Source organism: Pseudophryne corroboree, chromosome 6 (genome assembly GCF_028390025.1).
Source record: "Pseudophryne corroboree isolate aPseCor3 chromosome 6, aPseCor3.hap2, whole genome shotgun sequence".
Lineage (NCBI taxonomy): Eukaryota > Metazoa > Chordata > Amphibia > Anura > Myobatrachidae > Pseudophryne > Pseudophryne corroboree.
This window is the reverse complement of record NC_086449.1, coordinates 78,797,750-78,869,838: the sequence shown is the minus strand read 5'-3', so window position 1 is coordinate 78,869,838 and position 72,089 is coordinate 78,797,750. Positions and strand designations below refer to the sequence as shown.

The 72,089-nt window shown below is 48.4% G+C and overlaps 1 protein-coding gene across 1 annotated transcript; it reads left to right on the top strand.

Moving 5' to 3' along the window:
• The first annotated feature begins 54,636 nt into the window (after positions 1–54,636).
• On the top strand, positions 54,637–62,566 carry CALR (calreticulin). Its single transcript, XM_063931264.1, has 9 exons — positions 54,637–54,798; positions 56,439–56,540; positions 57,205–57,408; positions 57,578–57,672; positions 58,137–58,346; positions 59,887–60,000; positions 60,155–60,298; positions 60,389–60,481; positions 61,287–62,566. The coding sequence occupies exons 1-9, from the start codon at positions 54,705–54,707 to the stop codon at positions 61,491–61,493; spliced, it is 1,263 nt and encodes a 420-aa protein (XP_063787334.1). The 5' UTR covers positions 54,637–54,704; the 3' UTR covers positions 61,494–62,566.
• The last annotated feature ends 9,523 nt before the right edge of the window (positions 62,567–72,089 follow it).

Sequence of the window (72,089 nt, the reverse complement as noted above, 5' to 3'; positions counted from 1 at the left end):
AAAGAGTCTCTAATTTGGGGTTCGAGGTTGTGGCCAAGGGGTTGAAGGGGCAAAGCAATCTAGGATTGTAGAGAATGTGAACCTGCTCAATCATAAAAGGCTCTCTATCACACCATTGTAACGTGACAATTGCAGAATGTTCTCCACCAATCTGGCAATGAGATAAAGAATTAGGATGTTGCCATAGCTAACATGGGAAATGGTGGGAAAAATGAAATATATTATTATACTAGTATTACTAGTGAATCTGATGTCAGCGCTGGGACACATGCAGCCAACGGGCTGCAGCTTAGTGTGTGAATGTGTGAGGCACTGTAATGCATATTTACTCATGCTGTTTCTATATACTGTTTATTTCTTATTAGATAATCTCTTCCACCATGTGAATAATCAGCATTTCCTAACTCTACTGTACTTGAAATTTGCAGTTAAAAGTTTTGACTTCGCAACGGTGTCTGTGACTGATCCCAAAAATCCAGCAATTGGAAACCCCACTCTGGAAGTCCTGTGTTTGGCCCTGCAAATTTCTCCTCTTATGTCCCGACTGCTAATGCCTCCTCTGACTAATGAGTCTCTTTCCATGTTTCTCCTTGTCCCAGTCTCTTTCCTAACCTGTGTTTCGGGTTCTGACACTTCCTCTCACCTGGCTGCATACGCCCTAATGTAATTTCCCAGAACCTCTAAGATGTGACTCTGTGACATGATGACTGGGAAAACTTCTCTCACCTGTGGATGGTGATAGGCGCCTATATAAATCTGCCCTATGGACAGGGGCATTTTAAGGGAGGAAGGGTCCCCTGTGCAGACTCCAGGTGGGCCCCCTCCTCTCCACAGCGCCATAGGCTCCGGCATGCGCAGGTCCCCGGAAACATGGCACCTGCCATGGTCTGAAGACAAATTTATTACTGCGCATGCACAGCAGCCATTTTGGAAGTGATTTTTGCAACTGCTGCATCGCCCATTGCGGAACTCCAGCAAGGTAAGTATAAAACAACATGTGTAATCCACACACATTGCACCCAGGATAGAAACGCCCATGTGCACACACAAAATGTGGAAAGGGGGCATCATAGCATGGACTTTCTCTGGATCAATTTTGTCATGTCCCTTCCCCGCGAGGTAAGTCTAGTTATGGCTCTGATGATGGGCCTATTTTTATATGTAGGCCTGGAGCCGTAGTCCCACCGCCCCATTGCTAATTTGGCCTAGATCCCAATCCTCCTCAGTAGTTTCCATTCTAGTGCTGTTAATTCTTTATTTAGCCTTTGTGCTTTTGAGACTCAAGTGCATGATTTGGTATTAAACTGTAGTTGCCACATTCTTGACCAGTCTACCTAGATCCTCCTACAACGTCAAACCCCTCCTGGGGTGTCTACCCTGTTGCATACCTATGACCATACCTCCCAACTTTTCATTTCTTCAAAGAGGGACACACGTGCTGAAAAAGGGGCGTGACCTAAGGAAAAGGGGGCGCGGTTTTGCGGAGGACCCGCGATCACGAGCCATGCACCGTTTTCGTCACTGAGGGGGCATGCCCAGCGCTCTGTGAGCCGCTGGCATGCCCCCTCTCCTTCTGACTCCAGTGAATAGACGCTTTGCGCATGCGCACCGCGTCTATTCACCGCTGTTCTGCTAAGCAGGGCAGCGAGAGACAGAACCTCCCAACTGCCCCCCTCCCACCGCAGGACACTGCGGCCCACGGGTGGGACAGCGGGACAGTCCTCAAAAAACGGGACTGTCCCGCGAAAATCGGGACAGTTGGGAGGTATGCTATGACTCATATGCAAAAAGGCATACTTTCTCTTCAGAAATTAAATGTAAAAGGTGAGTGATTCCTTAGATGGCGCTACGATCGAATATAGGTGGTCATTCCGAGTTGTTCGCTCGGTAATTTTCTTCGCATCGCAGCGATTTTCCGCTAACTGCGCATGCGCAATGTTCGCACTGCGACTGCGCCAAGTAAATTTGCTATGCAGTTAGGTATTTTACTCACGGCATTACAAGGTTTTTTCTTCGTTCTGGTGATCGTAATGTGATTGACAGGAAGTGGGTGTTTCTGGGCGGAAACAGGCCGTTTTATGGGAGTGTTTGAAAAAACGCTACCGTTTCTGGGAAAAACGCGGGAGTGGCTGGAGAAACGGAGGAGTGTCTGGGCGAACGCTGGGTGTGTTTGTGACGTCAAACCAGGAACGAAACTGACTGAACTGATCGCAGTTGCCGAGTAAGTCTGGAGCTACTCAGAAACTGCTAAGAAGTGTCTATTCGCAATTGTGCTAATCTTTCGTTCGCAATTTTGATAAGCTAAGATTCACTCCCAGTAGGCGGCGGCTTAGCGTGTGCAAAGCTGCTAAAAGCAGCTTGCGAGCGAACAACTCGGAATGAGGGCCATAGTCACTTTATGTCGTGTACTGTCCCTTTAAAACACTGAATCCAAAATCCTTGTTTTTTTCCCAGTAGAAATGTCATCAGTATTGTTCCAAATGCCTCTTTCAATGATGTCTAATATTTTTTTCAGTACATGCAAGAAAGAGTGAAAAATGCATAGCACACATCATACAATAAAATAAGTCCAAAGGTACATGTATACAACACTCAAGAATGCGATCAGACAGGCAGTGATTGCAAATGGGTAATTACCAGAAATCTTGGAACTGGGTTTTAATCAGTTCCAAAAGGGCATTGGGGGTCATTCCGAGTTGATCGCTCGCTAGCTACTTTTAGCAGCCGTGCAAACGCATAGTCGCCGCCCACGGGGGAGTGCATTTTCGCTTTGCAGGAGTGCGAACGCCTGTGCAGCCGTGCGGCTGCAAACAAATTTTGTGCGAAACAAGACCAGCCCTGTAGTTACTTATTCTGTGCGATTATTGCTGCGACGAGTGACACGGTAATGACGTCAGATACCCGCCCTGCAAACGCCTAACCACGCCTGCATTTTTTCAAACGCTCCCAGAAAACGATCAGTTGACACCCAGAAACTCCCACTTCATGTCAATCTCCTTGCGTCTGCCAGTGCGACTGAAAGCGTCGCTAGAACCTGTGCAAAACCACGATGCTCTTTGTAGCCGTACGCTGGACGTGCTCATTACGGTGCATACACATGCGCAGTTTTGACTTTTTTTAAATGATCGCTACGCAGCGAACAACGGCAGCTAGCGATCAACTCGGAATGACCCCCATAGGGAGGATGATATATCACCATGCGGTATCCTGGGTAGACTCGCAGGCACTCCACTCTTTAAGGTAATGTCCTCCTTGCACTCTCCAGTTGCCTGATCCCCTCTATCACATTTCAACCCCCTCTGGGGTCTTGTTCAAGGTAATGAGTGTTGCTAGTCCATCCAAACAATCCTTATATACCCATAATACATACCTCCCAACATGACTCTCTCCAGGAGGGACACAATGCTCAGCTTCTGGACTTTCCTCTTAATTAAGATTGCCGGCATCTGTTTTGAACAGGTTACAGGATAAGAAAGGCGTATCAGCACAGGTGCTGGCAATCATAAATTAAGAGGGAAGTCCAGGAGTAGAGCATTCTGTCCCTCCTGGAGAGGGTCAACATGACATGAGGTATGATAATATCTAATCCCTTCACTTCCCCATACTGAAATATACATAACTGCTCAGCCTGGTCTCTCTCCAGTCATAGTTCTCCTCTAAATCATGTGACCATAAACAGTTCCCATCTTCAGGTCAACAGTGTGTTTTTCTATTAACACTGATGTTACGTGGTATTGGTCACGTGTGCCGGCCCGGCGTCTATCTGCTGCCATCTTTTATGCTTCCAGAATCTCCATCACTGCGTCTCCATTCCCAAGGAGATGGCACTGTGACTGATTCATTTCCTTCCCGCCTGCTGTCTTGGTGACGGGTCCTGCACTCTGTATTTCCGGATTTGGGATAGATGCGGGCATGTTCTTACGGCAACTGAAGCGGCCTATCATCTCTTCCTTTAAACTTGGGATTTTATATGTATTTTATCTGGAATATATTATATATGCAGAATTACTAACATTGTTCATTTATTCATTTTCTCTAACGTCCTAGTGGATGCTGGGGACTCCGTAAGGACCATGGGGAATAGACGGGCTCCGCAGGAGACAGGGCACTTTAAGAAAGAATTTGGATTCTGGTGTGTTCTGGCTCCTCCCTCTATGTCCCTCCTCCAGACCTCAGTTTGAATCTGTGCCCGGACGAGCTGGGTGCTACTTAGTGAGCTCTCCTGAGCTTGCTATAAGAAAGTATTTTGTTAGGTTTTTTTATTTTCAGGTAGATCTGCTGGCAACAGACTCCCTGCATCGTGGGACTGAGGGGAGAGAAGCAGCCCTACTCTCTGAAGATAGGTCCTGCTTCTTAGGCTACTGGACACCATTAGCTCCGGAGGGATCGTACACAGGATCTCACCCTTTGTCGTCCGATCCCGGAGCCGCGCCGCCGTCCCCCTCGCAGAGCCGGAAGACAGAAGCCGGGTGAATGAAGCAAGAAGACTTCGAAATCGGTGGCAGAAGACTCCAGTCTTCAAACTGAGGTAGCGCACAGCACTGCAGCTGTGCGCCATTGCTCCCACACTACACCCACATACTCCGGTCACTGTAGGGTGCAGGGCGCAGGGGGGGGCGCCCTGGGCAGCAATTAGGACCTCTTGGCAAAAGTGGGCATATATACAGTTGGGCACTGTATATATGCATGAGCCCCCGCCATTATATTATACAGAAACGCGGGACAGAAGCCCGCCGCTGAGAGGGCGGGGCTTCTTCCTCAGCACTCACCAGCGCCATTTTCTCTCCACAGCTCCGCTGAGAGGAAGCTCCCCAGGCTCTCCCCTGCAGATTCACGGTAGAAGAGGGTAAAAAGAGAGGGGGGGCACATAATTAGGCGCAAAAACATAATATACAGCAGCTACTGGGTTAACACTAAGTTACTGTGTGATTCCTGGGACATATAGCGCTGGGGTGTGTGCTGGCATTCTCTCTCTGTCTCTCCAAAGGGCCTTGTGGGGGAACTGTCTTCAAAAAAGAGCATCCCGTGTGTGTGTGTGTGTGTGTGTGTGTCGGTACGCCTGTGTCGACATGTTTGACGAGGAAGGCTATGTGGAAGCAGAGCGGGAGCAAATGGATGGGGTGTCTCCGCCGACAGCGCCGACACCTGATTGGATGGATATGTGGAAGGTTTTAAATGATAATGTTAATTCCTTGCATAAAAGGTTGGATAAAGCTGAAACCTTAGGACAGTCAGGGTCTCAGCCCATGCCTGATCCGATGTCGCAGAGGCGTCAGGGTCTCAGAAGCGCCCACTATCCCAAATTGTTGACACAGATACCGACATGGATTCTGACTCCAGTGTCGATTATGATGATGCAAAGTTACAGCCTAAAGTGGCAAAAGCCATCCGTTATATGATTATAGCAATGAAGGCTGTGTTGCACATCACAGAGGAAACCCCAGTCCCTGACAAGAGGGTTCATATGTATGGGGAAAAAAGGCAGGAGGTGACCTTTCCCCCTTCACATGAGCTAAATGAGTTATGTGAAAAGGCTTGGGAATCTCCAGATAAAAAACTGCAGATTTCCAAGAGGATGCTTATGGCGTATCCCTTCCCGCCAACGGACAGGTTACGCTGGGAATCCTCCCCTAGGGTGGACAAAGCTCTAACACGCTTATCCAAGAGGGTAGCCCTGCCGTCACAGGATACGGCCACCCTCAAAGATGCTGCAGATAGAAAGCAAGAAGGTACCCTGAAGTCCATTTATACACATTCAGGTACCTTACTAAGGCCGGCAATTGCGTCAGCCTGGGTATATAGTGCGGTAGCAGCATGGACAGATACCTTATCTGAGGAACTTGATATCTTGGACAAGGATACTATATTGATGACCCTGGGGCATATAAAAGACGCTGTCCTATATATGAGAGATGCTCAAAGAGACATTAGCCTACTGGGCTCTAGAATAATTGCAATGTCGATTTCTGCCAGAAGGGTCCTGTGGACTCGGCAATGGACAGACGATGCCGACTCAAAAAGGCACATGAAGGTTTTACCTTACAAGGGTGAGGAATTGTTTGGGGAGGGTCTCTCGGACCTGGTCTCCACAGCTACTGCTGGAAAGTCAAATTGTTTGCCATATGTTCCCTCACAACCTAAGAAAGCACCGTATTACCAAATGCAGTCCTTTCGTTCACAGAAAGGCAAGAAAGTCCGAGATGCGTCCTTTCTTGCCAGAGGCAGGGGCAGAGGAAAGAAGCTGCACAACATAGCTAGTTCCCAGGAGCAGAAGTCCTCCCCGGCTTCCACTAAATCCACCGCATGACGCTGGGGCTCCACAGGCGGAGCTAGGCTCGGTGGGGGCGCGTCTCCGAAATTTCAGCCACAAGTGTGTTCACTCCCAGGTGGATCCCTGGGCAATAGAGATTGTGTCTCAGGGATACAAGCTGGAATTCGAGGAGATGCCCCCTCACCGATACCTCAAAACGGCCCTGCCAGCTTCCCCCTTAGAGAGGGAAATAGTGTTAGCTGCAATTCACAAATTGTATCTTCAGCAGGTGGTGGTGAAGGTTCCCTTCCTTCAACAAGGAAGGGTTATTATTCGACCATGTTTGTGGTACCGAAACCGGATGGTTCGGTCAGACCCATTTTGAATTTAAAATCCCTGAACATATACCTGAAAAGGTTCAAGTTCAAGATGGAATTGCTCAGAGCTGTCATCGCAAGCCTGGAAGGGGGGGATTTTTTTGGTGTCTCTGGACATAAAGGATGCATACCTTCATGTCCCCATTTATCCACCTCATCAGGCGTACCTCAGATTTGTGGTACAGGATTGTCATTACCAATTCCAGACGTTGCCGTTTGGTCTCTCCACGGCACCGAGAATATTTACCAAGGTAATGGCGGAAAGGATGGTGCTCCTGCGAAAGCAAGGGGTCACAATTATCCCATACCTGGACGATCTCCTCATAAAGGCGAGGTCCAGAGAGCAGTTGCTGATCAGCGTAGCACGCTCTCGGGAAGTGTTACAACAGCACGACTGGATTCTAAATATTCCAAAGTCGCAGTTGATTCCTACGACTCGTCTGCCCTTCCTGGGCATGATTCTGGATACAGACCAGAAGAGGGTTTATCTCCCGATGGAGAAGGCTCATGAGCTCATGACACTGGTCAGAGACCTATTAAAACCAAAGCAGGTGTCGGTGCATCACTGCACGCGAGTCCTGGGAAAGATGGTGGCATCATACGAGGCCATTCCCTTCGGCAGGTTCCATGCGAGGACCTTTCAATGGGATCTGTTGGACAAGTGGTCCGGATCACATCTTCAGGTGCATCGGCTGATCACCCTATCCCCCAGGGCCAGGGTGTCTCTCCTGTGGTGGCTGCAGAGTGCTCACCTTCTCGAGGGCCACAGATTCGGCATTCAGGACTGGGTCCTGGTGACCACGGATGCAAGCCTCCGAGGGTGGGGGGCAGTCACACAGGGAAGAAATTTCCAAGGTCTGTGGTCAAGTCAGGAGACTTGCCTTCACATCAATATCCTGGAACTAAGGGCCATATACAACGCCCTACGTCAAGCGGAGACCCTGTTTCGCGACCAATCGGTTCTGATTCAGTCAGACAACGTCACCGCACTGGCTCATGTAAACCGCCAAGGCGGCACAAGGAGCAGGGTGGCGATGGCAGAAGCCACCAGAATTCTTCGCTGGGCGGAGAATCACGTAAGCGCACTGTCAGCAGTGTTCATTCCGGGAGTGGACAACTGGGAAGCAGACTTCCTCAGCAGGCACGACCTCCACCCGGGAGAGTGGGGACTTCATCAAGAAGTCTTCACGCAGATTGCAAGTCGGTGGGAACTGCCACAGGTAGACATGATGGCATCCCGCCTCAACAAAAAGCTACAGAGGTATTGCGCCAGGTCAAGAGACCCTCAGGCGATAGCTGTAGACGCACTAGTGACACCGTGGGTGTTCCAGTCGGTGTATGTATTTCCTCCTCTTCCTCTCATACCCAAGGTGCTGAGAATCATAATAAGAAGAGGAGTGAGAACAATACTCATTGTTCCGGATTGGCCAAGAAGGACTTGGTATCCAGATCTGCAAGAAATGCTCACAGAGGAACCGTGGCCTCTGCCTCTAAGACAGGACTTGTTGCAACAGGGGCCCTGTCTGTTCCAAGACTTACCGCGGCTGCGTTTGACGGCATGGCGGTTGAACGCCGGATCCTAGCAGAAAAAGGCATTCCGGATGAGGTCATTCCTACGCTGATAAAGGCTAGGAAGGACGTGACAGCAAAACATTATCACCGTATATGGCGAAAATATGTTGCTTGGTGTGAGGCCAGGAATGCCCCCCACGGAGGAATTCCAGCTGGGCCATTTCCTTCACTTCCTACAGGCGGGAGTGACTTTGGGCCTAAAATTGGGTTCCATTAAGGTCCAGATTTCGTCCCTGTCTATTTTCTTTCAAAAAGAACTGGCTTCTCTGGCTGAAGTTCAGACGTTTGTGAAGGGAGTGCTGCATATTCAGCCCCCTTTTGTGCCTCCAGTGGCACCTTGGGATCTTAACGTGGTGTTGAGTTTCCTGAAGTCACACTGGTTTGAGCCACTTAAAACCGTGGAGTTAAAATTTCTCACGTGGAAGGTGGTCATGCTATTAGCCTTGGCTTCAGCTAGGCGTGTGTCAGAATTAGCGGCTTTGTCACATAAAAGCCCCTATCTGGTTTTCCATATGGACAGGGCAGAATTGCGGACCCGTCCACAATTTCTGCCAAAAGTGGTGTCATCTTTTCATATGAACCAACCTATTGTGGTGCCTGTGGCTACTCGTGACTTGGAGGATCCCGAGTTACTAGATGTGGTCAGGGCTTTGAAGGTTTATGTAGCCAGAACAGCTAGAGTCAGGAAAACTGAGTCGCTGTTTATCCTGTATGCATCCAACAAGCTGGGTGCTCCTGCTTCAAAGCAAACTATTGCTCGCTGGATCTGTAACACGATTCAGCAGGCTCATTCTGCGGCTGGATTGCCGCTGCCAAAATCAGTAAGAGCCCACTCCACAAGGAAGGTGGGCTCTTCTTGGGCGGCTGCCCGAGGGGTCTCGGCATTACAGCTTTGCCGAGCAGCTACTTGGTCAGGTTCGAACACTTTTGCAAAGTTCTACAAGTTTGATACCCTGGCTGAGGAGGACCTTGTGTTTGCTCATTCGGTGCTGCAGAGTCATCCGCACTCTCCCGCCCGTTTGGGAGCTGTGGTATAATCCCCATGGTCCTTACGGAGTCCCCAGCATCCACTAGGACGTTAGAGAAAATAAGATTTTACTTACCGATAAATCTATTTCTCGTAGTCCGTAGTGGATGCTGGGCGCCCGTCCCAAGTGCGGACTTCTTCTGCAATACTTGTATATAGTTATTGCTTAAATAAGGGTTATGTTATGGTTGCATCAGGGTTGATCTGATGCTCCGTTGTTGTTCATACTGTTAACTGGGTATGTTTATCACAAGTTATACGGTGTGATTGGTGTGGCTGGTATGAGTCTTGCCCTGGATTCCAAAATCCTTTCCTTATACTGTCAGCTCTTCCGGGCACCGTTTCTCTAACTGAGGTCTGGAGGAGGGACATAGAGGGAGGAGCCAGAACACACCAGAATCCAAATTCTTTCTTAAAGTGCCCTGTCTCCTGCGGAGCCCGTCTATTCCCCATGGTCCTTACGGAGTCCCCAGCATCCACTACGGACTACGAGAAATAGATTTACCGGTAAGTAAAATCTTATTTTTTCTGTTTTTTCTTTTATTGCATGTTGCAGTTACCTCTCTATCTGTCCCTATGTCCCTGCTGCCTCTCTCTCTCTCTCTCTGTTTCTACGCCCCTGCTGCCTCTCTATCTATACCTACATCCCCGCTGCCTCTTTATCTGTCCCCAGAGGCGTAACTAGGGTTTTTCGGAGCCCAGGGCAAGATGGAAAATGGCGCGCGCCCCCCCCCCCCCCCCGCCCCCACACACACACAAAAAAAAGAAACACACAAAAAGAAGCATGTGCGCGTGCCGACAGCGCGCGTGTCTAAAAAAATGGGCGTGGCCACACACCAGAAGGGGTGTGGCCACACTCCAGAAGGGGTGTGGTCACACTCCAGAAGGGGTGTGGCCACACTCCAGAAGGGGTGTGGCCACTGAAAATGGCCCACAGTGCCAGTTACATTGCCCTACAGTGCCGGATACATGCCCCACAGTGCCAGTTACATTGCCCCACAGTGCCGGATACATGCCCCACAGTGCCGGATACATTGCCCCACAGTGCCAGATACATTGCCCCACAGTGCCAAATACATGCCCCACTCAGTGCCAGTTACATTGCCCCACAGTGCCAGTTACATTGCCCCACAGTGCCGGATACATGCCCCACAGTGCCAGATACATTGCCCCACAGTGCCAGATACATGCCCCACAGTGCCAGATACATGCCCCACAGTGCCAGTCCCCACTCAGTGCCAGTTACATGCCCCATTTGGTGCCAGATACATGCCCCACAGTGCCAGTTACAGTGCCCCACAGTGCCGGATACAATGCCCCACAGTGCCGGATACATGTCCCACAGTGCCAGATACATTGCCCCACAGTGCCAGATACATGCCCCACTCAGTGCCAGATACATGCCCCACTCAGTGCCAGTTACATTGCCCCACAGTGCCGGATACAATGCCCCACAGTGCCGGATACATTGCCCCACAGTGCCGGATACATTGCCCCACAGTGCCAGTTACATTGCCCCACAGTGCCAGATACATTGCCCCACAGTGCCAGATACATGCCCCACAGTGCCAGTTACATGCCCCACAGTGCCAGTTACATGCCCCACAGTGCCAGATACATGCCCCACAGTGGCAGGCCCCACTCAGTGCCAGTTACATGCCCCATTTGGTGCCAGTTACATGCCCCACAGTGCCAGATACATTGCCCCATAGTGCCAGTTACATTGCTCCTCAGTGCCAGATACATTGCCCCACAGTGCCAGTTACATTGCCCCACTTGGTGCCAGTTACATGCCCCACAGTGCCAGTTACATGCCCCACAGTGCCAGATACATGCCCCACAGTTCCAGGCCCCACTCAGTGCCAGTTACATGCCCCATTTGGTGCCAGTTACATGCCCCACAGTGCCAGATACATTGCCCCATAGTGCCAGTTACATTGCCCCTCAGTGCCAGATACATTGCCCCACAGTGCCAGTTACATTGCCCCACTTGGTGCCAGATACATGCCCCACTGTGCCGCCGGACCCCCCCGTGCCGCCAGACCCCCCCCCCCCCCCCCGTCACTTACCGGCCGCTTGTTGCTATGTGAGGGGAGGAGAGCGCAGCGCCTCTCCTTCCCCTCACCGCTCCAGGTCTCCGGCGGCTGTCTGGCGCCGGTTCGCTAGCCAATCAGAGCTCGCGGTCCGGCAGCCAATCAGGAGCCGGTCCGCAAGCTCTGATTGGCTAACGCCGGAGACCGGACACAGCAGCGCTGCTAGCAGCGCTGCTAGTGCTGGCAGCGGCGGTGAGGGGAGGGAGAGATGCTGCGCTCTCCTCCCCTCACATTTAGGGTTGACGGGGGCGAGTGGGGCATGATGCCCTGGACGCCGGCGGCGCCCCCCTCTCCTGGGCCTGCCAAGGCGCCCAGGGCACGTCCCTTACTCGCTCTACCCTAGATACGCCTCTGTCTGTCCCTACATCTCTGCTGTCTATCTCTGTTCCTACATTCCTGCTGCCTCTTTATCTGTCTCTGCTGCCTGTCTCTCTGTCCCTACGTCCCTGCTCCCTCTGTATGTCCCTACGTCCCTGCTCTCTCTCTGTCCCTATGTCCTTTCTGCCTCTCTCTCTATTCTATGCCCCTGCTTCATCTTTCTGTCCCTAAGTCCCTGCTGCCTATCTCTGTCCCTATGTATTCGCTGGCACTCTCTCTCTCTCTGTGTCCCTGCCTCCACTCTCTCTGTCTCTATGTCCCTGCTGCCATTCTCTCTATGGAGACCTGAGTTGTGGGGCCCCGTAAGAATGTTGCTATGGGGCTCTCAAAGTTCTAGTTACGCCCTGTCTCTATATAAATATGGGGCTGATTCAGAGGTGGACGCTAATGGTACCTCTGCAGTTGTGCAGAATTATGCAAAAGCTACATAAGGTATATTAAGTAAAAAAGTAGCCCAGGATTCTGTGATGTGCTGCTGCATCTGAAGGGGCAGCACGGAATCATCTGCGTACACATAGGACATCTACTAACTCTGAGGTTACTCAGGATGTTGCGGGACCAGATCTGCACATGTGCAGTGTGGTACCTGCTCATGTGCAGATCATTAAACATCAGAAATTTATGTAAATCTCAGAATCAGGCCCTATATGTGTAACCAAATATCTCCCCCTGTTAGCTAATAAAACTGTTCTGTAACATTACTCTTTTCTTTTATCTTTGGCCTAATCTGAGCCGGATAGGGCCATGCCAGTTCAGAAGCTCCAACGGTACCTTGTGTCCTACCGGCATTACAACATGGAGGTGAGGGAGAAAACTTGAGATTTGGGCACTACCATAAGTGCTCGATATGTGCTCAGCTGGGCAAGGGAGAGACGTAGCAAACCTTCTAAAGAGTTTGTTGCCATAACAACCAATAAGCTTCTACCTATCATTTATTAAAAATATTCTATAAAATGATAGCTAGAACCTGGTTGGTTGCTATGGGCATTTTACAGTGGTCACTGGGATGCTCTGTGTATTGAATATCTCTCACTGGAATGGTATTGTGATTTATTTTTTCTTTTACACCGCAAGGAAAAATGGTGGTCATTCCGAGTTGTTCGCTTGGTAATTTTCTTCGCATCGCAGCGATTTTCCGCTAACTGCGCATGCGCAATGTTCGCACTGCGACTGCGCCAAGTAAATTTGCTATGAAGTTTGGAGTTTTACTCACGGCATTACGAGTTTTTTCTTCGTTCTGATGATCGTAATGTGATTGACAGGAAGTGGGTGTTTCTGGGCGGAAACTGGCCGTTTTATGGGAGTGTGTGAAAAAACGCTACCGTTTCTGGGAAAAACGCGGGAGTGGCTGGAGAAACGGAGGAGTGTCTGGGCGAACGCTGGGTGTGTTTGTGACGTCAAACCAGGAACGACAAGCACAGAACTGATCGCACTGGCTAAGTAAGTCTCGAGCTACTCAGAAACTGCACAGAGAAGTCTTTTCGCAATATTGCGAATCTTTCGTTCGCAATTTTGAGAAGCTAAGATTCACTCCCAGTAGGCGGCGGCTTAGCGTGTGCAATGCTGCTAAGAGCAGCTTGCGAGCGAACAACTCGGAATGAGGGCCAATGTGAGACCAGTGGGCGTTTAAGAATGGATGGGAACCCAGTAAGAATGATCTATTTTGTAATGACCTTTTACCAAGTAATTGCTAATCTTTGGAATTCCTGCTGTTTGGAATAAATAGTAATACTCATTTAATGTGTATAGACAGGATCTGTGACAGGATCCTCCTGCTGGTGCTGTGACTGCCTACCATGCTGCATTGGCCTTGCTTACTACCATTGTGGCTAATGCTAACAATTTGGTAACCCCCAATTTGTGTTGGGCTCCGCTTAAAGCTGACTTACTCCAACCTACATGAGGCTACTTTTCATATTTTTCCAGGGCCACTTTAAGTTCCCAATCCACCCCTGTCTGACATGGAAGAAACGTGAATGATAAATCAAAGTAAATGTACCAGGAGGGTTTTGACAAGCCATTGGAAAGTTATCAGATGATGGAAACCCTTTATAACATTATCTTATACTGTGAAATTCTTACCCTGTTTCCAAGAGAAAGACATTGTCAATTATTAATTTAACTTGTTAATTAAGTGAAAGGGAGACATGATATTTTCCAGGAGATGTATCAAGCTGCGGAGAGAGATAAAGTTGAGTATTTGCCCAAAGCAAATGATGCTTCTAATTACAGGTATCATTTCATGTACTGTGCTGGATAAGTGACAGAAGATGATTGGGTGCTATGGACATCTCCACTTTATCTCTCTCCAATGCTTGATACATATCCCCAAGAGTGATGTTTATATGTCTCGTTGCTATACAGCAGGTCAGGAGCACCAGCAGGACAGTAGAGTAACAGTCATATCAGCAATAACTTGGGACCCTGTGAAATAAGCGTGCAATAAAGAACAGAGACTCAGTCAATGAATACATTAAATATTTTTTTGTTTATGCTAAAATATAAAACTTTTATTATAAAGAATATTTAACAACTAATATTTGCGAGACATCTCCGAAAACAGACGGTTTTGGAGGATGCCCACAAATATTAAACAGCCCCTGAATGTATGTATTGGGGACTGCAATAGATATTGAAGATATCTGTTGCATTCCTCCTACTGTGCTCACAAAAGCAGCCACCAAAAGTTTCTACGGCAGTTGGTAAACTGTGAAACTCAGTGCCGTAACTAGGCATTTTAGCGTTGTGTGCAAGAAACGGCATTGCCGCCCCCCCTATGTAAAATATGGGCAGTGCGCGCCTTAGGCGCGCGCAAAAAAATTAGGGGGGTGGCTTCATGGGGAAAGGGTGTGGCCACAAAATAATACCAATTCATACTACGGTGCACAGTAGTCTCCATTATTCAAATTACACCGCATAGTAGCGTCACTACACCAGGTAGAGACCCTTTTACACATTACGGCAGACAGCATCCCCCTTTTTACACATTACGGCAGACAGCGTCCCCCTTTTTACACATTACGGCAGACAGCGTCCCCCTTTTTACACATTACGGCAGACAGCGTCCCCCTTTTTACACATTACGGCAGACAGTGTCCCCTTTCTAACACATTACGGCAGACGGCGTCCCCCTTCTTACACATTAAGGCAGACAGCGTCCCCATTCTTACACATTACGGCAGATGGCGTCCCCTTTCTTACACATTATGGCAGACAGCGTCCCCTTTCTTACACATTACGGCAGACAGCGTCCCCTTTATTACACATTACGGCAGACAGCGTCCCCCTTCTTACACATTACGGCAGACAGCGTCCCCCTTTTTACACATTACGGCAGCCAGTCCCCCTTTTTACACATTACGGCAGCCACTCCCCCTTTTTACACATTACGGCAGCCAGTCCACCTTTTTACACATTACGGCAGACAGCGTCCCCCTTCTTACACATTACGGCAGACAGCGTACCCCTTTTTACACATTACGGCAGCCAGTCCCCCTTTTTACACATTACGGCATCCAGTCCCCCTTTTTACACATCACGGCAGACAGCATCGATAGAGAGAGAGAGACAGACAGACAGACACTTACCATCTCTCACCGCTGTCCTCTGTGACACTGGTTGGTGCTGCTGTGCTGGGGCGGGCTGTGGCTGGGCAATGGAGCTGAGCGGCGCCTGCGGCTGGGGCATGTTGGCGGGTCCTCCCCGCTCTGAAGCTCCGTACAGTGGAGCTGAGGTTTGCGGCTGGGGCATGTTGGTGGGCCGTCCCCGCTCCCATGCTATGTAGTACGGAGCAAGCCGCCTCAGCTCCACTGTACGGAGTCCGTACAGTCGAGCTGAGGCAGCAGGGCCGGCCTGAGCTTAAATTATTTGGTAAGCAAATATATATTTTGACGCCCCGTAGTGAATTTTTAGGGGTGTTTCTTCATGGGGAAGGGGCATGACCACGGAATAATGGAGAGAGCAAGGCCAACTGAATCAGCAGTTATCATTTTGTTAGTATGGATTAAAGTAAAAAACAATTAGCATACAACATAGACAGTGGAAGTGGTCTGGATTTAAAGCAGTCAGCATATAACAGGGAATGCAAAAAGTCAATCTAGAAGCCCCTTTTTGGACCATATATCCATATCCCCACTATGTCCTATGTGCAGAGATATATAGTTAACAGGAATTAAAAGTGAATATGCCCTCTTTTAGTCGTGGAAGAAAATCAGAACCATGATAAAATAAAGTTCAGGGTTTGAGGAGTACCAGCATGGGCCTGTCGGAGGTCTGTTGCAGACTGCACTTACTGAGGCTGTTGCTCTGTAGCCGCTCCTACAGGACGATGGTCTCAGCCTTCTCCACTGGGGCTGCAGTGCTGCTGCGGTCGTCATGTAGCCCGCTGTGATGCAGCGCTAAAAGGGCTCTGGTGATGGGGTCACTGGTTACGAGGTGCGTTAGGGGCCGGGGTAACACTCTTGTGCCGGGTCACAGATGACGCGGAGCTCGGTCCCTGGCAGTGGCGGGATGCAGCAGGGTGAATGTCCGATTACATGGTCAGGTGAGAGGAGGCGACAAAGGTCCTTGCAGGAACACATAGACGGTGGAACCCACTGATGATGGAAGCAGCGCCCTCGTACTTTGCCTAATGATAGAACCGGCGCTGTGAGGCGGCTTGCTGTGCTGGGGCGGGCTGCGGCTGGACAATGGAGCTGTACGGAGCTCTGATGCTCCGTACAGTGTTCAACAGGGTCGTGGCTGTGCGCTCCCCAGGGCTCTGCGCTGTGTTCGAGGCCCCTCTCGCACACACCTAGTTTCTGAGCTTGGCCCGGCAGCTAATGCCCTTTCGAAATGGCGTTTGTATCCCGTGGGCTACATTATGCAATTCTTCCCAGGAGAAGGATCCTTGGGATCCCTCTTCATTACTGTCTGCTCTCACATACGCAGTCTGATGAATGCACATGTGAAGTAGCGCAGCCGGGGTCTAAACCCAGAAGTAAAGTGATGGCATTAGCGATTATTTTACTTCTTATAAATTGCAGGGACGGACATGAGCTCGATTATGGCATAAAAGCTACACCTCTGGACTCATGAAGAGTCATCCTTCAGCACTCAGGAGAGGAAAAATCCCCTTGGGGGTAAACCTCTGGGGAACCATGGCCTCAGGATCGCCCTTCCCTCTGGGCATTAAGAGGTGTACTAATAGAGGCATCAGCATGATATCCCGACGCACTGGATCTTGGTGGTCGTAATACAGATGCTGGGGTCCCGGAGCAAGAAAGGCCGACAGGGGAGAGTAAGCTGTGTTTTCCCCTCTCCCCACCACACTAACCCTCTCTTTCCGCAGCCTAACACTAACCTTCCCCCTTTGTGCCTAACTCTAACCTTCCCGTGGAGGTGCCTATTCCTAACCACTGTCCCAGCTGCCTAAACCTAACCCTCCCTCCCCTGCAGCCTAACCACCCCCGGGGGGTGCCTAACTCTAACCTACCCTACCCACAGCCTAAGGCTGGGGCCACACATAGCGGCCAAGAGGGTCCCGCTTGGCTGGGAGGGGGGCTTTGTGTGCACACGGATCCTGTTCTGTGGGATGCCGCAGAACAGGATCCGGCCAGTGACGCAAGGAATTTTAATGGAGCACAGTGCAGCACAGTCACACTGTGTGAACACATACGTTGAAATGTATGTGTTCTCATTGAATTACCGCCGTCCTGGATCTGGCGGTAGCAGGAATGCATATGCGCCCATGTGCAGTCTTCTTGAGGCCAAGTGGGTCCCGCTGAACGGTACCTACTTGGCCGCTATGTGTGGCCCCAGCCTAACCCTAACCTCACCCCACTTGCAGCCTAAATTACCCCCCCCCTTCCCACGGAGCTATGGGTAATGGGAGGGGGTACAATACTTACCTATACCTGCCTATACTTGCCAAAGGTCAACTGCTGTGTAGAATAAGAGGAAAAGATGAAAAAACATTGTTAGTGGATGAACAAGCAAGGAGACATACTGCAAACATTGCTGTGGTTGTGTGGAGAGAAAAATCTCTCTATGTAAATACAGTATGTTACTCTAACTATTTAGGACATGGAAGATGCCTAAAATAATGACAATTAACCCAAGGAGCCTATTGTTTTTATACAATGCACACATTATGGGGGATAGGTTTTCTTTCTTATAGTAATAAGTGGGTACCTTCAGAATAGACATGTGACCAGTAAATAATAAAAGCTAAACATTCTAACATTTAGGGGTCAATCATATTAGGTACGAGGCAACAGCACCCAACCTCGCACCTTTCATGGCCAGATAGGGCTGCGGGCATTTTTGAGCGAGTTTGGGCTGCCGGAAAGTGCGGCTGTTGTAAGACAAACTCGCACATAATTAAATTGACCCCTTAGTTGTTAAATGCGATAAAATAGTAAAATATAATGGTGTAATGATTCAGTTGTGGTTGTTAAAACGATCTTTGCTGAAATCTTTTTACGTTCGCAATTGCATCGCAATCCACCCTGAGTAAGTCTGAGCAGTCGCAGGCTGAGCAAGTCTCCTAGACACAGAGGGCTCTCCAGCAGCAACACAGGTCGCAATGGGTAATTTATGCACGTGCACGGAAAGGTGTTTGAACAGAACTGACATGCCTGTGTACAGTTAGCCACTCCCGTTACCACCCCAAATGCCGCTTCCTTTCAATCACTTTGCGATGGGATCCTCTATGTGAGCTTAATCGCATCTTGTGCGCAGTGCAGCTTACACGCATGCGCAGTGAATATGCATTGAGCCACTTGCGTGCAACAGCAGCTTTGCATCCACATCTGAATTAGGGGTGTAGTACGGGTGACCGGCGGTCTCCTGACCGCCGGTCACCTTACCGACGCCGGGATCCCGGCAGCATACCGACGCCGGGATCCCGGCGGGGAGGGGCGAGTGCAGCAAGCCCCTTGCGGGCTCGGTGGCGACCTGCGGTCGCCACGGGTTCTATTCCCACTCTATGGGTGTCGTGGACACCCACGAGTGGAAATAGTCCCTGTTGGTCGGCATGCCGACCATCGGGATAGTGAGCCGTCGGGCTCACGGAGGAGGTCATGTGACTGTCGGTCAGCCGATCGGCGGTCACATGACTACCACCCCTGAATTAGGCCCCCTGAGCGGCAAGGAAAAGGACTCTAGGAAAAAAGGGCTATGTCACCTTTATTATATGCAAAGATAGGGAAATAGCCACTTGTTACAGCTCTATTTTAAATAATTTATACCATTATCTCCCATTTCATCATTTCGTTATTCTATGGGGGAGATGTATTAAGCCCTGCAGAGTGATAAAGTGGAGAAATAAAGTACCAGCCAATCAGCTCCTAACTGCCATGTTACAGGCTGTGTTTGAAAAATTACAGATAGTAACTGATTGGTTGTTAGTTTTTCTTTCTCCACTTTATCTCTTCCAGGCTTAAAATATCTGCCCCCAGTTGATTGATAAAAAGGTCAGCCATTTCATTATCTCCAGAGGAGTGGCTTATCCAGTTTAGGGGAAACGAACAGAGAAAAATAGGCTCCCCACTACTACTGTGGGCATTATGTGTATAAGCGACACTACTACTGAGGGCATTATGTGTATAAGTGGCACTACTACTAAGCGCATCATGTGTATAAGGGGCATTACTACTGTTGACATTATGCATATGAGGGGCACTACTGTGGGCATAATGTGTATAAGCAGCACTACTACTGTGGGCCTAATTTGTAAGGGGCATTACTACTGTGGGCATTATGTGTGTAATGGGCACTACTATGTAGCATAATGTGGCTAGGGGGTGCTACTGTGTGACAATGTGAATAAGGGACACTACTGTTGGGTGTACTATGAATCGGGCACTACGTGCAGTGTAATGTGAATAAGATTGTTCTTTTGTGTGGTGTAATTTTAATTGGGAGTACTATTGTGTGGTGACGCCCCTTCTTTGTGAGACCACACCGTTTTTTTCAGGCAGCTCGCTGTCTCTTTACAAAGTATAGGAGGACTCAAATTTATAGTTTGCAAGGGGACGCCGAAATGCCCCTGCCCCACACCATCTGTATGTCCTATACTGAGCTGCCCCCTTCTGCATGTTTTGTATTGTCCGCTCTCCCCCACCATAGTCTCTGTTTTGTAGAGAGCAGTTAATACCCCCCGCCACACACACAATTACACAAATATGGTAACTTACCTCCTGCATGTTATCCTCCAGTCCTTGCTGCCTCTGCGACCCCTCCCGTCGTCTTCAACTGACACTTTGCAGATCTCTTTGCCAGTCACTCAGATGATTATCTAAACAACCATAATTTTTTGGTTAGACATACTATGTGTATAATTGTACTACTACATTGTGTTACATACTTTCAATTTTATTCATTTGCAATTTATCTAGTTTATTGACTTTTTCATCCAAAATCAAGATCAGGTCTCATAGAGACCCAAGTTATCTGCTCCAGCTTTCATCTTCCCTAGTGCTAGGACCATGTTAGTATCATACAGTACCCACAGTGTGCAGATTACGGTCATAATGAATCAGAGCTATTGTAACTATCCTTTATATTAGAAATTACTAGTGCTGTGCAACGATTAAAATTTTTAATCGCAATTAATCGCAGGATTTCATGCGATTAATAGCGATTAATCGTATTGTTAGCCGACTAAAGTCAATAATGAATTCAAAAGTGGTGTATTGCGCACTTTTAGTACTTCTATATGAACAACAGTGCAATAACATTAAACAATACTGCAAAAACATTTGGTTTGCAGTTTTCCCTTAACACAGTAGCATTTAAAATACGTTAAAAATTAAAATTACAAATAAAATATGTTTTCTGAGAATCTAAATCTGTTTTCTTTCCCAGATTTTTGTTACCACCAGATTGGACAGATATATTTTAGGTGTGTAACCTATTTACTCCTCTGCACCAAGCCAGTTGCTAAGACACACAAGGTTATCTACATTTTCAGATGATAAAGAAACTCTCTTCTTCTGTACAATATGATCAGCAAGAGAAAACAACCTTTCACAGGGTACTGATGTTTCAGGTGTGGCTAAGTACTTCTGTGCAATGGAGGCCAGCCTGCTGTGTGAGCCTGCATGTTTGGACCACCACTCTAATGGACAGAACTCTGTACTGATGGTGGGCTCCGCTCTGAATCGACGCACACTGTTCTCAACTGAATCTTCCTCCTGTTCAGAATCAGACTCTGATGAAGCAGCCAATAGGGCTAACTTTTTATTTGGTGGCTCTGATGTTGTTGCTTCCACAGGTTTCTCTGCAACAAACCTCTGTTCCTTGAGTAAATTGGTGACCAAGTCCCACACCTTACCCCTCTCAGCTCTGGGTATACACTTGAGGTCCATGAATCTAGGGTCCAGTGCGGTAGCAATCTTCAGATATGCAATGTTGGCATTTTCTCTGCGTGTCTCCAGGTCTGTTCTGAATGTAGACTTAAATTTGACCACGTAGGCTGGGTCATCATCTGAACTCTCCATGACCCGAGAGAGATGGCAAAAAGCAGGCAGAACCACAGAGCATGAAACATACTTTTCTCCTCCCAGAAGTTCAGTCACATACCTGCAACAGCAAAAAAAAATCAAACCCATTTCTTTGGGTACGGGAGAATACTGGTGGTCAGAAGACCGACAGCGGCATCCTGGAATCCAGATACCCAAAAGTCCCCTAACCCTTCCTGCTCCCTACTAACCCTAACCCTCCCTGCTTCCTACCCACCACCAGTAAGTGCCTAAACCTACCTAACTACATCCCATTCATGCTATATTTTTTACAGACAGGACAGTGGAAAAATGAAATATATGAAGTATGTAAAATATACCTGCAGGGCTCCAGTAGCGTTTCCAACCTCTGCAGTTTGTCCATTTCAACTGTAGTTGGCATGGCAATCTTGGTGTTGTGTGTGGTGAGGACATCCCTCAGTGGCTGTTCATTTCTACAGACACTTTTTATCATGTCCAGAGTCGAATTCCATCTGGTTGGAATATCTTGTATAAGCGACTCCTTATTTTGTCTATGTTGAATTTGTTGTTTTTGTAATTCTGCAGCACTTGCTGGACTGTGTTTAAAGTGGCCTACAACTTTTCTGCATTTGGCCAGGACATTGTCAAACGCACTGTTCTGCAGAGATACTGTGACAGAACGCTGGAGACTGTGCGCAGTGCAGGGGACATGTTAAAAAGGCAGGTGTCTTGCAGCAGCAATCATATTTCTTGCACTATCTGTGCTAAGTGTGCCGACTTTATCTGAAATGTGCCACTCCTGTGCAACATGAATAAAATGTTCAGCGCACGTTTCAGCAAAATGTCTCTCTTCTGTTTTCATTACAGTCAGAGCATGTGAATGTAGCTCCCAGTGTTCATCAATATAATGCACTGTAACTCCGAGGTAATTATGGTTACCCAGCGATGTCCAGTAATCTCCAGTGAGAGCAACATGTGGTGCACATTGTAACGCCATCGCTTTTGTAGTCCTCTCATTTTCATACAAGTCATGTATTCTTCTTGTGATGGTGCGTCTTAAGGGAGGCTCATACGTGCTGTCATTCGTTGCGATCCTAAGAACGTTGCTCAGACCGACATCTTCGACAATACTAATTGGCCTGTAGTTTGTAGCTATCCACTTCGCTATGTTATTTGTTAGCTTTTCTTGCTTTTGTTTATCTATACTTCTCCCATACGCTGTATCCAATGTAGTCTGCCGTAGCTTCCCTCCACTGTTTGTTTGAGTGGGTGAGTTGCTGGCATCAATGGTGTGTATTGCATTTAAGTGATACTTCAGACTCGAAGTACTCCTGTGATAAGAAAATTCAGCTTTGCAGTGTTTACAAATAACTTTGGTTTTATCAACTGTGCCATCTGGTAGAGATTTAAAATGAAAATGTCCATGTAAGATTTCGGTTCCTTTCTCCATTTTCTGTGAAAACATTTTTAAATAAATAAAATAAAATTTATAGCAGATTAGGCACCCCAGCAATAAAAGGGAGTATAATAGCTCAGCAGAGAGACCTTAATGAACGAAGGAGGCCCAAACTTCCAATCCCATCCACTAACTCTCCTGTTAATATAAGCAATATCAGCCCCAATGTACATAAACCCGTCACATCCAGTCCCACAGCGGCGTTGATAGAACCAGTGAATAGCCGCCGGTGAGAAGTGCTTCCTGCGCTGTCTCTGATACTTGCGCGCCGGCCAGCGCGCACGCTGCGGGACCATTCTCATCCAGCCGGAGAAGAGAAGGGCTGCCCTGCGCGCTGCAACCCACGCGACCGAGGTTTCTCCTCAGCCACGCGTAACTAAGTTACCCAGTTCAGGCCAGCGCGCGCTACGGGATCCCACTCACCCAGTCCTACCGCGGCGCAGCTCCCGCTTGTGTTCTAACTTAGAACACAAGCGGGAGCTGCGCTGCGGTGGGACTGGGTGAGTGGGATCCCGTAGCGCGCGCTGGCCGGAGCTGGGTAACTTAGTTAGAACTTCTAAGTTAATCGCTACCAATCTAACTAAAAACTAAATGCTAAAGAGCAGCTATAAGGGAATCCTATGCCTTTGCTAGGGCCCTGTATAAAAACCAGTACTCACAGAGATATTGTGAAGATGTCTCAGTCTCAAAAGGTTAGGGCGGCTGGCGGCTTCCTCTTCTCCAGCGGCATCCGGTGGCTTCCTCTTCTCCGGCGGCATCCAGCGGCTTCTCCATCAAGGGAGTCAGATGAATTACTGCTTCCGGCGGCTTCTTCTGCTACTGCTTCCGGCGCAGCAGCGTTAACGGCGTTAACAATATTATCACCGTTTTTGCCTTATGGCGTTAATGCGTTAATAACGCGTTATCTTGCCCAGCACTAGAAATTACATTATATGTATAAGGGGCACTACTACTGTGGGCATTATGTCTATAAGGGACACTACTCCTGTGTGCATTATGTGTAAGGGGCACAACTACTGTGGGCATTATGTGTATAAGGGGCACTACTACTGTGGGCATTATGTGTAAGGGACACTACTACTGTGGGCATTATGTGTAAGGGACACTACTACTTTGGGCATTATGTGTATAAGGGACACAATTACTGTGGGCATTATGTGTAAGGGGCATGACTACTGTGGGCATTATGTGTATAAGGGGCACTACTACTGTGGGCATTATGTGTAAGGGACACTACTACTGTGGGCATTATGTGTATAAGGGACACAACTACTGTGGGCATTATGTGTAAGGGACACTACTACTGTGGGCATTATGTGTATAAGGGACACAACTACTGTGGGCATTATGTGTACAAGGGGCACTACTGTGGACATTATCTATAAGGGGCACTACTATGGGCATTGTGTATAAATCATTATGTATTAAGTGCACTACTGTGTGGCATTAGGTGTACCAGGGTCACTACTAATGTGGACATTATGTGTATAGGGGCCCCACTACTGTGGGCATTATGTGTCTATGGGCACCACTACTGTGGGCATTGTGTGTATAGGGACACTACTACTGTGGGCATTATGTGTATATGGGGCACTACTATGGGCATTATGTATATATGGGGCACTATTACTGTGGTCATTATGCGTATAAGTGGCACTACTACTGTGGGCATTATGTGTATAAGTGGCACCACTACTAAGCGCATCATGTGTATAAGGGGCATTACTATTGTTGACATTATTCATATAAGGAGCACTACTGTGTGCATAGTGTGTATAAGCAGCACTACTACTGTGGGCATTATTTGTAAGGGGCATTACTATGGGCATTATGTGTATAAGGGGCACTACTACTGTGGGCATTATATGTAAGGGGCACTAATACTGTGAGCATTATGTGTATAAGGGGCTCCATTATGGGCATTGTGTATAAAGCATTATGTATAAAAGGCACTACTGTGTGGCGTTAGGTGTACAAGGGTCACTACTACTGTGGATAGTGTGTGTAGAGGGGCACTACTACTGTGGGCATTATATATATAGGGACACTACTACTGTGGGCATTATGTGTCTAGGGGCACTACTACTGTGGGGATTATGTATATAAGGGGCACTACTACTGTGGACATTATGCATATAAGTGGCACTACTAATGTGGGCATTATGTGTATAAATGGCACTACTTTTAAGTGCATCATGTGTATAAGGGGCATTACTACTGTTGACATTATGCATATAAGGGGCACTACTGTGGGCATAATGTGTATAAGCAGCACTACTACTGTGGGCATAATTTGTAAGGGGCATTACTACTGTAGGCATTATGTGTGTAATGGGCACTACTGTGCAGCATAATGTGATTAGGGAGCACTACTGTGTGATGTACTGTGAATAAGGACCACTACTATGTGGCATACTATGAATCAGGGGCACTACATGCAGTGTAATGTGAATAAGATTTTGCATTTGTGTGGCATAATTTTAAGTGGGAGTACTATTGTGTGGCCACTCGCCTTCTTTGTGAGACCTTACCCCTTTTTTCAGGCAGCTCGCTGTCACTTTACAAAGTATGGGAGGACTCAAATTTATACTTCGCAGGGGGGCGCCGAACACCCTAGCACTGCCCCTGCCCCCACACCAACTGTATGTCCTATACTGAGCTGCACCCTTCTGCACGTTTTGTATTGTCTGCTCTCCTCCACCATAGTCTCTATTTTGTACTGTGCTTTGAGTACCCCCCACCACACACACAATTACACAAGTACTGTATGGTAACTTACCTCCTGCATGTTATCCTCCAGTCCTTTCTGCCTCTGCGACCCCTCCCGTCGTCTTCAACTGACACTTTGCAGATCTCTTTGCCGGTTACCCGACACTCTGCATATCTCTTTGCCAGAACATTTCCAGATGATGATCTAAAAAACACAAAATACTATCCTTAAGCATAGTACTAGTTTAAGTACTGTACAATTAAATGTCCATAAGTCACCTACTTTTCCAATTTTCCTTAAGCCAAACAACATACATTCAAATTTATCAATATCCCATTTATCTATTTTATTTACTTTTTCATCCCAAAGCCAAGATTCTGCCTCATAGAGACTTATATGCATCCACTGCCCTCTGTATTTCTGTAAAGCTACATTTTTATTCCTAAATATGTCATTCCTTTCTGCGCTTCTCCTAATTATGTGTCCTTGTATCTATATTCCCCGTTCTGTCTATCTTGTCTTGCCTTTCAGCTGACTTTACTGCACTCTGTCTTCCTTACCCCTCTCCATCATACCCTGCTATGCAGGACTCACCTCCTCCTACCTGTCTTCCTGCATGGCAACTGGAAACTTCAGCAGCTGTAGATAGAATGTTACAGGATGAAGCATTGTGATGTCACAGGCCAGTGATGTCACAGGCTAGGTGTAATGTCACAGTAACCAGCAGCAAAGCTGCCAAGTTACAGCTATCTTACATATGCATTTTATTTATACATCAATTATAACTGGATTTACATGAATTTCTAGTTTAAAAAAAAAATAGTGTAGAAAATGAGCTACAGTATAAGGCAATGTTGTACAGAGTGCCTCAAAATACAGGTAAAGGGAAAATATAAGTGAAAGGAATTTCTAGAATAAATCACCACTTATAGTTTATAAGGAAATAAAGCTCACCTATCCGGTCCCGGAATTGATGTCAGACACCCGCCCTGCAAACGCCTGGACACGCCTGCGTTTTCCCTACCACTACCAGAAACGGTCAGTTGACACCCATAAACGCCCTCTTTCTGTCAATCTCCTTGCGATCGGTTGTGCGAATAGATTCGTCGCTAGAAGCATTGCACAGCAACGATGCTGTTTGTACCAGTACGATGCGTGTGCGCATTGCGGTGCATACGCATGTGCAGTCAGAGCCGGCCTTAACCAATATGATGCCCTAGGCAAGATTTTGGCTGGTGCCCCCTAGTGCCACCGCTGGTTCGCCTCTGACCTTTCACATCTTTCCCAGCACCACCACCCCTCAGCCATAGCAGTCCTTATTTTGGTGTTGGTACCCCCTATATTTTAAATAGGAACAGTTCGCACATTTGGCGCACAGCCCAAAAAGGGGTGTGTTTTTGCTGGCAAGGGGCATGGGCACACAATAGTAACCCCAATTCCAATTACGCGACACAGTACTGCAACTTTATTAAGATTTGGTCATGCGATAGTGTCCAGAATTAATATTACATCCCACAGTAGTATCACTTTAACTTATAAACATTACTCCTCACAGTAGAGCCCCTTATTCACATTACATCACACTGAATTGCTCCTTATTCACATTACACCACACCCTATTGCTCTTTATTCACATTAGATGACACAGTAGTGCCCTTTCTATACGCAACGCCACATAGTAGAGCACCTTATACACATAATGCCACACAGTAATGCCCCTTACACATATGAGATGCATTATTAATGTCCTTATAAACATAATGCGCCTTACACATTATGACAACCTTTATTAATGCCCTTTTACACATAATGTCCCTTACACATATGCTGCACATTATTAATGCCCTTATACACATAATGACACACATAGTGCCCCCTACACATTTGCTGCACATTATTAGTGCCCCTATACACATAATGACACACATAGAGTAGTACCCTGTTACACATATGTCGCACATTATTAATGCCCTTATACACATAATGACACACATAGTGCCCCTTACACATATGTTGCACATTATTAATGCATTTTTACATGACACACATAATGCTTCTTACACATATTCCGAACACTACTGCACAACCAACCCACTCACATGCACACAGCACTCACACTGCCACTAACACTGTGACCTCTGCCTCTGCTTGGATACAGATGTGTCCTCATAAATCTTGCCTCAATGCTAACGTTGGGCACATTTTTTTATGAAAATGCATCTTATTTGCATTGCTATGTGGCTAGGATCCACAAGCAGCTTCTGCTGATTAAAATTATATGCAGCATGCCTATATGCTGTGTGAGACTGTGGCTGTATCTGCATATGAAATGCTACACACAGAATATAGGCATGCCGCATATCATTTTAATCAGGAGAAGCTGCTGATGCCCATAGGCATATCAAATGCCCTAGGCAATTGCCTAGTTTGCCTATGCCTATGGCCAGCTCTGTGTGCAGTAGTAACCTGATCGCTGAGCTGCGAAAATCGGCAGCATGCGATCAACTCGGAATGAGGGCCTTAATCCCTTGCTGCAATGACTTAATCCCCTGATGTATTGTTCTCTGTATTGTATTACAGTTGAGAACAATAGATGAAGGGCTTATGTTAATAAACCATGGTGTGCCTAGGTGCAGCAGAGAAGCCAAGATGAGCGTGGACCCATCTGTATGTATGTATGTATGTATATATAAATATATATATATATATATATATATAGCAGCAGGTAAGGCACTCCATAAAGGCAAGTATAATGGACAAGGACGTGGCACTCACGGCATAATGATACTACATCACACAATCAATGATTGAGTGATGTAGTATCATTATGCCGTGAGTGCCATGTCCTTGTCCGTTATATATATATATATGTGTGTGTATATATACCTCCCAGCTGTTCCGCTTTTCAACCCGCGGGCCGCAGTGTCCTGCGGTGGGGGGAAGGGCAGTTGGGAGGCTCCTGTGAATTGCTGATCTGCTGTAGTGCAGCGGTGAATAGACGCTGTGCAGCATGCCCCTATTTTCTGCAACGCTGCCTGTCGCCGCCAACAAATGCCATCAGCATGTCGGTCATTCTGCAGCATTTGGGGCACTGCAAGCAGAAGCGCGGTCCAGAGATGTCAGAGATGTATGTACACACCGGTTTACCTTTTGGGTAAAGCAGTAACTTAATCCTTAAATCTCTTTTGGCGTGAACTGCGTTGACAAAAGACTTAAAAAATAAAAGAAGGCATTCAAAATAAGAATCCACCTTCAGCACCGCTGTTTTAGAAATCACACCCAGATATGCGGCCACAGATAGTTATAATTGGAAGCATCAGCAAAGGCTACAGCTATAAATGGGATTAAAAGGGTTTTGTACAATACTCCTTAATCTATCCTCACAGAGAGGGGGGGGGGGGGGGGGGGGAACCATCCTGCAGCATGAGTAAGAGGGTTGTAAGGGGTATATTTATTAATGTGTGTTTTTTTGGGGTACCTGCAAATATAATGGATCCAGTAAAGAAACAAGGGTGATTCTGCACAGGATCATTCTATACAGTCAGTAAATGCAGGGCTGTCTTAACAGGAATGTAGGCCCCTGGGCACAACAATGCACTGGGCCCCCTACCCATCCTCCAGCGGTAGGGGTGGGGGGTGCTATCAGCGTAGTTTTGATGTCCCGCGGGCGGTAAAAGGTGTTCTATCTTCCGCTCAGCGTGTAGAACCTGGAACAGTAATTTCTGCTAATTACTCTTTTACTGCACAGATGGAGATAAACTGTAGAAGGGGGCATTGGGCTGAATGAAGAAGCCCTGGTACATGATTCCAGGGTGGTAGGGGGTGTTTAATACATTGGGGAGGGGTGGATAGTGGAGTGGGCTTAATATTTATAATTTTCCGGTGGGAGGGCAGCTTGCTTGACTGCAGATATCTCAGGTTCCTGAAAATATATTTCTAAGCTTTGAATGGGATAAACAACTAGAGAGTCCCACCTTTCAGATGGTTCTGGGGACTTGGGGATCAGAGTTCAGGAGCCAAAGCAATTCACCAATGAAAATCTAAAACTACATATTAGGCGTGTGGAGCTGGAGCAGGGACCAGCTGCTTGAAGGCTGATATCTCTGGTTCTGGGCATAGAAGAGACAAGCTGCCAGTGTCCACTAAAAGGGGAGAGTCTCAGCTTTTGGCTTATACCCTCAGAAATACTCTAAATCAGACAAAATCCGAGATATCAGGCTGGGAAGAACAATTAACAGGCTTGGTTGGGGACCACTGCTTTCAAGTCAGATATCTCCGGTTCCCCAGGGCCGGTTTTTAAAAATCAGATACCCCTGGAAAGAGGGGACCCTCAGCTATCAGCCTAGGGCCCTTATACTCCTGGGGCCCTTGGGCAAGAGCCCTTTGAGCCCATACGAAAAGACGGCCCTGAGTAAATGCAATGATTGGACTTCCGAGTTTAGGACCCAGGAGTATTTCTGCTCATGCACAGAATGATGCTCGCACCGCAGGGGACACTGAGAGGAATACATTTCATACTTGCCCACTTTTGAAAAGTAGTTTCAGGGAGATTGTAGGAGTGCCGTGGAGGGGGCGTGTCATGTTCCAGCCAAGGGGGCATGTCTAGCACCACCCATGGGCGTATCTTTTTCTACTAAGGAGTGTGTCCTGCAGAGCAGCATACCACAAAGGGTTATATAACATGTATATTGGCTTTCATTCCGAGTTGTTCGCTCGCTAGCTGCTTTTAGCAGCATTACACACGCTAAGCCGCCGCCCTCTGGGAGTGTATCTTAGCTTAGCAGAATTGCGAACGAAAGATTAGCAGAATTGCGAATAGAAATTTCTTAGCAGTTTCTGAGTAGCTCGAGACTTACTCCTACATTGCGATCAGTTCAGTCAGTTTCGTTCCTGGTTTGACGTCACAAACACACCCAGCGTTCGCCCAGACACTCCCCCGTTTCTTCAGACACTCCCGCGTTTTCCCCAGAAACGCCAGCGTTTTTTCGCACACTCCCAGAAAACGTCCATTTTCCGCCCAGAAACACCCACTTCCTGTCAATCACACTGCGATCACCAGAACGATGAAAAATCCTCGTTAGGCCGTGAGTAAAATACCTAACTGTAAAATAACTAAGCGCATGCGCTCTGCGATCCTTGCGCATGCGCAGTAAGCGACTAATCGCAGTATAGCGAAAATCGGCAACGAGCAAACAACTCGGAATGACCCCCATAGTGAGTAGGGTACAGAAGGTTATGTAATATTTATATAGTGTGAGTAGGGGCCCTCATTCCGAGTTGTTCGCTCGCAAGGCGATTTTAGCAGAGTTACACACGCCAAGCCGCCGCCTACTGGGAGTGAATCTTAGCTTCTTAAAATTACGAACGATGTATTCGCAATATTGCGATTACAAACTACTTAGCAGTTTCAGAGTAGCTTCAGACTTACTCGGCATCTGCGATCAGTTCACTGCTTGTCGTTCCTGGTTTGACGTCATAAACACACCCAGCGTTCGCCCAGACACTCCTCCGTTTCTCCAGCCACTCCCGCGTTTTTTCCGGAAACGGTAGCGTTTTTATCCACACGCCCATAAAACGCCGTGTTTCCGCCCAGTAACACCCATTTCCTGTCAATCACACTACGATCGCCGGAGCGAAGAAAAAGCCGTGAGTAAAAAAACTATCTTCATAGCAAAATTACTTGGCGCAGTCGCAGTGCGAACATTGCGCATGCGTACTAAGCAGAAAAACGCTGCGATGCGAAGAAAATTACAGAGCGAACGACTCGGAATGAGGGCCAGGGTACAGAGGGTTATGTAATATGTATATAGTGAGTAGGGTACAGAGGGTTATGTCACCCTGCATACCCTACTCACTATAATATACCTATTATATCACCCCGCATACCCTACACGCTATAATATACATATTATATCACCCCGCATACCCTACACGCTATAATATACATATTATATTACCCTGCATACCCTGCACGCTATAATATACATATTATATCACCCTGCATACCCTACACGCTATAATATACATATTATATCACCCCGCATACCCTACACGCTATAATATACATATTATATCACCCTGCATACCCTACACGCTATAATATACATATATCACCCTGCATACCCTACACGCTATAATATACATATTATATCACCCTGCATACCCTATACGCTATAATATACATATTATATCACCCTGCATACCCTACACGCTATAATATACATATTATAGGGAGGCATTTGATATGCTCGAGCAACGTTTTTCCAACGCTCGAGTGATCGTAGTGTGATTGACAGGAAGTGGGTGTTTCTGGGCGGAAACTGTCCGTTTTCCGGGAGTGTGCTAAAAAACGCAGGCGTGCCAGGTGAAAACGTGTGAGTGTCTGGAGAAACGGGGGAGTGGCTGGCCGAACGCAGGGCGTGTTTGTGATGTCAAACCAGGAACTAATAGGACCGAGTAGGTCTGGAGCTACTCAGAAACTGCAAGGAATTATTTAGTAGCAGTTCTGCTAACCTTTCGTTCGCTATTCTGCTAAGCTAAGATACACTCCCAGAGGGTGGCGGCCTAATGTGTGCAATGCTGCTAAAAGCAGCTAGCGAGCGAACAACTCGGAATGAGGGCCATGGTTTTGCCCAACTCCTAACAAATTTGCTGCTGTGATCAACTCTGAATTAGGCCCTATATACATTTTATATCACCCTGTGTACCCTGCTCACTATGGGGGTCATTCCGAGTTGTTCACTAGCTGCATTTGTTCGCAGCGATCAGGCTAACAATCGGAAATTCTGCGCATGCGTATGCGGCGCAATGCGCACGCGCAACGTACGGGCACAACAAACGATGCAGTTTTGAACAGGCTCTAGCGATGCATTTCAGTCGCACTGGTTGCCGCAGAGAGATTGACAGGAAGTGGGCGTTTCTGGGTGGCAACTGACCGTTTTCAGGGAGTATTTGGAAAAACGCAGGTGTGCTAGGGAAAACGCAGGCGTGGCTGGGCAAACGCTGGGCGGGTGTGTGACGTCAAATCCGGAACTGAATAGTCTGAAGTGATCGCAAGCGCTGAGTAGGTTTTGAGCTACTCCGAAACTACACAAAAAATATTTGTAGCCGCTCTGCGATAAAAACGTTCGCACTTCTGCTAAGCTAAAATACACTCCCAGTGGGCGGCGGCATAGCGTTTGCACGGCTGCTAAAAACTGCTAGCGAGCGAACAACTCGGAATGACCCCCTATATACCTATTATATCAACCTGCACACCCTACTCACAATATACCTATTATATCACCCTATGTACCCTGCTCACTACATACATATTACTGTATATCACCCTGTGTAAAAGTATCCTGGGAGTGCAGGATACGTCACATATACGACCAGTGGTGGAAGTACCCAATGTGGATCGGAACGGAAAATCAAGCACTTTAAGATGCTGTACCAACTAGCGATCAATGGGTTTCGTCCCTGAACATGTCAGTAGGGAGTTCAGATGTACAGTACATCCTGGACGTAACAGAGGGACAAAACAGAACATTTACAAACAGAACACATATGACAGGACATCATCCCACGAGGCGCATTTCATGTACTTTTCTTTAGCTGTTTCTATATTATTCTATAAAATAAAAACTGTACACACTCAGCACTACAAATCAGGGAATGTTAGATTTCAAAATATTGCAATAATTTGTCAAAGCTCACAAGAATGGGAAGACGTGTAGTGGTTGGTGGGGATGCAGTCAGTTTACCTCCAATCAAAATCCCGACATTCAAAATCCCGACACCAATTGACCCATGGTCAAAATCCCGACAAGATCAAAATCCCGACATGGACAAAATACCGACATTTAAAATACCGACAAGGTCAAAATACCGACATGTAAAATGCCGACAGGTCAAAATACCGACATGAGTTTTTCATGATTTTTTTCATTGAAATCGACTTGTTCATACTTTACCATCCCAGTGGACCTGGAGGGGGAATATAATAGTGTGCCGAGCGCAGCGAGGCACCGTGCCCGAAGCAAGGCGAGCGCAGCGAGCCATGCGAGGGGACACGGTACACTTTATATGGTGTCCATGTTGACTTATGTCGACATACACACACACAAAAACCGCATGTCGGTATTTTGACATGTTGGCATTTTACATGTCTGTATTTTGACCTTGTCGGTATTTTAAATGTCGGTATTTTGTCCATGTCGGGATTTTGACCTTGTCGGGATTTTGACCATCGGTCAATTGGTGTCGGGATTTTGAACGTCGGGATTTTGATTGGAGGTATTTCATACCGATCCCGGTTGTTGAGCTCTGACAAATTATTGCAATATTTTGAAATCTAACATTCCCTGATTTTAAATACAGTTTGGAATTCTATTAGGTGAGTGCTGACATCCCTATATTTGAAATCCCTAAAGGGGCTAGGTAAGTACGTTCCCCCATCTCCCGTACCACTGAACCCTAACCCTCAATTCCCACAGCCTAACCCTAACCCCCCCAGTGCCTAACCTCCCCCTGGTGGTGCACAAACCTACCCACCCCTGCAGCCTGACCCTTACCCCCCCTCCCCTTAGTGCCTTAACCTAACCTCCCCCCGGTGGTGCCTAAACCTAACCCCCCTTCCTGCAGCATGACCCTAACCTCCCCCTTTAGTGCCTAAACCTAACCCCCCCTTCCTGCAGCCTGACCCTAACCGCCCCCCCACCCCCTTATTGCCTAATCCTAACCCCCCCCCCCCTCCCTTCCTGCAGCCTGACCTTAACCCCACCCCATACTTGCCGACTTTTGGGCTGCTCTCTCCGGGAGAGAGCAGCTGGTCGGCTCAGCAGGGCAGGCGGGCAGTGAGGTGACGTGCAGACGGGGGCGGGCCAGAGGCAGAACGGGGGCGGGCCAGAGGCGGAATGGGGCATGGCTGCTGGATCGCGTCATGTAAGCCACGCCCCCTGCTGTGTAATGCCTCTCTTACCGGCATTATACAGTAGGGGGCATGGCTATGATGACGCGATTCAACAAGATTCGCGTCATCGCCTGCCCGGACTGCCCACTTCACTCGCTAAGTGGGCGGCCGGGCAGGGGGGACCCCTGAAATCGGGAGACTTGCCTGCTCTTCCGGGGGGCTGGGAGGGTCACCTGATTTTTTGGAGCCTCCCGGCCATTCCGGTAGGGTAGGCAAGTATGCCCCACCCCCACCCCCTTAGTGCCTAAACCTAACCCCTCTCCCCCAGTGGTGCCTAAACCTATCCTCGGAATAATTGGATTGAGAATCACTAACTTGTATCACATACATTGTCCTCATATCCTAAATATACTGAATGGAATCCCTAGCACACACCCTGCCAGCAACTGTCTGAGCAGCAGAATTAATTACATAAAGATGGGCGGCGTGAACAGGATTAACTAATTAATCCTTCATGATCTCCTTCATAAGATAAAACACTGACAAGAAAATGATTCTTAATGGCAGTGATACACTTCGGAGCGATAATAATGGATTGTTAGCGGAGAGTCCCCCTGGGTGATTATTAGCAGATTCACTTATGTAAACAGGTATTACCTGGGGCTTTGTGTATGGGTAGAAACAATGGGAAGTATCGCGTGCTTAGTTTCTTCTAATTAGATGCCGTAGTAGCTGAGAAGAAAACAAACTTCTTTGAAGATGGCAGCGAGAAAGCTTCCACAAAAATGTTTATGTGAGCTGATTCTTACACTTAGCTTTGTGTTTGTCATCCTATTATTGGGTATAGAAACTCACAAGGGCAGATGCATAATGGTAGGATGAAGGTGCCAGCAAAATAGGACCAGACAGGAAGAGAGCCTGACAATGCAAAATTGCCCCTCGTTCCCTCTCAAAATAGGAGAGCGGAGGCCTCTTCTGAGGCTCTAGAGGGCCTGCACTGCTTTCAGTCGAGGCTAGGGTAGCATCGCTGGGCCCCTTACCACATAGGGATGGCCATCGGTGTGTACGCCATTGATGGTGAAACTGTGAGTGACCATCGATGGTCACCAACTATGCTATGGGTGACAATCGATGGTTTCACTGATTGTCATCCCTGTTATTACAGTGAATGACCCGTGGGCCAATAACAACCCGGGAGTGGGGCTTCGTGGGTATCGGGGGCGAAGCTAAGGTCCGTGTCCCGGCGCCTTGCAAATTTTTTTTTATATATTTGTTTATGAAAAGCCATCGATGGGGGAAACTATCTGGTTCTCTCCCATCGATGGCAAAACCATTCGACTTCGGGCTTTAACCATCGATGGTTGATGGCCATCCCTATTCCCACATGCTATGGGACATAGGGTTGCACTGTGCTACCCCCCAAGTCTAAAATAATTTCAATTCTATTTATCAGCTAGTTCCAAATTTGTGTCTATCTATGGGTCTAGCGTTTACCACCTCAATGTTACCTGTAGGCTGTCTAGAGGCTATACGTACTCCAGGACCTCTACTACGACCCCTCTATCATACTTGCATACTTATGAAAACTAGTTTCAGGGAGATTATAGTTGGTAGTCACATATGGCCATATACTGTATGTACTTAAATGCTTGCTGCAAGATATTTCTGTATAACATTAGTTGTAGTATATTTTGGGAAATTTTGTAGTATTGATACTAACATTCCTGCCACTAAAACTAGACTTCTTGTTTGCAACTATTTATTTTCTTCTCTCTTAGCACAATATATATGATAAATGTGATGCCTATGTAATAAATTCCAAATAAAATTTGACCTTGTGTGAATTCTTACTTTAATGATCATCTCTTGGTTAAAAAAAAAATGATTTTAAAACTTTTTACAACTTTTAGTTGTGTTGTCCTTTTGTGTGTTTAACTAAAGATTACTAATAAAGCAATACAGACAAAAATCACAGAGTCTGTGGGGGTCATTCCGAGTTGATTGTATCTGTGCTAAATTTAGCACAGCTACGATCTTCTTCCCTGACATGCGGGGGAACACCCAGCACAGGGCTAGACCCGCCCCGCATGTCAGTCCGGCCCCCCCTCGCAGAAGTGCAAAGTCACCGCACAGCGGCGATGCCTTTGCACTTCAAGAGTAGCTCCTGGTCAGCGCAGCTTTAGTGTGCTGGCCGGGAGCTACTCTTTGCTCCTCGGCCCGTAGTGGCTGCGTGTGATGTCACGCAGCTGCTGTGGCCCGCCCCCTGTTCGGTCCGGCCATGCCTGCGTTGGCCAGAACAAACCCACGAAACGGCGGCCAAATGCCACCGTTCCGCCCCCTCCCGCCCAGTGATCGCCTCTGCTTGTCAATCAGGCAGAGGCGATCGTATACCTGCTACGGCCTTCGGCCGTCTGGCATGCGCAGGCGCACTACGGCACATGTGCAGTAGGAACCTGTTCGCTTTGCTGCGTTAAAACGCAGCGAGCGAACGGGTCAGAATGACCCCCTGTATTCTGTCCTGTCTGGGTCCAACAAAGATTTGCTGAGAGCCAACAGCAGAGGCTGATGAGCATGGACAGATGTCATAGTGCCTGCAGCAATTCACTGTCCTTGCTCAGAAATTCCTTGGTGGTCCCCTGGCTGCAGTAAAGAATCCACAGAATCGAGAGATTTGATTTATAATGCAGGGTAGTGGGAGATAAGAGCTTTAAACGGGACGCTCCCACAGGATCCGGGAGGGTAGGCAACTAAGGGCCTAATTCAGACCTGATCGCTGTTGTGCGAAATCGCACAGCGGACGATTATCGAATGACTGCGCAAGCAAACGGATCGTAATGCACAGGCGTGAGGCCAAACTGCTTTAAAATCCTGTGTCTTTGTCGATCACTAAGCAAACGAAGGTTGAGTGACAGGAAGCGGACATTTGGGGGTGATAACTGGCTGTTTTCTGGGTGTGTCAGGAAAATCGCAGGTGTTTTTAGGGGGGGGGTGTGATGTCAGCCTGTGATGTCAGCCTGTTTGCATCGCACTGTAGGAGTAAGTCCTGGGCTACGCACAGACTGCACAGACTGGAAAAATCATGCGATGGTGAGTGAGTTATGAACGGATTTGCAGCTGACATACTTTTTGCACGGCGTACGCAGACTGACACGGGGTGGTTTTTTACTCTGTCTGGACGGCGACTATCCGATCGCAGACCTCTGCGAATTCGCAGAGGTGCGATCAGGTCTGAGTTAGACCCTAAGCCTCGATTCAATTAAACCTTCAAGTAAACCTTCAATTCAATTCACATATACACAGCCGATGCTTAGATCAAGTCTGTTTAACCTTAACAAGAAACTGCAGTGTGACTTATCTTAGGGGTAACATTGGACCACTTATTTGCATCAATTAGCAGCCTATTTTCAGCACAGTGGCGGATGCGCACAGCGTCTATTCACTGGAGACAGGAGGAGAGGGGCATGCCAGCAGCTCAGAGAGCGCTGGGCATGCCCCCTCAGTGACGGATTCGGGGGGCGTGGTGCGCGATCGCGGTACTCCCGCGAAGCCATGTCCCTTTTACAGGCCACACCCCTTTTTCAAAAGCTGGGACTAGTGTAAGCATTTCTTGTGCACTTCCATGCGATGGACTAAGCAATCCCTGCAACACCAACTTATCTGAGCAATGCCCAAGTGCTCTGCTAGATCCAATCTCTCCACCATCAACGCACCATCGTTTGCATCACTGACTGCTCGAGCAGCCACTGCCTGGTGCACAGCCTCTCTTGTAACTTTCTTAAGGTATGTCCACTGTGGCTGCGGTGCTGTGAATGAGATCGCAGCTGCATGCTGAGACATGCCCATGACACTCCCATAACTCGCCCATGTCACCACCTCTTTTGTGATGACACTTGCCTACTCTCTGGGAACAGCCAGGAGGCTCCCGAATCTCAGGTGGTGCTCCCGGCTGCCTGAAAGAGAAGTCAAGTCACCGATAGCTGCCTACGTCCATCTGGCACTGCCCACTTCCCCAAGTGAAGTGGCTGGTTCGGGCAGCAGATAACATGATTTGCAGTGAATTACATTATTGCAGTGCTGCCCCCCCTCCCCAACCCCACACACCTTACCATACCGCTAATCATGGTCTAGCAAAGCAGGGGCGGGGCCACAATGACACAATTGCGCCATCACGCCACCCACACCACCCAACTATGCCGTGACATGCATGCCAACCTGGCTACCCCAGCCCCTAGAGGGGGCAGCCAGAAAGTCAGCAGGTTTGGGTCACCACCAGTCTCCAACCTGAATCACCCATGGATTGCTGACGCAACCTCAGATAATAGCGATGTGTACACCATTGCACTGTTTTGCGCATGTGCACAGTAAAGGGCTTCTGGGTTCTGCATGTGCAGTTTGACGATTATGACTCATAACATCCATTCTCTCAACTGGGTCCACCTCTGAATGCAAGGGGCAGTGGCGGAACTAGCGAGCGGTGGGCCCAAGTGCGACAAAATGCTTTGCCCCCCCCCCCCCCATCCCATCCAACTCCACCCCCTCACCCCTGGAGAGGATCTGGTGAGGGGGACCTGCTCAGGGCCAGAGAAATGGATACCTAGCAACAGTGCTGTAACTAGACATTTTAGCACTGTGTGTGCAAGAAACGGCATCGGAGCCCCACCCCTGCATGCAAAACAGGGGCAGTGCGCGTCGTAGGCGCGCGCAAAAATACATAGTGGCGTGGCTTCGTGGGGAAGGGGTGTGGCCACAAAATAATACCAATTCATAAAACGGTGCACAGTAGTCTCCATTATTCAAATTACGCCGCACAGTAGCACCACTACACCAGATAGAGACCCTTTTACACCTTACGGCGGACAGATTCCTCTTTTTACACATTACGGCAGACAGCGTCCCCTTTTTACACATTACGGCAGACAGCGTCCCCCTTTTTACACATTACGGCAGACAGCGTGCACTTTTTACACATAACGGCAGACAGCGTACACTTTTTACACATAACGGCAGACAGCGTGCCCTTGTTAAACATAGCAGCAGACAGCGTACACTTTTACACATAATGGCAGATGGCGTCCCCCTTTTTACACATTACGGCAGACAGCGTCCCCTTTTTACACATTACGGCAGACAGCGTACACTTTTTACACATAATGGCAGACAGCGTCCCCTTTTTACACATTACGGCAGACAGCGTGCCCTTTTTACACATTACGGCAGGCAGATTCCCCCTTTTTACACATTGCGGCAGGCAGATTCCCCCTTTTTACACATTGCGGCAGGCAGATTCCCCATTTTTACACATAGCGGCAGGCAGATTCCCCATTTTTACACATTTCGGCAGGCAGACTCCCCATTTTTACACATTGCGGCAGGCAGATTCCCCATTTTTACACATTGCGGCAGGCAGATTCCCCATTTTTACACATTGCGGCAAGCAGATTCCCCATTTTTACACATAGCGGCAGGCAGTCCCAAGAAAGACAGAAAGAAAGAAAGAAAGAAAGAAAGAAAGAAAGAAAGAAAGAAAGAAAGAAAGAAAGAAAGAAAGAAAGAAAGAAAGAAAGAATGAAAGAAAATAATTAATTATACTTACCCTCTCCGCTGGCTAAGGCTCCTCGGTGCAGCTTCTGGTCACGATTCCCGGGCAGGAGAGAAGGAGGAGGAGGGAGGTGGAGGAGGGAGCCGCAGCAGCGCTGTGTTATTGGTGGAGGCGCTGCTGCTGCTGCCCCTCTGCTTCACTATAGGCTGTTCTCGGAAGACAGCCTATAGTGAAGCAGAGGGGCAGCAGCAGCAGCAGCGCCTCCACCAGTAACAAAGAGCTACTGCGGTTCCCTCCTCCACCTCTCTCTTCCTCCTTACCCCCGTGCCGCTGCGCTCCTCTCCTCTCTGGGCGGCTGTGTGCTGCGGGCAGCGGTTGCCCGCAGCACACAGCAGCATGTAATGAGTCAGTTTGACTCATTACATGCTTTGGGCCCCTGGACAGAGGCGGGCCCCAGTGCAACGCACTGGTTGCACTGGCGGTAGTTCCGCCTCTGGCAAGGGGTGCAAATACATTTAATTATTTTTGCATGCATGGTAAATACTGGCTGCTTTTGCATGTAGCAAACAAATGTAAGACAGCTTTATTTCTACACTGTAATTGTATTACATTGTGATTTGAGTGAGAACACGTCCATCTGCACCCCCCCATGCAGTGCAACATGGTTTTGCAAGATGCAGTTTCAGTACTTGCCCTCTTTTTCTTTGTTCTTAACTTAGAAACAGCCCCAATGGCTGGATTCCCAACTATTGTTACATTTGCATACACATAAACTGACATCCAAAATCTATTGCAAACTTGACCTGCTCCACATACGTAAATGAGGCCAGAGAGCTCATCACACTACTTTCCCTGTACAAATCAGCTATTCTACAACACAATCTGCCATGTTGCTTTGCAATGCAGGTACAGTCATACTTGCCTACCCTCCCGGAATGGCCGGGAGGCTCCCAAATATCGGGTGGCCCTCCCTGGCCCCCGGAAAGGTGGGCAAGCCCCCCACTTTCCCTGCAGCCCCTCCACACCCCTCCTCGGCCACCCGCTGCAGAGAACAAGTGGGCGGTCTGAGGGGGGTCCAATGACGCGATTCGTGCTGAATCGCGTCATCGTAGCTCCACCCCCCACTATACAGTGCCTATTTTCTCTGCACTGCATAGCAGGGGCGGAGCCACAATGATGCGATCCTTATGCCACACCCCCATACTGCCCACTTCCCTGTCGGTCACGCCCCTGGACCGCCCATCTTGCTGCCGGCCATGCCCCCATGCACCTACAACGATGCCATCTCCCGGAGGAGGGGGCAGCAAAGTAGGTAAGTGTGGGTACAGTAGCCACTATTGTAGCATGCTGGCAAATCTTGGTGGCGTGGCCCTGGAGCAAGTGTTCGCTTTGGACCATAAACCTTCAAAGACCTTGAAGACAAATCCCCCAATCACCTGCCCCTGACTTTTCAGCACTTGCAGCCAGGGGTGCAGGAATGTTTTGTGGTTGGGAGCGATATAGTAAAATATACATTTTGGTGCTCCCCCCTGGGGAGAGGGAGCGCTTGCCTCCGGATCCCCGCGGAGCCTCCTACTGTAAAAAGGCTGCCGTCGGCGCCGCAGCGTGCTGCCACATGTCCAGTCCTAGTCGGTTCTTCACTCTTCAGTGATGCATTACTGGGAGGAGACATCCCCGCCTCCTCCCATGCATCAGTGGTGAAGAACCGGCTAGGACAGAACCGGGGGCAGAACGCTGCGGCACCGTCGGCAGACTTTTTACAGTAGGAGCCTCAGCGGGGAGCCGGAGGCAATCGCTCCCCCTCCCCAGCGCCTGCGCCTCTTTCATGTTTGGGGAAGGCATACTGCCCCCCAGAGGTGTTGCTAGGCGCCGTGGTGCCCGGAGCAAGGGTATGTTTTGGCGCCCCACTCCCCTGTACTGTATTGGGGGCCTAACCAACATGTGGTGCATACTTGCCGACATTCTGGCTGCTCTCTGCGGGAGAGAGCAGCCAGGTCGGCTCAGCAAGGGGGCAGGGGAGGGCTGTGACGTGGGAGGAGGTGGGCCGGAGGCGGGACGGGGGTGGAGCAGGGGCGGGATGGGGGCGGAGTTTCAGCTGCACATCCTTTAAGCCACGCCCCCACTCTGTAATGCCGCGATCCCCGGCATTACACTGCAGGGGGCGTGGCTATGATGACGCGATTCAGCAAGAATCGCGTCATCAACTGCCCGGACCGCCCACTTTACACACTAAGTGGGCGGACGGGCAGGGGGACCCCTGATTCCGGGAGACTTGCCTGCTCTTCCGGGGGGCCGGGAGGGTCACCCGATTTTCGGGAGCCTCCCAGCCATTCCGGGAGAGTAGGCAAGTATGATGTGGTGGCATGTTACATTTGAAAAGAAACAATATTTCAAAATCCTAAATTGGTGACAGGGTCGGTTCTAGACCATGTGGAGCTCAGGGCGAAAGTTTCCTTTGGGTGCCCCCCATGTTTAAAATAGGGTCAGTGCATACCAAAGGCTTACAACAACATATAGGGGCATGGCAGTATGGACAGTGTAATGGTTAGCATTACTGCCTCACAATACTATAAAGAGGGTGGGCAGAGCTCCGGCATGTGCCGGCTGTCAGTGTCTCCTGCTGTCACCTCTGGCCTGCCCTGTTCTCTATTAGTCTCCGAGTCAGTGTGCTTCTCCTCCTCCTGCTCTGTGGCCCGCGGGAATGTGAGTGGTGGGCAGCAGCGCGCCCTCTAATTTTTCAGCACCTGGAGCTACCGGAGCCACCCTCCCTACACCCCTGCTGCCCCCTTGCCCTCCCCTCCACCCCCCATTCCGACGCCTCTGCTTGCAGCACTTGTCACCACTGCGTTGTAAAATATACTACAGTTGTCAAAGTTGAAAAATATTGCAGTACACACATCACGTACAAACCACACACACATGCCCGCTGCGCGTGCACTTGTTCCGCCATGCGTGCACATATCCGCAATTTGCGTATGGTCGCTCCCGCGGTCCTGCGCGTGGTATGGGTATTTACGGCAGAGTTTGTGAGCGCATGGAGAGCTATCAAAACACATTACATATTTAATCCAAATAGTGCACAATGTACACATAGTCTCCTTACACCACATCAGAAAGTTATAGCTGTTTAAATGGTTGCAGAACAAAGGGATTCACCTTTGCAGGATAAGAGGGGACAGACTAAGGTTATAAGGTGATGTTTGGTATCCAGCTGTAGGGTATTTTAAGGGAAACATTCCGGTGTTGGTCTGCGGAAGATCGCATGTTCCTGCTGATAGTTATATGCAGAAACAGAATATAGATATAAACTGTATTTACTGTATATTATGTATGCGGGGGGAATCCAGAGGAGACCACCCACAAGAGCAGTTAAGAAAGACATCGCCCACCTTTTCAAATCAACCTATGACCTCTCTTGTACTGTAAAAGTGCATTCCTGTGTCCAATGGACAAAGGGATTACAGTATCCATTGTATTGCTTTTGGAAGACTTGTATAAATAAAGCCTGCTGCAGCCTGCCCAGACACAAGACTCTCAACGCTTTCAACCTGATAGCGGAGGACCGGACCGGAAAGCGCATGCAAATATTCTCACGTATGTACATTGACTGTAGCCATTTACTCTGTTGTATTGTAGTGCATAATTTGTATTGTTAAACCCCCTTTCAGATATATTACTCTGTGGTGTCGGAACCCAGTGATTAACTACAAATCGGTGTTGTGTCCTTTTTTCCCTGCTAAGGTTTTAAAGTGTAATAGCATCACACTGCATTGCTGCATAAGGTTTAAAGTGTAATATCATTGCATTGCATTACTGCGAAGGTTTAAAGTGTATCTAAGTGTGTGTAAGGTATAGCTTTCATTCCTGCATATCCTTTTTAATAACAAATATATACATCAATGAGCTTTGGAACTCAGATAATGTGTGGGTGTATTGTTTTCTCTTAAGGGATACAGCGTTTGCGATGTACAGCGCACTTTTATCGTATATGGTAATAAGATGTGCCTGGCGTCTGCAATATATATTAGAGCGGGCATCTTAAATATTTGTGAGAAATCTAAAAATGGCATTCATACAGTGTGATAATATGTCACAAATCTGAGCCCCACAAAGGGGAGATGCATCAAGCCTTGGAGAAAGATAAAGTGAAGAAGGTGCCAAAATAAACCAGCTGCTGTCGTTTCATAGTCTGTACTAGATAGATGACAGAAATTGATTGGTTGCTATGGGCAACTTCTAAACTTTACCCAAAACTACCTAGTCTCTCAGTAGTTGCGGGAGAATCACAATTTTTCGGGTGGCCCCCTGAACCCAGGAAGAGTGGCCGGATCACCCACCTCTTGCCCACTTCCATATTGAAGTAAGATGCGAAGGAAACGGTATCCGGACTCCAGGTCAACAACAAAAAGGTCGACACACCTTACGTTGACACCAATCGGTCGACACACATTTAGTCGACATGGACAAAATGTCGACATGAACAAAGTTGACATAGAAAAAAGTTGACATGAGTTTTTCACATTTTTTTTTTAAACTTTTTCATACTTTACGATCCACGTGGACTATGATTGGGAACGGTAATCTGTGCCGAATGCAGCGGTAGTAAAGCGAGGCACCTTGCACGAAGCATGGTGAGCGAAGCGAGCCATGTGAGGGGAGACGGTGCACTAATTGGGGTTCCCGGTCACTCTTCGCAGAAAACGACACCAAAAAAAGCTAAAAAACTCATGTCGACCTTTTTCCATGTCGACCTTGCTCATGTCCACCTTTAGTCCATGTCAACCTTCTGTCCATGTCGACATACGGTGTGTCGACCAATTGGTGTCGACCTAAGGTGTGTCGACCTTTTTGGTGTCGACCTGGAGTCCCAGACCCAAGGAAACACAACTATGTTTGGAGGGGGCTGGGTTAAATGATGCTAAGTAGCATAATTTAGCCTTACCTATTTCTTGGTGCCCCGCGAATCGCTGCATTTTGTCGCTACAGGGGCAGGGCATAATAACATGTTAGCCCGGCCCTGCCCCCGAAGTTGCCAAAGTAGCTTGCAGCATCCCCTTTGGGGTTCGGGCTTCTCCTGGAGAGGAGTCCTAAAATGTAGACAAGTATGACTTCATCTCGCTTCTCAGGGAGCATATGTATCAAGTATTAGGTTTTAGACATGATGACATGGGAAGCGGATAAAATAACGCTAGTCGGGATCCCGGCAGTCACAATGCCGAAGCCGGAATTCCAACTAGCGGTGAAATGCTGCTGCTGGAATACCGGGGCCACAGTCTATTCTTCCTCTGTGGGTGTCCACGACACCTATAGAGGGAGAATAGAACCTGTGGCGAGCCACCGTGCCCGCAGCGTGGCGATCGCAGCAAGCCTGCAAGGGGCTTTCTAGCGCTCGCCCTGCTGCCGCCATTACGGCAGATGGGATCCCACTGTCTGGATCATCACAGCCAGGATCCCGTCCGCTGGCATTTCATACTGATCTCGATGACATGATTTCATAGCTCAGCTATTCGTGGCAATAATACAAATACAATATAATAAATGAACATTCACAGGAACATATAAAACACACGCAGGGACAGGGGCTTTGACAGGTGCCTTTCCCTGCGATGTGCTAGACGTGCGGTGATCGCATTAGTAGTCACTTCACTTCTGTTTTGTATCTGCGCGGTCTGCTGACAATGCTTGTGCCGCTTGCAGGGGAGGGTTCTGGAGAAACCCTCTCCTGGTAATTCTTGCGAATGTAGCCCATAGAAGGCTACGGGAACTGTTGGAAATGGAGATATCTGCTGTGGTCCCTCCTTCTTACAGTCGGGTGATACTTAGTTTTTGTGAGGATCACCTGAAAATCAGGTTATATGCTGCAAATAGAATGATACTGAATGATAATGAGCCCCCGGAGTCTATATACTTCTCCCCTTATGCATAAAGCATATATTTGTTCTGTTTCTACACCAGTTAAATATGGTATTAGAAACCATAAATACATCCTCAAATTTAAAATTACTTACATCACGGAAAATGCGGAAACCTTTTTTTTTTTAACGTGTATAAAAACAATTCTAAACAAAACCAAAAGTTGCCGGCGTGAGCTGGTTTTTTTTTTTTTTTACTTATTACATTATATCTATAAATACGGACATTCTTTCCCATTAATTTTCATTTTAATGTCTAAGGTTCATCTGACAATTATAGCATCTTAAATATGTACTGGCGACAGTACACCATATGCCCCATATAATGATCTATTATTTTCACATTGGTACCAATGCAAATATTTAAGATGCTCATAGTAGTTTCATTGCTTACTACGCACACAGGATGCTGTCTTAAAACCAGTCATCACAATGAAACATGTATCTATGACCTTACTGTTACATAGTAATACATTTTACATCGCTATATAGTCTGTTGCTTCCTGCTGCCTCTATTCTCCTCATATCACTACTCTGTGCTGTTAGGGACCCTGGGGGTAATTCCAAGTTGATCGCAGCAGGAAATTTTTTAGCAGTTGGGCAAAACTATGGCCCTCATTCCGAGTTGTTCGCTCGGTATTTTTCATCGCATCGCAATGAAAATCCGCTTAGTACGCATGCGCAATGTTCGCACTGCGACTGCGCCAAGTAACTTTGCTATGTAGAAAGTAATTTTACTCACGGCTTTTTCATCGCTCCGGCGATCGTAATGTGATTGACAGGAAATGGGTGTTACTGGGCGGAAACACGGCGTTTCAGGGGCGTGTGGCTGAAAAAGCTACCGTTTCCGGAAAAAACGCAGGAGTGGCCGGAGAAACGGTGGGAGTGCCTGGGCGAACGCTGGGTGTGTTTGTGACGTCAAACAGGAACGACAAGCACTGAACTGATCGCACAGGCAGAGTAAGTCTGAAGCTACTCTGAAACTGCTAAGTAGTTAGTAATCGCAATATTGCGAATACATCGGTCGCAATTTTAAGAAGCTAAGATTCACTCCCAGTAGGCGGCGGCTTAGCGTGTGTAACTCTGCTAAATTCGCCTTGCGACCGATCAACTCGGAATGAGGGCCCATGTGCACTGCAGGTGTGGCAGATATAACATTTGCAGAGAGAGTTAGATTTGGGTGGGTTATTTTATTTCTGTGCAGGGTAAATACTGGCTGCTTTATTTTTACACTGCAATTTAGATTGCTGATTGAACACACCCCACCCAAATCTAACTCTCTCTGCACATGTTATATCTGCCTCCCCTGCAGTGCACATGGGAGGTCATTCCGAGTCGTTCGCTCTGTAATTTTCTTCGCATCGCAGCGTTTTTCTGCTTAGTACGCATGCGCAATGTTCGCACTGCGACTGCGCCAAGTAATTTTGCTATGAAGATAGTTTTATTACTCACGGCTTTTTCTTCGCTCCGGCGATCGTAATGTGATTGACAGGAAATGGGTGTTACTGGGCGGAAACACTGCGTTTTATGGGCGTGTGGATAAAAACGCTACCGTTTCCGGAAAAAACGCGGGAGTGGCTGGAGAAACGGGGGAGTGTCTGGGCGAACGCTGGGTGTGTTTATGACGTCAAACCAGGAACGACAAGCACTGAACTGATCGCAGATGCAGAGTAAGTCTGAAGCTACTCAGAAACTGCTAAGTAGTTTGTAATCGCAATATTGCGAATACATCGTTCGCAATTTTAAGAAGCTAAGATTCACTCCCAGTAGGCGGCGGCTTAGCGTGTGTAACTCTGCTAAAATCGCCTTGCGAGCGAACAACTCGGAATGAGGGCCCTGGTTTTGCCCAGTTGCTAACAGAATTCCTGCTGCGATCAACTTGGAATTACCCCCCCCTGCTCCTTCTACTATATAAGTCTCTGTCTGTGGCTTCTGTTCCCCTCCTCATATCACTACTGTGTGCTGTGGGGGAACCTGCTCCTTCTACTATATAACTCTCAGCCTGTGGCTTCCTGCTGCCTCTCTTTCTCTCCTCATATCACTACTCTGTGCTGTTGGGGACTCTGGTCCTTCTACTATATAACTCTCAGCCTGTGGCCTCCGGCTGCCTCTATTCTACTCATATCACTACTCTGTGCTGTTAGGGACCCTGCTCCTTCTACTATATAACACTCAGGGGTAAATGTATTATACCTGCATGTATCGTGTGGGTATAATGATTTCTGCTTTGGCTCCTTTTCCCACAGATTTCCTTACTGCGCATGCGCAAAACTCCAGGAAAATGGCTGCCGCACCATTTACCCGGAAATTTGTGGAATGCTGCTGTCGCCGGTGGGAGACTCCGGAAAGATTAGTATTAAAAAAATTGTTAGGGGCTACACCCAGCAAAAGACACAGGAGAGGGATCTGTAGGAGTGCAGCATACTTTCTGGTCGCACCCCCCCCCCCATCCCCCACCAGCTGCTTGCACCCACCTCGCCTCACGCGGCCGCCCACCTACAGAGCACTAGTGGGTGAACCAAGGGGGTCCAATGACACGATTCGGGCTGAATCGCATCATCATAGCCCAGCCCCTACTATACAATGCCTGTTTTCTCAGCACTGTATCATAGGGGTTGGAGCCACGATGACGCAATTTTGCCAACATGTCCCCTGCACATCCCACCTTTGTGTCCATCACGCCTCATGTCATCTCATTAGCAATCACATTACTTTAAAATGGGGACGGGCTCATACTGGAGCTCCTCTCCCTGGATGTGAATTTTAATACATTCTGGGGAACCTAAATTTCTTATTGCTGCAATGAGGATCTATGATTATCAGGACCGAGTCCCAAGAATTAATAAGTAAGGGGCTAATTCAGACCTGATCGTAGCCATGCAAAATGTTGCACGGCTACGATCAGCCACCCTGATGTGTGGAGACGCCCAGCACAGGGCAAAGCCTGCCCCACATGTCTGGCCCTCCCCCCGCTGCACGGGTGTGATAGCATCACCTGGTGGTGACGATATAGCACCCGGCGAGTAAGTCTCTACCTGCGCAGCCTACGTTGCCCGGACTGCGCCCCCACAACAGCGACCGAACGCCGCCGGCCCGCCCCCTCCCGCCTAGCGAACGCATCTCTGGCACGCACATGCGCTCTGATATATAACGGATATAGCATAGCATATAAGTGGAGAAGTGGTATAAATGTGCTGATATAGAAAAATGGGGACATTTCAGAAAACATATTTGGGACCATTCCTGGAAACTGGGGATGGTAGGCACCCACCAAAGTTACTGGCCATCAAGTTAGAAGAACATACTTCTCTCTACACACAAATGGGCAGATTCTGAGTCGGACAAATTACTGCCCCTTCCCTGTACGACCGCGGCAGGCATTCTGTCTGTGTCCGATTACATGCCAAAGACACACCACACTCTTATGGCACGGATCAGTTCCATACCTCCTCTCTTTTTCACTGAAAGAGCGCTCTGTTGATGCGCACCTGAAAGCTCTGTCCGTGTCTGCTGCTTTGTTTGGCGCAGTCGCCAGTTTATTTGTATGGCACATGCGCAGAAAGCAGATATCCGCAAGATGTGTCGTATTTCACTTTGGGGTAGACATATTCAGCAGGGGAAAGAGTGAAGTGTGCCAGAGGAGATGTTGCCCATGGTAACCAATCAGCTTTGATTCAAAGATGCACGCCGACACAGCCGTTACTGCATATTTTTCTGCAACCGTGTCTGTGTCTTTTAGCAAATATTGTGACTGATTCTCAGCCTATATGCACCAATAATATAATATAATAATAGATTATAGTGTATTATTATTTATTGTTACTAGTTATTTATATAGCACACACATATTCCGCAGCGCTTTACAGGACCTTATTATATATATATATTCCCTCTGGAGCAGCACTAGCTATTCGGTACCAGATATTGGGTGTGCTGCACTGACAGTCTGCAGTTCAGTGCAACTCTTCACATTGCATAAAGGTGACAGATGATAATTGATCATTGTGTGATTACATTGATGCTTGAAAGCAGAGCCGGCACTAGCGCTCAGCAAAGGGATGCAGTGCAGGGAGGCGCCAAACTGAAGAGGTGCCCTCCCTGCTCTGCATCCCTGCTGCTACCGTCAGCTGCCGCTGCGCCTGTCACACTGCATACGCAGCCAGATCTGCGTTTATCTCTGCACATGCTTAGGGCCACCCAGCACAAAGCAATGCTGCCCCGCATGTGTAGCGCCGCCTCCCGATGCATCCGCAATTACATTGCCGACGCATCTGATGCAAGGTTGACCCCTGGCTGCGCTGTCAGCAGCCTTTATTTTTTCTCAGATACTACCGTGCAGTGTAATGTGACTAACGGACACTACTATGCGGTGTAATGTGACTAGCGAACACTACTGTGCGGTGTAATGTGACTAACGGACACTACTGTGCGGTGTAATGTGACTAGCGAACACTACTGTGCGGTGTAATGTGACTAACGGACACTACTGTGCCCTGTAATGTGACTAGCGAACACTACTGTGCGGTGTAATGTGACTAAAGGACACTACTGTGCAGTGTAATGTGAATTGGTACTATTCTGTGGCCCAGGCCCGGCGCTACCCGCTCAGCAAGGTCTGCAAAGCAGGGAGGCGCTGGGCTACAGAGGCGCTCTCCCTGCTCCGCAACCATACTGACGAGCAGCGCCTGCCTCACTGTAACTGTAACATGCTGCTGCGCCGCCGGCCGTACAGAGGATCTTCATCTCGGATGATGGATCTCCTCCTGCAATAGGGCCCTCCCCCCTTCCTGCTCACTCCTCCCTGAAGACACAGCACAGCAATCTCCAGCATGCCCGCTCCCTCCCCTCCCTCTCCATCACGTGATACACACTGACCTCAGGAGGAAGCAGCGTGAGGAGAGGAGCAGCACTCACAGCCAGCCACACGAGGAGCAGTGGCTCAGGTTAGTGCAGCTGCTGCAGATAAACAAAGGGGGGAGACTGTCCTTTTACTGTGTGCTGGGAGGGGGAGGGAGGTCCTATTACTGTGTGCTGGGAGGGGGAGGGGGGTCCTTTTACTGTGTGCTGGGAGGGGGAGGGAGGTCCTATTACTGTGTGCTGGGAGGGGGAGGGAGGTCCTATTACTGTGTGCTGGGAGGGGGAGGGGGGTCCTATTACTGTGTGCTGGGAGGGGGGGTCCTATTACAGTGTGCTGTGGAGGGGGGGGGGTCCTATCACTGTGTGCTGGAGAGGGGGGGGTCCTATTTCTGTGTGCTGGGAGGGGGAGGGTCCTATTACTGTGTTCTGGGAGGGGGGGGGTTCTATTACTGTGTGCTGAGAGGGGGAGGGGGGTCCTATTATTGTGTGCTGGGAGGGGGGGGGGTTCTATTACTGTGTGCTGGGAGGGGGAGGGGGGTCCTATTACTGTGTGTGGGAGGGGGAGTGGGGTCCTATTACTGTGTGCTGGGAGGGGGGGGGTCCTATTACTGTGTGCTGGGAGGGGGAGGGGGGTCCTATTACTGTGTGCTGGGAGGGGGAGTGGGGTCCTATTACTGTGTGCTGGGAGGGGGAGGGGGGAGTCCTGTTACTGTGTGCTGTGGAGGGTGAGGAAGTCCTAATACTGTGTGCTGGGGGCGTCCAATTAATGTATGCTTGGCGAGGGGGGTCATTAATCTACTTGTGGAGGGGGGTCCTATTACTCTGCGCTTGGGGAGGGGTGTCTAATTAATCTGTGCTTGGGGGGATCCTATTAATGTGGGAGGGGGAGGGGTGCCCTATTCTGTGCTTGAGGAGGGGGGTCATACTAATGTGTGCTGGGGGAGGGGTGTGTGTCCTATTAATGTGTGCTTGGGGTGAGGGTTCATATTAATGTGTGCGGGGAGGCGGATGCAGGGTAGCGGCGATGTAGTATGTGGGGAGTGTGGTTCAGGGTAGCAGCTGCAGTGTAGTATGCGTGGAAGGGGGGCAGGGATAGTACCAGGGCCGGCGCTACCCGCTCAGCAAGGTCTGCAATGCAGGGAAGCGCTCTGCTGGATAACGGCCAGCAACTATGTCAGCGTCTTGTAATGAGTCAAATGAACTCATTACAAGCCGCCTGTGCTGTGTGCGCCACCGGAGGAGAAGAGGAGCAGCGTCAGGGGAGGTCCCGGAGGAGAAGGAGGGAGGGGGACTGGAGCCACAGCAGCGCTATGTAATTGGTAGTGGCGCCGCTGCAACTGTCCCTCTCCTTCCGCATTGGCTGGCTGGTGCTGCTGTGAATGCTAGGATGCGCTTCCCTCATCCCAGCATTCACAGCGGCGGCGGCCAGCCAATGCGGAAGGAGAGGGGACTGCTGCAGCGGCGCCACTACCAATTACACTGCACTGTTGCAGCTCCCTCCTACCCCTCCCTCCTCCTCCTTCTCCCATGCCCGGGATCTGCCAGCACGAGGAACCTGTCTGCATGAGCCAGCGCGGAGAGATGGTAAGTATCATCTATTCTGTCTGTCTCTCTATCTATCTATCTATCTATCTATCTATCTATCTATCTATCTATCTATCTATCTATCTATCTATCTATTCTGTCTGCCGTAATGTGTAAAAAGGGGACGCTGTCTGCCGTAATGTGTAAAAAGGGAGATGCTGTCTGCCGTAATGTGTAAAAAGGGGCTGTCACACAAAGTTGCATCCAGGCATTGCCCCTGGACGCACCTGTGTGGTTTGTGGGTCCACCTGAAAATGGTGGAAAGAATGAAAAACAAATCTGACTTATTCTCACTTTGGGACCTCTTCTTTAGCTGTTAACATTCGGTTGAACTCGATATTGAGAGTTGGGTACATCATGATGTGTTTGCATTGGTGCAGGTGTGCGCAGAAATCTGCTTATCAAGTGCAATTGGAAAGTGCAGTATACATCCAGTTACTAGTATGGTGATAGCGCCTCTGCCACCTCAAGGGATCAGAGCATTTGTGCAAATACTAGCGCTCAGTTTGGTCGTAAATGACCTTTATTAACTCAGCAATTCATTTTATTGTATAAGTAACACTGTGTAATGTGACTGATGGACACTATATTGTGCGTTGTAATGTGAATTGGTACTATTCTGTGGTCGAGCCCCTTCCCCATTAAGCCACGCCCCTAAATTTTTCGTGCGTGCCTTAGGCGCGCATCTGTCCCTTTTACGTGTGTGAGGAAGGGCGCAAATTCATTTTTTGCTGGAGGGCGCCGAACACCCTAGCACCGGCCCTGCTGTGGCCCCTATAATTTGGGGTATGTCCCTGTTTTGAGCATGGCAGGCACCAAAGGAAACTTTCGCTCTGAGCTCCTCAAGGTCTAGAACTGGCGGTTATCGATTTTAAAATATATTTTTCTTTTCAAATGTAACATGCCCCCAATTCAATACAGAGGAGGTGGTGCTGAAACATAACTTTGCTCTGATCACCATGGCACCTAACTACACCTCTGATAAGGGGCACTGTGTATAAGGGATAGTACTGTGTGGCGAAACGTGTATAAGGGGCACTACTGTGTGACGTAATGTGAATAAGGGGCACTATTATGTGGCATAATATGATTCAGGGGCACTATGTTTTGGGTAATGTGAATAAGATTGTAATACTGTGTGGCGTAATTTGAACTGTGGGTACCATTGTGATCACGCCTCTTCCTGTGTGAGCACACCCCTTTTTGCGGTGCACACTGTCCCTTTTTTACAGGTGAGAGGGCACATATTTACCATTTGCAGGGAGACACCAAACACTCTACCTCCAGCCCTGGGTGTAATTAATGTGTGCTGGGGAGGGGGTCATAGTAATGTGTGCTGGGGAAAGTGGCATGTGTAAAAGGGTGCTCTACCTGGCGCAAAGTGTAAAAGGGAACTCTAATTGGCTCAGTGTGTAAAAGGGTGCTCTAACGAGAATAATGTGTGACTGGCTCTACCTTGCGTTGTAAAAGGGGCTCTACCTGGTATTGTAAAAGGAGTCTCTATACCTTGCACAATGTGTAAAAGGGTGCTCTACCTGGAATAATGTGTGACTGACTCTACCTGGTGCAATATGTGAAAGGGGGATCTATCTGGCGTAATGTATATAAGTGGTACTACTGTGTGCCGTCATTTTGAATAATGGAGACTACTGTGCATCATAATTATTTTGCGCCCCTATATTTGATGTAATTTTTTTATGACCCTATATTTTTGCGGCATGCCTTTGGCACGCACTGTCCATGTTATCGATCTTGAGGGGAAGGGGCATCAAAATGTCTAGTTACAGCTCTGAGGATGAGATCGGTCACATTTGTATTTGTAGAAAGGCTCAAAATTGATAGTTTGCAGGAGGGCGCCAAAGTAAACACCCTAGAACCGGCACTGCCTGAAAGTGCACACAGACCCTTATAATTTGGATACACTGTACTCATAGTGTTGGCATGAGGAAGCTTTTAGGCGTGTGTTGCAGAACCTGTACAACAAGTGCATGAATGGACTGGATGATTGCACACAGCTGGGGAGAAGGGCAGCCATGATATTACTGCAGGAGTGGAAGCACAGCAGGCTTGGGACACAGTGGGGCCCCTGTCATACGCTGCAGGCGTGACCCTGCTGCATCTCCCCCTATATACTAGTTGTATAATTAGATGCTTCGCATGCAAATTGCCCATTCATTTATGCAAATCCCAGGGCCGCCACAGCCACGCCCACAGCCGGAAGAGGTCACGTGACACACCCCTCTATACACTCCTCCTGTCTGCACCACGTGACCTATCCGCATCCTCCTCTATCTCCCTCTCCCCACCTCCTTCCCTCCGAACTCGCAGCCAACCACCTGACGACTAGTAGGAGGCCCCTGCGTGGTGATCGCTCACTGGCCGCGGCCTCCACCAATCATCGGCAGCCATCTGTGTGCCTTGAGTGGCAGAACGTGAGGCCCAATAGGGAGCGGACACCGGTGCCGGTGTAGCCAATGGGAGGGCTCTTGGGAGGAGGGCGCGGCGAGGGCATATAAGAGCGGCGCTGCGCCGGTCCCGGGCGCTCAGTGATTTTCAGACGCTGCCGGTAACAGTGATCTCAGGGGCATCCTCATGGCCCGACTCGCCTTCCTCGTCCTGCCGCTCCTGGCTGCCCTGTGCGCCGCCGACCCCGAGGTCTACTTCCAGGAGGACTTCAATGACGGAGGTGAGCGGATGATGCGTCTGTCCGTGTGGGGCGGGTGTGCACGCCCGTGGTCTCTCTCAGGGGGTTACAGGAGGGGGACGGATGGTAGCATCCTGATTGTGCAGGCATTGGTGTGCAAGCAAGTCCCAGAATGCAGTGTCAGACCTGTGACAGGGTGATGCTGGCACTTGTAGTTCCCCTGGCGGTTGTAATACCTGGGTGCAGGGACCTGGTGATGTCCCCGAGGGGTGGAGGATCTGCTGCTGGGTAATTAGCGCAGTGTTGTAGCTCATCAGCGCTCATTTCCCTCCATATGTGTCCTCTTCCTGCTGTATGTACTTATCTGTCACACTGGGAATAGGGTGATTGCAGGTGACAGGCTGCAGGGAGCCTCAGGGCTGTGCAGCTGTGTCCTGGGCAGGGGATGGGTCTCCCTTATATACATTACTACTGCTTGGTTACATAGTTTCAGGATACTCCTATTGCATCTGCATTACACGGTGCTCTGGTATGCTGCAGACTGTATTGCTGGCATAGTTACTTGCTGTAAATCTATAATGCAGCTGGGTGTGTTGGGAATAGTAATGTGTGTATTTCCCCCTGTGCTGTCACTTGCTGCTTTATTGAGTGCACAGGCCTCTCTGCCAACTCTTCATCTGTCAGTATAACATGAATTTCTCTACACATGCCGGATGGGTGTCTGTGACACCCTAGTACTTGGTGCTGTGGTTACATAACAGCTTTGAAATCACTTTACATTCAGAGAACTGCATAGGTCTTGTCATGGGGTTTCACTTTCCACGTTAATGTGCCATGCACTGTTTATGCTAGCAGCTATGTGCAGCAGCTAGTTATAATGCATCCTCACCTTCCCTTGTCCAGGTGCACCAGACTGGAGCATAATGCTGACTTACAAGGTTTACATTAACCACAAGTGCAGCCTGTAGTATACAATCAGGAGGCTGTATTCTGCCCTGAGTGAGCCTGGCCAGGGACACCCCTGACCCCCACCCCCCTGCGGTGATGGCACAGCGATTTGCATGCTCCTGCAATTGGACATTGAAACCTGAGAGCATCTGTCATTGTGAAACCTAAATAAGCAATCACCACAACTCCTCCTCCCCTGCGCGAGTGCTTTTGCGATCTCGTCCTCCTTTCCTCTTCCCTGGCCATCATGCGGATGTATGTGGAGCACTATTGAATCTTCTGGAAGCAAGAGTGGGAGGGCTTTAGTGTTCACCTTCATTTCCTCCTCCTTCCTGTATGAAGCGGTAGATCTTCGCCTTTATAGCATGGAGATAACAGTAATTATCGGTTATGTCAGCGTATGTAGCCGTCATATACTGCCTGCAATATTAATCTGAAAGCAATTTTTTTTTTTTTGTATTTATGGTTTTCGGCAGGGGGTGGTCAGCCTTCATACAGTTCTTCTGCCAGTTAATGCCACAACCCAAGCTGCCTTTATAGGCTGTCTGTTCATCTGCCTGTACTCTGCGTTCTCCACTTGTCTCGTCTGACAGCTTTGCTGCAATTATTTATTCCATTGAGGGTAGTGTTGGGTTACCAGAATTCAGTAGACTTGCTTTACCTGGTAAATTATTCCTCTGTCACAACTAGGGGCTTGTTTCCTGAGCTGAGTTAATGTACTGTGTTCCTTTCAGATGGCTGGAAAGAACGCTGGTTGTTATCAAAGCACAAGTCGGACTACGGGCAGTTCAAGCTCAGCGCCGGGAAGTTTTACGGTGATGCAGAAAAAGACAAAGGTGAGATTCTGTTTTATCCACAGGCAAGGTTGATAAGCTGCTGTAAATGATTGAAGAGCCGCTGCAGGAAGTAATTAGAATAGCAGTGTTTTGCATGCACCCTTGTGCAACTTTGCGGCCACCTAAAGGTGCTCAAGCCTGTTATCATTAAGGTCAGCTGAAAAGATCACAAGACCTGTAATGCTTTAACACTAGCTCGACCACTGCTGCAAATATTCATTGGGCGATTGGTGCAATTAACCCATTGCTCGAAGTGTCTACATAAACAGTAATAAAATGGGTTAAATATGCAAGTCTGTATTTTATTTTTTTATGCCTTTAAATCTGTAGATTAGAGTTAACACTCACATCACACGGCTTTGTGGGTGTCTGCTGGATAAACAGCATTTCGATTCTTTCCCGTTTTTATTTTGCCAATGTACGTTCAAAGGGATCTTGGGTTATAAACAGGTAGGGTTTCCCTTCACCCAGACTGGCCAATCGCAGCAAGATATGGGCATGTGTACTATGGTATGGCAGTGCTTCCTCTGCATACACAAAGTAATAGCATAGTGGTTTATCACTGGTCGTGTGGGCTGTGACACTGGCAGCTCGGTGTTGTAGTAGAGTGCACTGATCAGTGTCAGTCTCTGGATCTGATATCTGTAACTTATTCCACTCTCAGGTCTGCAGACCAGCCAGGACGCCCACTTCTATGCCCTGTCTGCCAAGTTTGACAGCTTCTCCAACAAGGACAAAACACTAGTGATCCAGTTCTCAGTGAAGCACGAGCAGAACATTGACTGTGGAGGTGGATATGTGAAGCTTTTCCCCAGCAAGCTGGTCCAGACGGACATGCACGGCGACTCGGAGTACAACATCATGTTTGGTATGTATGTCAGATGGTATAGTCTTAATGGGCCATGCGGTGATGGCAGCTGCATGGTGGGCATTCTCTTACGGCACTAGGCTGTTTGAGGGACAGCCAAGTAAACTGCCCTTAATACTCCAGCCCCTAAGCTAGTACTGTTAGCATTGAGCAATATGTTCTTTGCCAGGTCCTGATATCTGTGGACCACCAACAAAGAAAGTGCATGTGATCTTCAACTACAAGGGCAAGAACCTGCAGATCAACAAGGACATCCGTTGTAAGGTGAGTGGGGAACATGGCAGCTGTGAGAAGATTTCCCCTGTACATGTTGTGGAGCATTTGTATAGACATTAAAGGGCCTTCTATTGTACATCATTCATGGTTTTATATGGAGGCTCGCGTAGTGTGTGGGCACTATGGTGGCTTAGGTGCTGCTTGCTATAGTTGTGCCCTGGACAGATCTAGGCTGTTGCCTATCTGATCTGTGTGATGGGTGACTAACAATAACCAGTGATAGTGTGATAAGAGGTCCCCCTAATCCATTGTGGTTGTGCGTTAAGGGGAGCAGGGCTAAATGTAGACCTTGCAAGCCAGGGAGGAGGCTGCTTCCCGGCTGCTGGGATTTGTCCAGTCATTCTGTAGCTTATGATTTATAACGCTATGCAGTCTGTCTAGAATACGGTCCAGTGACACGTCTGCTGGTAATGGCTGAAATGGTAAAGTGGCGCTTGTCTCTCCTGCCTTAGGATGATGTGTACACACATCTGTACACCCTGATTGTGCGCCCAGATAACACCTATGAGGTGAAGATTGACAACAGCAAGGTGGAATCTGGTAACTTAGAGGACGACTGGGACTTCCTTCCTGCCAAGAAGATCAAAGACCCTGAGGCCAAGAAACCTGATGACTGGGATGAGCGTGCCATGATAGATGACCCAGAAGACACTAAACCCGAGGTGAGAGATCCCAGATAGCAGAGCCCCCTCCACTGAGGGCGGCAGCTTCTGTGGTGCTGGCAGATCCTAAAAGGGATTCTCCATTATTATTTTTTTATTTTTTTTTACTAAACTTTCCTTAACTTTGTGGCCCCTTTCCTGGTATCCACCATATGCTGTATTTAGCACGGTCCTGGCACTTCTAGTGGGGGATCTCTGCCAATCCCTGTACAGACATTAGGGTTTCCCCTGCTTGGTACAGCACATGGTCAGCTGCCAGGGTAAAGATTACCACCTAAGGGACTACTCTGGGTGGAAGTTTGTGACTAACTCTTGAATACAACGAATGAGTGTAGAGCCTGGCTGCACGCAAGTTACATGAAGTGTCTCTGCATAAGGGCATCACAATGTGTGGCGACTCCTAGCTTGTATTAGCAGCTCCTAGGATCCTTGTTTATGATAGTGATTGCAAACATTAATATGGAACAGTGTAAAGATGTGCATGGCCATATGAGATTACACTCAAGGATGTGGGAACACTTGATGCAGAAATAACAGAAGTCCCAGGGGGTTATATAGCTCCACTCCTGACATGAGTGCTGGAAGGAACGCTGGCCTATATATCTGCCGTTCTATTGCTGTTCCGTCAGCCAGTGTGTAGGAGCAATATGCCTGAATGATCAGTCCTGCAGCACAGCTGACTGCTAATATATTGGCGCATCGTGCTGTGTGTACGGGCGGTCAGCTACAGATGCTGGCAGTGACTGACAGCTGAACTGGGTAGGCGCATGTAAACTCCTGCCCAGTTTGACGTCAGTCCCGACCGATTGTGCTGTGTATGTGCAACACACCGTCCGGTCCGTCTGTATATAGCTGCAAATCAATTGATCTGCTGCTATATCTACCAGTGTGTTCCCAGCTTTACACTCATGTGGAATATATAAAGCTGCTGTATAGCTGGGGCTGGTCTAGTTTGGGGCCTGCTGGTGGATCATAGCAATGGCAGCTGCAGACTGGAAATGACATCATTCTGGGAGAAGGCTTTGTACTTGTGCAATCATCTTGCATTCAGTCTATTAAGTGGCTGCAGAAAATATGCATGTGGCTAGGTCTCTAGGTCCTAGTGATTTGTCTAGGATAAGACTACTGCTTCAGTTTACAGAGGCCTTTCATAGGGGATGCGGTCAGGGTGCCGCCGGACGGAATCCCGGCGGTCGAAATACCGACGCCGGAATCCCGACCGCCACAATCCCGACATATTCTCCCTCCGTGGGTGTCCACGACACCCATAGAGGGAGAATATAATAGTGTGCCGAGCGTAGCGAGCCCGCAAGGGGCTGCGTTCCGCTCGCCACCCCTGTCGGGATTGTGTGGTCGGGATTCTGGCGTAGGTATTTCGACCGCCGGGATTCCGACCGGCGGCATTTAGTACTGATCCCTTTCATAGTATCCTTTAAATCATTCTCTGCACTATTTAACTTCACTCTGAACCAGAGGCCTTCAGATGGCCATCAGTGGTCTTTAGAGGAGTGCAGATCTTCACGTCTTCCTTGTGTTTCAGGACTGGGAGAAACCTGAGCATATCCCTGACCCGGATGCTGTGAAGCCGGAAGACTGGGATGAGGAGATGGATGGGGAATGGGAGCCACCAGTAGTCCAGAACCCAGAGTACAAGGTGAGCTGTACTGTGTATCCTAATAAGCCATAGACTAGTGTCTGAGAACAGATGTAGTATGAACATGGTGCTGGATGCTCCGTGTAGGCTGACAGGCTGCTGTTCTGTGTACTCACAAGCTTTATATTGAACATGCCCCTTTGTGTGCCAACAGGGAGAGTGGAAACCTCGTCAGATTGAAAACCCTGACTTCAAAGGAAAGTGGGTACACCCAGAGATCGATAACCCGGAATACACCCCAGATCCCAACCTGTACTCTTTTCAGAACTTTGGCGTGATAGGATTGGACCTGTGGCAGGCAAGTTCACAGCTAACAGCAGTGTCTCTTCTGGCCTGAAGCCGCCTTTCAGCAAGACCTTAATAAACAGCCTGTCTCCATCCCTCCCAGGTGAAATCTGGAACCATCTTCGATCAGTTCTTAATTACGGACGATGAGAAGTATGCAGAGGAGGAGGCGAATAAAACATGGGGGGCCAGGAAGGTAGGTTCACCCTTATACAGCACTGACCTGGGTAGGAACAGATGGAGACAACATTGATTGTACCCAGCTTGTTGCTAACACAAGGGGGGGGGTATTTGGTCACTTGATCAGATATCAATAGGCTACTGAACCGGATGTGCTGTCCAACCACCTGTTTGCTGCGTTTACAGTGAAAGTAGGTGTCTTGTGGGCTAATCCTGTATACAGCTAGTAGGGATGAGTGACACCACTAAGGCTTTTAGGCCTGGTTTGCTAGCGAGTTGATAAATACCCCCACTGTAAGCAGAAGGCAAGTCACTAGGATGGTATTGCCAGTGTGGAGTTCAGTGGGCTAATGAAGCTGCTGATAACACTACTATACATCAATGACTGCATGTAATGTATGCAGGTCATACATAAAATAACTGCAGGGTTTATACCTGGTGACACATCCCCCTGGATCTTTCACATCTACAGTAAGTAGGATTCTATATTGACAATGAGACAGCTGGGTAGATTTCCCAAATAGTGTGGATTGGTTAATTCATGGGGTCAGATCTAGTGATGTCACAATAAGTCTAGCTTGTGTTTTTGACAGTTACCCAATCCCATTTGGATACTGTCCTGTGAGATGTGTAATAGATTGTATTTGGAGTAGGGGGGGGGGCTGGCTGGCTCCAGTGTAGTAATTGGTGAATACAGAGCAGTGTCTTTACTGCTTAATGCAGATTTGGAAATCTGTTTTGGGTGTTGGCAGTTGAGTGTATGTAACCTGTACTTGTGTTCTGGTCACACCATCAACCTGTCCCCCCTTCCTAACTGGCAGGATGCAGAGAAAAAGATGAAGGAACAGCAGGATGAGGAAGAACGCAAGAAGCAGGAGGAGGAAGACAAGAAGAGGAAAGAGGAAGAGCCACAGGAAGAGGAAGCTGATGCTGAGGAGGACGAGGATGATGATGATGACAATGATAAGGAGGAAGAGAAGGAAGAAGAGGAAGATGAGGATGACACACCTCAGAAAGATGAGCTTTAAAGATAACTGCTCTGTCTTCCCTCCCAGCACTCTCCCCTTCCCTTGGGCGTTCATGTCTTTGATAGGAGAGGGGAAATGGGATCGTTCTGTCTCTATGAGACTCTAAATTTATATATATTTTTTACAGTTTTTGTTTTTACCCTTTATTGGAAGATGGCCCGTCAATCTTCCCTATCTCCCTCCCCATCTCCTCTCTCCTGGACCCCTCTTGTCTTCAGTCACATCCCCCTCTACGCCTCTTGTCCTGCTCCCATGCCAGTCTCCAGCGCAGTAAATCTGTCCCTACTGCAGTACTTAGGACCATGGCCCATAAAAACCACTTCCTTTCCTGTCCCTACCCTGAAGGACTTGTGAGGTGCACTGACCAGTCACAGCTCCTAATGAGCTTTGCCAAACGCCTCGCCTCCCGTTAACATTGCAGTATCCAATTGATTCAGTGTTCCAGCCATCTGGCTGAAGTAGTTAATTGGACTTTAGTCTAAAGCATTAAAGGTGGCTTTCCTTGGTGGAATCTTCACAGCCATAAAGCATTTAAAGTGAGCCTGAAGCCTCGTGGGCAATACAGCCAGTCAGTTCACTGGAAACTTCACTGAGGCATGAGGCACCATTTTTCATACCTCAGTGAGGTAATAGTTCTGTGATCTGAACAAAATTCATCCTCCCTAATATTCTGCAGTAAGCTCCAACCTGGCTAGCTAGGTACATGTGAGTAGGCATCAAGTTGCCTCTCCTTGTTTGTATGGTTCAAGCCACCCGGCGTCTAAACTATGATCAGAATGCCAGCCCAATCTGAAGGGCTTGTGCTCTAGCCGTAATGTGAGTGCTGACACTTTAATCCTGTTTTTTCCACCTACTAGACATCTGACCACAAGTGTTACATTAACATGCCCCTCAATGTGCCCTGTGATGTAGTGACATGGGTCCTGCAGCCCTCTTACAGTCCACCCTGCTTCAAGCCGTATGCTTCTAATTTATATTGATGCAGGGCTCATCGCCAGAATGTATGAATGGGTTATGTTTTGGAATGTACAGATGTCTGTTAAATTTCTAATTAAAAAAAACCTTGTGTCCAATTCGTCTGCGTCTTTCTACAACTAAGAATATTCTTGTATTGATTAATCCTAGAAAATAGAAGTCTCACCACCAGCCCTCCAGGTGACTGCTGGTCTATGTGGGTGTAGTATGTTATGCTGGTGGCCAGAATCCTGACTGCCAGCAGCTGGGCGAGCGCAAAAGAGTCCCTTGCGGGCATGTTGGCGTGCTATTAGTTTCTTATATAGCGCAGCATATTCCATTGCGCTTTACAATAGAACAGTTATAGAACAAAACTGGGCAAAGACAGAGGTAGGAAGGCCCTGCTCGCAAGCTTACAATCTATAGGCTGTGTGCCACGCTATTTATTCTCCCTCCAGGGTGGTCGTGATCCCTAAGAGGGAATATAGTTGTCTGTATGCCGGGCGCCGGTATACTGAGCGCTGGGATGCCAACAGCCAGCATACTGAACACCACCTGTCTATGTAACTAGTGCTATTTGGGGGTATGAGGTCCCGTGGCTGTTCTGTAGACTGTTATAATTTGTGGGCCAGGACTGTAAATGCCAATCTACATACAAGCATAGTATATTTGGGTCTGATATATGCATTGGTGGCGGAACATGTCGTATGGGGAACATTTTACTAAACTGCTTCTTGAGTCAAGAACAGCAGAACCTGCAGACATTGTGGGACCAGCTACATAAACCGGCACTACTAGTACATCAGGAAATGCTTAGTGGTAGAGTTGTGCAGTATTCTGGTCATATGTACAAGTCACCCCATTCAGTCTCATCTGCACAAAGCATGTGACAGAACACTCAACCTGCTGTCGTGCTACTTCCCAATGACCTTACAAGCCCATGGTGTATAGATCCTATACTGTACATGCAGTGAGGGTTACTGCACTCCATAAAAGGATGACTCAGAGGTGATAATGGGCTAGATTGTAAAGCCTGAAAATTAGATTGTTAAATTAATATATTTCTCTTGTCCTAGAGGATGCTGGGGTCCATGTTAGTACCATGGGGTAAAGCTGGGTCCACCAGGAGTCATTGTCACTTTAAGAGTTTAACAGTGTGGGCTGGCTCCTCCCTCTATGCCCCTCCTACCAGACTGTTTAGAAAATGCCCGGAGGAGCCGGTCTCCAGAGTTTCTCTAGTAAAGTTTATTTTACAGGGAGGCTGCTGGCAACAGCCTCCCTGCTTCGTGGGATGAAGGGGAAAAGTAGTGTACACCCTGCGGGGTCTGAGCCACTGTCTCCACTGACACGACACTGAGCTCCTGAGGGGGTAGATCGTTTCCCGCCACAGGGGATCGCTCACCCCAGCAGCATGCCGCCACCCCCTTACAGAGCTGAAGATCAGTGGTGAGTGAGTCACCGACTTCCCTAGCAAGCGGGGGGGCGGTGTGAAGATGGCAGCATCAGGGTAGGAGCGCAGTATTAACCGCTCCAGAGGCTCAGCGGTACATAGTGTGGTGCTGTAAGGGGCGTCCTGAGCCAACGCCTACACTGGTGTCACAGCCTGTCTGGGTCCCGGGATCTCAGCCAGCACAAATCCTCAGGCCCGTATAATCAGATGAAGAGTGGGAAGATAGTGCCATTTTGGGGGTGGAGCTTCTCTCAGTGGACCCAGCAGCGTTCAGCGCCATTTTCCTGCCTACACAGCGCTGTCCAGGAAGAGCAAGTCCCTCCAGAGCAACTCCAGCAATCCTCTCATGGTACCAGGGGGTTGTAGAATGGGGAAGGGGGCTGCAAAACGACTGTGTAACCTATTATGGTGCAGAGTCAGCTCTGATGGGGGGTTTCCCTTTATATTAAAAGTGCTGTGTGGGTTGGCTCCAATCTCTGTGTCTCATGCCATTCTTAGGGGTGAAACTCTGTCCTCCCCTGTGTGGAGTGTCTGTGGTCTCCATTAAGCAATGTCCAGGGACTCTGTCATATGCTGCAGAGGATATGTCCTCTCAGGATGATCCTATTCCATGTAATCAGGATTGCACTGGTTTAGTGCAGATTCCAGCAATGGAGCCTGAGTGGTTATCCTCTATCAAATCTATGATTTCTCAGATTTCAAATAGGGTTGCACAAAATGAATCTGCAACTCAGGCTTTACAGAACTCTATGGCAGCCTGACCCAGTTCTGGCTCCCCGCTATATATTCCCATAAATGTGCTCTTGCACAAATCATGCAGGATGTTACCGATTCTGACACGGGGGGGGGGGGGGGGGGGCAGCATCTCTTGCAAAAGGAGTGCAGTTGATAGAGGCTATTAAGGATGTGTTGAATATTGCTGATACAACACCCGAGCAGGGTGAGGAGGCTTACTTCACTGAAAATAAGGAAGCCTCGCTAACCTTCCCTGTGTCAAAGGAATTAAATGCTATTTTTGAAAAGGCTTGGGAAAACTGATAAAAAATTCCAGATATCTAAAGGGTTCTGATAGCGTTTCCTTTTCTGTTAGAAGATAGGAAAAAATGGGAAAGACAGTCTCTATTCTTGACGCATCAGTATCCAGACTCTCAAAAAAGGTGGTTTTACCTGTTCCAGGATCTATCGCCCTGAAAGAGCCGGCTGATCGTAAAATTGATAATACGCACAAATCCATGTACATGGCTTCTAGGGCAATACTACGTCCCACTATTGCCAGTGCTTGGATTGCCAAAGCTATAGTAAAGTGGTCAGGCACGTTACTTGAAGACTTGGATACTATGGAGAAATGTGATGTTGAATTGTTTTTACGTAATATTCAGGATTCGGCAGGATTTCTGGTAGAATCCATGAAAGACCTGGGTTCCATGGCTGCGGGAATTTCTTCTATGTCTGTATCGGCTCGTCGAGGACGGTGGTTGCGCCAGTGGTCTGCTGACACGGAATCCAGAAGTGTGGAGACCCTACCTTACACAGGTCAGGCTCTCTTTGGGGATGCGTGGATCTCCACGGCTACAGCTGGTAAGACACCCTTTCTTCCCTCAGCCACACCCGCGCTGAAGAAACCCTTTTCTTCAGCTATATCACAGCCCTTTCGGTTTCCCAAGTCCAGAAAGGCCAAGCCGTCCAACATCTTCTTTCGGAGAGGTCGGCCCAAGTCCAAGAAACCTGCGGCTGCAGGTTCCCAGGAACAGAAACCTACTTCAGGTACACCAAAGTCCTCTGCAAGACTGTGGACTGCACGCACCGGAGGTGGGGCCAGTGGGAGCAAGACTCGAGCATTTCAGTCACGTCCTAGTGTCATCCGGCCTGGGCCCCTGGGTGCAAGATATTGTGACTCGGGTACAGGCTGGAATTTCAAAATCTCCCTCCTCACCGATTTTTCAAATCAGGCTTGGAGGCTCTGTTCACAGACAGGACTGTCCTGCAAGAAGCCGTCCAGAAGTTGGTGGAGGCACAGGTCATTGTGCCATTACCACCTCATATGCAAAACAAAGGTTACTATTCGAACCTTTTTGTGGTACCAAAACCGGATGGTTCGGTCAGGCCCATTCTGAATTTAAAATCACTAAACCCCTTTCTGAGGGAGTTAAAGTTCATAATGGAGTCTCTAAGGGCAGTGATATCAGGTCTGGGGGAGGGGTAATTCCTGGTATCCCTGGATATCAAGGATGTGTACCTCCACATTCTGATTTGGTTGCCGCATCAAGCTTATCTTCGATTTGCACTGTAATTTTCAGTTCCAGGCCCTGCCATTTGGCCTCTCCACAGCACCGAGGGTATTCCTCAAGGTGATGGCGGAAATGATGGCTCTCCTCCACAGACAGGGGGTGAACATAATTACATATCTGGATGATCTGCTGATAAAAGCATCGTCCAAGGAGAAGATGTTAGTCCACAGCCCTCACGACCCAGCTTCTCGGGGAACATGGCTGGATCTTGAATCTTCCAAAATCATATTTGGAACCAACCAGGAGGTTGTCCTTTCTGGGAATGATTCTCGACACGTTAGTGCAGAGGGTGTTTCTTCCAGAGGAAAAAGCATTGGTGAGACAAACATTGGTCCAGGATGTCCTCAAGCCAACCTGGGTATCTGTTCATCAGTGCATTTGTCTTTTGGGAAAGATGGTGGCTTCTTACGAGGCCCTGCAGTAAGGGAGGTTTCACGCTCGGTTCTTCCAACTGGATCTCCTGGACAAGTGGTTGGGATCCCATCTACACATACACCAGAGAATACATCTGTCTCCAAAGGCTAGGATTTCACTCCTCTGGTGGCTGCAACTGCCTCAGCTTCTGGAGAGCCGCAGGTTTGGGATTCAGGAGACTGGATCCTTCTAACCATGGATGCAAGTCTCCGGGGCTGAGGCGCAGTCACTCAAGGGGAAACCTTCCAAGGAAGGTAGTCAAGACTGGAAGCCGGCCTGCCGATTAAACATTCTGGAACTAAGAGCAGTCTACAACTGTCTTCTTCAAGCGGCCCATCTTCTGAGAAATCGGGGCATTCAAGTGCAGTCGAACAATGTGACAACAGTGGCTTACATAAACCGACAGGGTGGAACGCAGAGCTGCAATGTCAGAGGTAACAAGGATCATCCTCTGGGCAGAAATACACGCGTTGGCGCTGTCAGCAATCTTCATTCCGGGAGTAGGCAACTGGGAAGCGGACTTCCTCAGCAGACACAATCTCCATCCAAGGGAGTGGGGTCTCCATCCGGAGGTGTTCAAGGAGGTAACAGATCTTTGGGACATACCCCAAATCGATATGATGGCCTCTCGTCTCAACAAGAAGCTTCGGCGGTGTTGTTCCAGGTCGAGGGACCCACAAGCAGTGGCAGTGGATGCCTTAGTGACTCCGTGGGTGTTCCAGTCGGTGTACATGTTTCCTACACTTCCACTCATCCCAACAATTCTAAAGCTCATAAGGAGAACAAGGGTTTAAGCGATCCTTATTGCTCCAGACTGGCCAAGAAGGGCTTGGTATGCGGATCTTCTGGATCTACTGCAAGAAGAGCCGAGGCCTCTTCCTCTTCGGGAGGACCTGCTGCAGCAGATGCCATTCGCCTATCAAGACTTACCACGGCCACGTTTTATGGCATGTAGGTTGAACGCCTGATACTTGCTCGAAAGGGCATTCCGAACAAGGTTATTCCTACCCTGATACAGGCTAGGAAAGGAGTAACGTCTAAATATTACCATCAAATTTGGAAAAAATGTGTCTTGGTGTGAGTCCAAAAAATTTCCTGCGGTGGAGTTTCAACTGGGATGGTTTCTCCTCTTCCTGCAAGCTGGTGTGGATATGGGCCTGAGGTTGGGATCTGTGAAGGTCCAGATTTCGACCCTATCCATTTTCTTCCAGAAACAATTGGCTGCCCTCCCGGAGGTTCAGACCTTTTTGAAGGGAGTTCTGCACATCCAACCTCCCTTTGTACCGCCTATGGCACCTTGGGACCTTAACGTGGTGTTGCAGTAACTCCAATCGGACTGGTTCAAGCCTCTACAGGAGGTTGAGGTCAATTTTCTTACATGGAAGGCTGTCACGTTGTTGGCCTTAGCTTCTGCTAGACGTGTCAGAGTTGGGGGCTTTGTCCTGTAAAAGCCCATACTTTATCTTCCACGAAGATAGAGCTGAGCTCCGGACACGTCAGCAGTTTCTTCCAAAGGTTGTGTCGGCATTTCATATTAACCAACCTATTGTGGTGCCAGTGTCTACTGACTCCCCAATTTCATCAAAGTCCTTGGATGTTGTAAGGGCTCTGAAAATCTATGTGAGGACTGCTCGTCGCAGAAAATCGGACTCTTTGTCTTCTGTGAGCCCAAGAAAACTGGGTGTCCCGCTTCTAAGCAATCTCTCGCTGGATCAGGTTCACTATCCAGCATGCGTATTCTACGGCAGGATTGGCCCACTCTACATCTATCAAGGCCCACTCTACTCGTAAGGTGGGGTCTTCCTGGGCGGCTACCCGGGGTGTCTCTGCTTTACAAATTTACAGAGTTGCAACCTGGTCTGGGTCGAACACCTTTGCAAAGTTCTATAAGTTTGATACTTTTGCCTCTGATGATCTGAAGTTGTCAATCAGTTCTGTAGCAGCCTCTGCGCTCTCTGTCCCGTTCTGGGAGCTTTGGTACATGCCCATGGTACTAATGAGGACCCCAGCATCCTCTGACGTAAGAGAAAATAGGAATTTGGTTACCTACCGGTAAATCCTTTTCTCGTAGTCCGTAGAGGATGCTGGGTGCCCGCCCAGCGCTTCGTTTTCCTGCTATCGTTATTTGGTTCAGTACAACTTTAGTTTTAGTTGAGTACTGCATTGTTATTTGGTAAGTTCTGTTGCAGCAGTTGCTGAGTTTTCAAGCCTAAGGGCCCCATACACTAGGCCCTGGGCAGCAATTAGAGACCTCTTTGGCAAAAGTTTGCATAATATACAGTTGGGCACTGTATATATGTATGAGCCCCAAAATTGTACATGAAAGCGGGACAGAAGCCTGCCGTCGAGGGGGCGGGGCTTCTTCCTCAGCGCCATGTTTTTTCTCCACAGCACCGCTGAGAGGAAGCTCCCCAGTCTCTCCCCTGCAGTTACACGGTAGAAGAGGGTAAAAAGAGAGGGGGGGGTACATAATTAGGCACAAAAAATCAATATAAACAGCAGCTACTGGGTTAACATTAAGTTACTGTGTTATTCCTGGGTTAATAGCGCTGGGGTGTGTGCTGGCATACTCTCTCTCTGTCTCTCCAAAGGGCCTTATGGGGGAATTGTCTTCAGATGAGCATTCCCTGAGTGTGTGGTCTGTCGGTACGTGTGTGTCGACATGTCTGAGGTAAAAGGCTCCCCTAAGGAGGAGATAGAGCAAATGTGTGTGTGAGAAGGTGTCTCTGTCGACAACCCTGACACCTGTTTGGATATGTGTAATTAAGTGCTAAGGTGAATTTATTGCACAAAAGATTAGAGAACAGACAGGAAATCTACCCATGTCTGTCCCTATGTCGCAGAGACCTTCAGAGTCTCTCCATGTTCACTATCCAAAATAATAGACACTGATATCGACACGGAGTTAGACTCCAGTGTCCACTACGATAATGCAAAGTTACAGCCAAAATGGCAGAAAAGTATTCAATATATGATTATTGTAATAAAAAATGATTTGCATATCACTGAAGACTCATCTGTCCCTGACACAAGGGTACACATGTTTAAGGGGAAGAAAGCTGAGGTAAATTTCCCTCCTCTCATGATGAAAAAGAGCGGGAATCTCCAGACGAGACTGCAGTTTCCCACAAAGAATTCTCAGGCAGTATCCTTTCCCCACTAGGGCCAGGATAGGATGGGAATCTTCCCCTAGGGTGTCACGTTTGCCCAAAAGGTAGCCCTGACGTAACAGCTATTCTCAGGGACCCTGCAGATAGCGTGCACATTCTGGTACGCTACTCAGACCGGCGATTGTGTCGGTATGGGTTTATAGCGCTGTGGCAGCGTGGACAGGTACCTTATCAGCAGAGATTGAGACCCTAGTATGTATAGATATATATATGTATATATAGAGATATATATATATATATTAAAGATGCTGTCTTAAGAGATAGATAGATATATATATATATATATATATATATATAAAACATGCCCAAAGAGACATGAGTATACTGGGTCCTAGAGTCAAAGCTATGTCGATTTCTGCTTGACGTGTCCTGTAGAATATGCAATGGACAAATGATGCCGACTTAAGAGGCATATGGAAGGCTGAGGATAGTGTGGAGAAGGGTTCTCGGACCTGGTCTCCACAGCTATAGCTGGTAATTCTGATATTTTGCCTTATATGCCTGCACAGCCTAGGAAAGCACGACATTATCAAATGCAGCCTTTCGAACAAAGAAACAACAAAGTCCGAGGTGCGTCCTTTCTTGCCAGAGGCGGGGGCAGAGGAAAGAAGCTGCACAACACAGCTAGTTCCCAGGAACAGAAGTCCTCCCCGGCCTCTACAAAAATCCACCGCATGTCGCTGGGGCTCCACAGGCGGAGCTAGGCCCGGTGGGGGCACGCCTTCGTAAGTTCAGCCACAAGTGGGTTCACTCCCTGTTAGATCCCTGGGCAATAGATATTGTGTCTCAGGGATACAAGCTGGACTTTGAGAAGATGCCCCCTCACCGACGGCCCTGCCGGCTTCCCCCCACGAGAGGGAAACAGTGTTAACTGCAATTCACAAATTGTATCTTCAACAGGTGGTGGTCAAGGTTCCCATCCTTCAACAAGGAGGGGGTTATTATTCGACCATGTTGTAGTCCCGAAACCAGACGGTTCGGTCAGACCCATATTGAATTTAAAATCCCTGAACATATACCTGAAAAGGTTCAAGTTCAAGATGGAATTGCTAAGAGCGGTCATTGCAAGCCTGAAAGGGGGAGATTTTATGGTGACTCGGGACATAAAGGATGCATTCCTTCATGTCCCCATTTATCCACCTCATCAGGCGTACCTCAGAATTGCGGTATGGGATTGTCATTACCAATTTCAGACGTTGCCGTTTGGTCTCTCCATGGCCCCGAGAATATTCACCAAGGTAGTGGCGGAAATGATAGTGCTCCTGCGGAAGCAAGGTGTCACTATTATCACGTACTTGGACGATCTCCTCATAAAAGCGAGATCAAGAGAGCAGTGGCTGAACAGCGTATCACTTTCTCTGGAAGTGTAACGGCAACACGGCTGGATTCTATATATTCCAAAGTCGCAGTTGGTTCCTACAGCTCATCTGCCTCTCCTAGGCATGATCCTAGACACAGACCAGAAAAGGGTTTATCTCCCGATAGAGAGAGCTCAGGAGCTCGTGACACTGGTCAGGAATCTATTAAAACCAAAACAGGTGTCAGTGCATCACTGCACTCGAGTCCTGGGAAGGATGGCGGCATCATACGAGGCCATTCCGTTCGACAGGTTCCATGCGAGGACCTTCCAATGGGACTTATTGGACAAGTGGTCCGGATCACATCTTCAGATGCATCGGTTAATCACCCTATCCCCCAGGGCCAGGGTGTCTCTCCTGTGGTGGCTGCAGAGTGCTCACCTTCTCGAAGGTCGCAGATTCGGCATTCAGGACTGGGTCCTGGTGACCACGGATGCAAGCCTCCGAGGGTGGGCGGCAGTCACATAGGGAAGAAATTTCCAAGGGCTGTGGTCAAGTCAGGAGACTTGCCTTCACATCAACATCCTGGAACTAAGGGCCATATACAACGCCCTACGTCAAGCGGAGACCCTGCTTCGCGACCAACCGGTTCTGATTCAGTCAGACAACATCACCGCTGTGGCTCATGTAAACCGACAAGGCGGCACAAGGAGCAGGGTGGCGATGGCAGAAGCCACCAGAATTCTTCGCTGGGCGGAGAATCACGTAAGCGCACTGTCAGCAGTGTTCATTCCGGGAGTGGACAACTGGGAAGCAGACTTCCTCAGCAGGCACGACCTCCACCCGGGAGAGTGGGGACTTCATCAAGAAGTCTTCCTGCAGATTGCAAGTCGGTGGGAACTGCCACAGGTGGACATGATGGCATCCCACCTCAACAAAAAGCTGCAGAGATATTGCGTCAGGTCAAGAGACCCTCAGGCGATAGCTGTGGACGCACTGGTGACACCGTGGGTGTTCCCGTC

What these genes read in the sequence shown, in the direction of transcription:
- CALR (XM_063931264.1), top strand. Translation starts at nt 54,705, where the DNA reads ATGGCCCGACTCGCCTTCCTCGTCCTGCCGCTCCTGGCTGCCCTGTGC. An exon ending in GGAGGACTTCAATGACGGAG is followed by an intron (nt 54,799 to 56,438) that starts GTGAGCGGATGA and finishes TGTTCCTTTCAG; the next exon opens with ATGGCTGGAAAGAACGCTGG. An exon ending in TCCAGAACCCAGAGTACAAG is followed by an intron (nt 60,001 to 60,154) that starts GTGAGCTGTACT and finishes GTGTGCCAACAG; the next exon opens with GGAGAGTGGAAACCTCGTCA.